Here is a 70,176-nt window from a genome sequence, read left to right as displayed (position 1 = left end):
CTGGATAATGAGGCTGGACTGTCCATGATTAAATAGTAAGTACAAACCAGCAGGGGGACCAAAACCAAAATAGCCTCATTCATTTTAACTTTAATATTCCAAGCCATGAATATTTGATCACATCTCTCATAATGCAGTACTCTAATCCTGTTTTGATACCTTTTGGTCTCCTTCCCCTTTTCTACCAATGTACTGCAGGTGCTGGTGCAAAACTCGTGCCTAATTTGGAACCATTCTGTGCTTTTTCCACTGCCAATCAACTGGTGCCGCCCCCGAAAAAGCCAGCACCACAGAATAGCTTGTCTGAAAATGTGAACCTATGACGTTGGCGTATGGGGAGGGGTTACAGTGCACCGTAAACAGTACCAGAGCTGCACTTATTTCCAGTGTTGGATGTTTTGATTCATGCTGAAAACAGAGCTGGAGAAAGCAGGCTACATTCGTAATACGGAGCAAATTATTAAGAATAAAAATCACGTCAACGCCTGGGTAAACCTGACTTGATTCGCAAGTGGCGGATACTTAAAATCCCCACGATTTCTCTCCCACTGGCACCAGCGTCGCTTAGGCTTTGCTGTGACCGCAGCCCCTTGCGTATCAGAAGCTGCAGCGTGTGCGCAGAACAGCTCAAGCTAGCGACTCCCAAATCATCCCAAACCATTATATTCTGTACGCCGATGTGGCTAGGTGACAGAGCTAACCTTTGTTTTGCCAGCAGTTTTATTGATATGCAATCATATAAACTCACATTATTGGCTGAATCCATCAAACCCGAACGTCTTCTTTTAATATGTATTTGTATTACAGTCATGCTGTGGTGGTATTTAAGTTCTGCTGTGCATTACTGACTGACGATTGCATTTTCATACGCTATTAATGTATTGAAGTACTTCCACAGAACTGATGCTTTCGCTGTTTATTTTAACAATCTAGTAATCAAGTAATTGTGACAGGTTCTACTTCGGTTTAATGTTTACTTCCTATTTTTCCGGGCCTGTCCCCTGGGGTCCCTCCCCCCCCCCCCAGCTACCTGCGATACGACACGCTGGCCCAGATGCTGTCCCTGGGGAACGTCCACGCCGGCAGCAAGGTCCTTGTGTTTGAGACGTGTGCGGGCCTGGTGCTGGGGGCAGTCATGGAGAGAATGGGAGGTACGATACATCAGGCCTTCGTACAGTTACCCTGACAGTGATGGTGGTGATAAGCGCTGGACGATGCCGGGAGCAGAGTCATGGGCATGTGACACTGAGCAGGTGTCACCTTTCACGAACTAGGTTGGTTGCAATTCAGCCTTAGAGAATTAATATCTCGGTTAAAAACAGGCTGTTGCATTTGTTAGCTGTTCCGCATTTGACTTTCTGGTTCGGCTTTGCAAGCCTTCGTGTGGCGGCTTCTCGCGTCCATGCTGTGTGCTGTATCCTCGGGTGTCTGAAGCCAGATACTGTGGTATCTGACACTCTGGTTCTTGCTCTCGGCCCGGCCAGGCTACGGTTCCGTGATCCAGATGTACCCCGGGGGGGGACCGACTCGCGCGGCCACCGACAGCTTCGGCTTCCCAACGCGGTTCCAGCAGACGCTGCACGAGTTCCCGCTGTGTAAAGTAAACGCCCTGCTGGCCGGGACGCTCTCGCTGGACGAAGAGGCGAAAGGTGCTGGGGGGGAACCCAGCAGTCAGTCCGATGCAGCGTTGGGGGACCGGGAAGAGGGCAGAGCTGAGGACATGGAGACCAGTGCCGCAGGACCTGAGAACGAGAACAAGGAGAAGGAGAGAGCCAAGGAGAGTAAGGTAAGTCCCCTTGACCACAGCGATATGTGATGTCACACTTCATTAATAAAGGTAGTATAAATGGCAGGTAATGACATCGGTGCAGATGCCTCAGTCTGCAGAGGGTGAACCTACTGCTTCTAGGTCACAGTGAGTTTTTTACCAGTTTGGTTAAATTAAAGCACAGGTTTGCATTAAAGTTATGCAAAGCAGCAATTTTAAAGATTAATACAGAAGTTTTAATGTTAGCAATTTCATATGAAAGTTATATATTTTTCTGATTTTTTTTTTATGTTAAAATGAAAGCTAAAGTAACTAGTAGTAATAAGTCTGTTTGGGTTTTTGTTCTTAAGGTTGTCAGCGCCTGATTGTGTTACGATGATCACCTGCTATGCCGTAAAACTGTTTGGTAATGCCCTGTTGTATCACAGGCCCAGGAGAAGAAGACCAAAATGGAGGAGAAGAGGAAGAAACTGAGTGCTGCTGCCGCCCTGCTGGAAGGGAGGAATGCCGACGGGTAAGTGTTTGTATGTTCCCAGCAATGCAATGCAGTGACCTCGTTGCTTCTCCTTGACCTTTCCTCTGCCTGGGACTTGAACCTGAAGCCTGTAGATTATGAATTAATGTCTAACCTTGAAAGTAGCTACACTCCTTGACTAATAACCAGTTTTAGTTGGTAATTAATTAGCGAGGTATGAAATATTGACACGTCTTGAATATCTGAGCGCCTTTTCTGGTGTTGCTGTCATTATTTAATGTTTGTTTGCTGCTAGACCATGCTGGCGGCTCTGTTATCCTCAGGTGGTTGTTTTTCTTTTATTAGTTTGTTTATGGTTGGTGCCTCACTGTGTTGATGTTGCTGCTGTCCTCAGGTTGTTATTCGTTTGCCGTTTATTTTCGCTGCCGGACCGTGCTGATGGCTCCACCCTCCACAGATTGTTGTTCTTTGTTTATTTGCTTGCTGTTTGTTTGCTGCCAGACCATGCTCACAGCTCCACCCTCCACAGATTGCTGTTCTTTGTTTATTTGCTTGCTGTTTATGTTCGCTGCCAGACCATGCTCACAGCTCCACCCTCCACAGATTGTTGTTCTTTGTTTGCCGTTTATGTTCGCTACCAGACCATGCTCACAGCTCCGCTCTCCCCCAGGCTGCTGATCGCCAGCCGGTTCCAGCCCTGCCCTGTCCTGCTCAGCCTCCTGAAGCTCATCGCCCCCTCCAGGCCCTTCGTTGTTTACTGCCAGTACAGAGAGGTAATATGAGCAACGCCTGGGCACCTTTTTCACCTGCTGTCACCGTGTGGCTTTTTCATCTTCTGGAGTTTATCCTGGTTTAATCCACAGCCGTTGATTGAGTGCTACAGCAAACTGCGGGAGCTGGGGGGAGTGATAAACCTCAGGCTGTCGGAGACCTGGCTCAGGCACTACCAGGTGAGGCGGCACTGCGTGTCCTAGTGCGCCTGCATGCCTCTGCATACCCACTTGCACTTCTTTCCTGATTTAATGTACCAATTAGCATATAGTGGTTAACAGTGGTGCACCGAAATCCCTCATGCTTCAGTATGGAAAATGGCTGACTGTTCAATGCCGTCATCTGTAATGGTTTAGCAAAGTCTTTTATTATGGTGCCTGCAACTTTGAATATTGACTGAAGTCTATAAGACTGAAGCATCAGATAGATGGTTTAGGTTGAGGTTTGGTGATGCTCCTTGTGTCAGGACCCCCCCCCCCACACACACACACACACACCCACCCACCCATTATACATGAGTGGCCAGATCAAAACCCATGTGCGTATTAAAGGTGTGGCTAGGTTCTGGGCCCGTTTAATGCTGCTGTGGGTTTGTGTGAAGGTGCTACCCAACAGAACACACCCAGTGCTGCTGATGAGCGGGGCCGGAGGGTACCTTCTGAGCGGGACCACCATCGAATGCGACCCACCTGCCGCATCGTGCAGCCAGAGACCCGACGAGCCGACCGCAAAGAGGAGGAAGCTTCACGCCTCCGAGGGTTGATGTTTCGTTTCGTTTTATTTCGTGAGAGAGTATTTATTATTATTTTGGTTCTTAAGTGAAAGCTCCCTCGTCTGCCTTCTCCATGGAAACAGCATTTGGAAACCGTACTCTGATCATTCCGTTTAAAGTCGTTACGGTTTGAAACGTGGTTTGAAATGAGTGCTGAGCAGTGAGGGATTCGCTGTAACGACGCTGCTTCTGAGAGCTGGATTCACCTGCAGACCTCGGCCGTGACTTTTACCTTCTTTTCCAAAGCTTAGAATTTGTTTTGGTCCCAGAACAATGAATTTTATTTAATGCAAGAAAAACAGATTAGGTTAAGAACACAGTTATGTCACTAAATTGTCATGCCAGTTTTTTTTCTTTTGTTTTTAAACCCATTAAAATTGTACACAAAACAGCCTGACCACCACTCGTTATTTAAGATGCACTGCTTGTCGAAGGTCAGCTGTGGATGCCTTTCCCATCGTATCGTCGCTGCTGGTTCTCATCGGGGTCATTCTCGCTCCTTTTCGTGAATCTTCTCCGCGATCTTCTGTAGCTCAATGTCCATCGCCGCCAGGTTCTCCAGCTCCTTCTCCTGGAACAAGGGAACAGAAGAACCGTTTCACTTAAGCTGTGTCACACAATCAAAGACAAATTCAGTGGTCTCTCAACATTTCTGCTGCCGCCTTTGGTGGAGAATTAAGCATTAAAAATTTAAATGCATTTTAAATTTGCATTACATCAAAAGAGATGTCTTGATATGTAATGAAGCGCTGACGATGTGAGGAGGGTGAAAAAACTGTAAAAAGGAGAAATGCCCAATGGCATTATGGGAGGAGCGGGTCAAAAACCATGAGCGAAACCAACAGTAAAACTAATGTATATTCCCACAGTGAGAACTTGAGGAGCTGCAGGAGGCACATGTTCGTGGATGTTTCCCCTTCAGATGTATCACTGCCTCTGCTAAGTCTGGCCAATTAGTATGACGGCTTAAGAAAATCACAATGCAGAACCATGTACCCTAAGATTTTAATTACATCATGCCTCTAGGCCCCCCTCCCCCTTTTTTCCCTCTGTTTTTTTATTCCCCTTTGTAGAAAAGGTCGTCTTCACGATTTCCCTGTTCAAGTACATACCCCTGACTCCGGAATCTGGTCGTTACTATGTTGCTTTTCGAAACACTGCAAAGCAACCGCTTCGTTTAACTTTGTAGCTGTTTACAAAGTTAAATGGCTGTAGATCTGTATTACAGCAGTGGTAATTTATATATTGTGTATAAGATTTACAATTAAAAATATCACTTTTGAAGACTACATGTACATGTATGACAACAAAAAAATAACACGACGTTAATGGATTTTTCCTGCGAAACCATATTTTCCTATTGTTCAGCAAGTCAGATGTCGTCCTTAAAGAATATAACCTTATTGGTCGTAATATTTCAACAGAAACAACATGAGTCCTAGGTAGGGTCTGCGTGGCGTTACCTCTTCAGGAGTGAGAGGCCGATGGTGTAGACTCCTACTTTTCTGCGGCTGCAGAATTCCAGGGACCCCTGCTTTCTTGTGATTCAGGAGTTTGGCCAGTTCCACCATCTCGCTGCTCAGGTGTGGCCTGGTCTCTTGGAGGTGGGGTGGGTCGGTCTCCACAGCAGCTTGTCTTCCGCCCCACCAGTCCAGGTCCGCTTGATTGCTCTCCTCCATCTCTCCTCGTGCGGGGCTGTGCTTCCACCACGCAGGGTGATGGTACTCCTGCTCCTCCCAAGGGGATCGCTCCTCTTCCTCCTCCTCGCTCTGGCCTTCAGCCCCATCCCCCCTTTTTACAAGGAATCTGAGGACCTTTGCTTTATCTTCTTGCAGTTCCTCTCCCTCATCTTTGTCCGATTCATCATGGTGAGGGATCTCATCCCCGTAGGAATAGCGTCTCTCTTCTAAATGATAATGCCTTTTACTCAGGTCTTCATCACCCTTCAAGTTGTGTCGCTTATAGTCATCCTCAAGCATCTCACTTGACTGATCCTCCTTTTTCCTTCTGTAATATGGCTTTTCTCTCTCATCCTCCTCACCTTCATCGGGTATGTTTCTCCTTTCTTCCTCCTCTGAAGAATCTCCTTTTCTTCTCTCTTTATGTGGGTGGTATGTATGAGTAGGTCTCCAAATTCTCTTTGCTTTGGCTTCATCATCCTCTGAAAATTCATGATTCCTTTCTTGCATGCTTAGTAAGTCCTGGTCTTCCTCTTCAGAAGAACCTCTCTTCCGCTTGTTCTTGAGGTCCTGAACTTCATGAGCTAGATTCCAGACTTGTTTCTCTTCATCTTCATCTTCCTCTGGATCTATATAGTGTTCGTCTTCATAAGAGTCTCCACTTCTCCTGTGCTTCTTGTGATGGTATCTGTGAGTTGGCTTCCATATGCGTTTCTCTCTGTCTTCAGTTTCTTCTTCTGAGGCTTCATCTTCATAAGAGTCTCCACTTCTCCTGTGCTTCTTGTGATGGTATCTGTGAGTTGGCTTCCATATGCGTTTCTCTCTGTCTTCAGTTTCTTCTTCTGAGGCTTCATCTTCATAAGAGTCTCCACTTCTCCTGTGCTTCTTGTGATGGTATCTGTGAGTTGGCTTCCATATGCGTTTCTCTCTCTCTTCAGTCTCACTTTCTTCTGACTTTTCTGACGCTCCTTCTTCAAATGAGTCTCCACTTCTCCTGTGCTTGTTCTGATGGTGGCCATGTGCCGGTCCCCAGATTTCCCTGGTGTTTTCATCGTTGTCCTCGGTGTCGGACCTCTTTTCTTCGGGGGGCTCTCTGCTCCTCTGATCACTGTGGACAGATACCTCCCTGACCACCTCATCATTTTGGTGGCTGTGTTTAGATGCTCCATCTTCCTCATCGTCATTTGCGTGGTAATCCGTGCTTCTTTTTTCCTCAGAGCTTGTGATGGTTTCCTGGCTCCCTCCGTTTTGAAGGTGGTGCTCATCCTCTTGAAGTGCCTTTAAGAAGTTCTCCGCATACTCTGCCTCCTCTGTGTCCCCTTGTGGGTCTCCTCCCCTGATGTTTGTCACCTCTGCTTGCCGTCTGACCTCATCCTGCTCTTGGCTTCTCCTTCCCTCAAATGGGGCAGTTTCTTCTTCTCTCTTCTTTTCAGTTTCATGTTTTAACCCTGCAGTTACATATCCAGACATGAATATTCAGCATTAGCCGATGCTAAAAGTCACATTGTTAAGATTAATGATATATTGAACTTGTATGGTAATTGTAGCTAATTGCAATGAACTGACTTCATCCACGGCTCATGGTAAATGATGTTAGACCACAAACTGAAAACCATAACATTTATAGTAAACACACTGCAGTAACACACTATAGTAAATACTGCAGAGTCTATGTTTGTAATATAAAAAATAATCCAAACAATGACAAATGGGTTGGGGTCATTCCGGAATGCGTTCATCAGTTTCAAACCAAATCGGGAAATAGAACTGGAGTTGGAATTTAAATCTTCCTGAAATTCTAACTCATTTCCAGTTCTGTTCCCCATAGTTTTTTTTTTTTCAATCCCAGCTCCATTTCCTAATTTGGAATGGAACTGATGAATGCATTCTGGAATGGACCTACACTTAGAATAATATTGTTTGTCACAAAACATGATATTATCTAGATTTTAGTCTCAGTTTTCACAGCGTGCCATTCCTTTGTGCATCTTCAGGGCCACAAATTGCACGAATTAACATGAACTGAAGATGAAAGGAAGATTTGGCTTAACTAGGCAGACGATAATTCTGTTGGGACTATCGCAACCAGCTGCACTTTTAATGTCAAGTTGTGATAAAGTTGCTCAATATAACCAAGGCTGGATTATATTTGTCGAAAAGTGAAAGAATTTTGCATTGATATGCTTTCCTGCATACTGGTTGCAGTCTATGTTTGTAATATAAAAATAATCCAAACAATCAAGGTGCGTTGAGATTATTAACACTAAGTCCTTTTATAATTGCGCGTCGCTTTGATCAATCTGTAAAGAAGTACATAAAATCTAAATGGCAGTACTTCTGTACTTAGTTGCTACAAGATATGTAACAGTCCTGAACAACAGTTTTGCAAGACTGCCCTGTAGATACTATGTAATCTCAGTGGACTGCAGCAGACCTGTATGCACCCATTAAACACTATGCAGTCTGACAGCATCTTCTCCAGCTTTACTGGAATGAGCACAGAGACTGAACAATCACATGCGTTTAGGGCTTCAAAGACCACTGAACGAAGCCAAGTGTCCCTACGTTGTATTTCCATGGGTGTATGTATAAGGGAGACAATACAATATTGCATGTTAATATCTTGATCCAGTACTGCTTACAGATGTACCTGGGCATTCGTTAGACACTCAGCCTAGTCGACTCTTTGATAGAACGTATGTCTGTAATGTGCTTTTTATCTCATTTTGCTATGGACATGAGCGTCTTTTAAATAATTTGCATTGTAAATATATATGAAACACTAGCAAGTGTGTTTGCAGTTATACACAGTATGCATTAAAGCCCTTTCGAAACGTTGCAACCTAATATACACACGCTTTAAAACTGATATAGGTATAATGTATTAAAACCGATCGTTTCCACAGCAGAGGCGGACGATACAGAAGTACGCTGCGGCCAGTGTACCTGCTCTTAAGAAATCCCTGCATTGAGGATGCACTGGCGGAGCGTTTGCCTTGGAAAGAGCCTTGGACAAGACTTCAACCACGCAGCGCGTCGCCTGAAAGGAAATATGTCTCAACAAATATAATATTCGTGCAGAAACACTACTTCTGTCTGAAACCATCGGCATATCGGTTCATATTACGTACCAATTCCTGTCCCGTTTTCTCTTGCCCAACAGGAACGGATAGTTTGCCTGCAAATCATATATTTTTCACAGAACAGATTTCATGGACACCCACATCCATAAAAATTGCTTCCATAAAAAAACAAAGATTTTTTGAGTGCTAATAAAATATCTAAATTACAAATAGCTGAACACGAATAAAAATATCAGTGTTACATAATATCAAGTACGTCGAACTAGTTACACAACATATAGATGTAAGTAGTCCTCGGGTGTTTTTCGCCCTGCCAAAACATTTGTAAATGAAAAACTGGAAAGATAACAGTGTAATTCAGAGATGAGCACTTGCTCATCAAAGATTTGCCCTGTAGTACATAGCTGCTCGCCATGGTCCTGAAACACGTTCGTCTACCGAAAAAAGGCGCACCGGCTTGCGTGAACGCCGCTTAACCACGATTACCTACCTCCGATGAAGGTTACCGCCAGGGCGAGGACAAAAGCAACTTTCATGCTGCAGAATATTATGCCAGATTCTTTAATTTAACTTTTAGTGCGGCGTTTTGTTTTTTTGTTTTTGTAAAAAAAACAATATTTAAAGTCAAACCAAGGGGGGCAAATTCCCTGTCGCCCCGGCAGCACCCCAGCAAAACCTGCGCCCAGCGCCGCTCAGCCCAGCCCGGCTTACTACCGCTGCCGAGAGGCGTCTGCGCTAATATACTAAGGCGGGGGGGGGATGGGGGGGCACACCAGCTTACCATGCTGGGGGTGGCATTTTTCTTATCGGAGGCTGCGTCACGAAGTCATCGTTAAGAGAGAAACTATTCGTGCATCTCCCCTGTCCTTCCATGAATTCACCATCTGCTACTTTAACTCTCACATATGTTTGTTCCGTACGGTTTTTCTTTTCTTCTAATTCTTTTTTCATTAAATTTGTTGGGGTAATTATTCTGATACAATATTCCTGCGTGATCGTGGAACGGAAATAACTAAACTACCGCCAAATCTCATTTTACTAAATGTAGCTCCTTGTAAAACAATTGTGGATTGACAAAGATACTTATCCCAAAAACATAGTAAATCTGGATGCCTTATTTCTTGTGTTTTTCTGACGTTAACATACATATGTCTGCATAACCTGACAGTCTTAATATGGAAAAATTATCTTTTCCCAGGTGAGTTTTGAATTTCACCCTGTTAAGTAGCTTGCGGGGGTAAAAAACTTGATTTTAAATCACAAAATGTTTCATATGAGAGTACAAATGTTCATGTTAAGACTGATACAATGGTCTCACTTACTGTCGCATTATATCAGTTTATATAGCTTAGGTTCAATAAAAGGTAATGAAAGCACTTAGTTACTCTAATTGACTTTGTATTGCTGCTATTTCCTTTGTCTTTGATTGTCTGTCCCCCCCACTACGAATTGCTTATCAAATTCAGGGTCACTGCAAGCCTGGGGCATAACACAGCAAGCATAGGAAACAATACAGGACAAACCCTGGCAGGAATATGAGCTATACACAGATCCAGGGTGAGAATCGAACCCACAACCCTGTAGGAATGGAGACGCAATGATGTCCAAAATATGTACATTTACAAATAATAGAATGAGCCTTTATATATATATATATATATATATATATATATCATATATTGTATATATTACAGTAAATGGAACTGAAGTTAACATTTAACGTGGCTCATTGTGGTTGTTGATACATTCACTGGTGTTTTTACTGAAGGTTCTTGTAGAGCAGAGTCCCGCATTAATTAAAGCTGTGTAGTTCAAATAAATCCGTTTATTGCTAAAGATCTCTACGAGTTTATTGAGCACTCATAAACCAAAACACGTGATTCTCCTGCTCCAGGGTTTCCAGCAAGAACAAAATGTCATGGCAAGACATTGAGAATGTGCACTGGTGTCCTGATTTAATTTTTGGATTTCAGCACCCAGGATGCAGGAAATTTCAGAAGCAGGGGCTGAGGTGAAACATCACTGTTGTTTTTTTTTTTCTTCCAATTTTCTACATCATCTTTTTTTCCCAGATGAAAATCCAGTTCTGGAATATTTGATAAGATAACAATGGGTGAGGTGTGAGGCTCGGAGTGTTAGGATGCTGTGTTTGTGATCGCTGCCTGTTCAGATTCCAAGGCCAGCAGAGTTATTCCATCAATGGAACATCACTCCCTTGAGCAAGACCCTGAACCCCCAATTGTTCCAGAGACTGGCTGACCCTGCCTTCTCAAAATGTCAGTGTACCCACTGGATATTCTCATCATCAAGCTGGATGTAACCCTACCATGAAAGATGCATGTGAGGTAGGTAAGGAGCATGCAAGGATTACAGTGTGTAAGGAGCATGCATGAACGGATTACAGTGTGTAAGGAGCATGCACCGATTACAGTGTGTAAGGAGCATGCAAGGATTACAGTGTGTAAGGAGCATGCACTGATTACAGTGTGTAAGGAGCAGGCACTGATTACAGTGTGTAAGGAGCATGCACTGATTACAGTGTAAGGAGCAGGCACTGATTACAGTGTGTAAGGAGCATGCACTGAGTACAGTGTGTAAGGAGCAGGCACCGATTACAGTGTGTAAGGAGCATGCAAGGATTACAGTGTGTAAGGAGCATGCACTGATTACAGTGTGTAAGGAGCATGCACTGATTACAGTGTGTAAGGAGCAGGCACTGATTACAGTGTGTAAGGAGCATGCACTGATTACAGTGTGTAAGGAGCATGCACTGAGTACAGTGTGTAAGGAGCAGGCACTGATTACAGTGTGTAAGGAGCATGCACTGATTACAGTGTGTAAGGAGCATGCACTGATTACAGTGTGTAAGGTGCATGCACTGATTACAGTCCGTTGCCACACTGACCACACAGCAAACCACCTCAGGGATGATTACCTGAGTGCAGCCGTGTGGCAGGTGATACCTCAGCACCACACTAGTCTGAATGGACCAATGTGAGTTTTATTTCCCAGTGACTGGAGTGCAAATCCTACCACCAACTCCCAAGTTATTCCCTGTAAATTGAAGGGCTGGATGTAGATTAACATCATACACAGGATGAAGCAATTTTAGGTTAAGGGCCCAACAAAGTAAAATCACTACAGGCATTCACAGGATTTGAGCCAGCAACCTTCTGATCGCTGGCACAGATTCCTAGCCTCATAGCCACCACTCTGCCCTATCTGTGTGAGATGACCAGATATTTGGTCTCCTATTTAATGCAACACATACAGCTGAATTTCCCAGTGATGTCCCTGATAAACACCCGACTCTGTTATATTTTTAAATTCTGCTTTCCACGGGCTGGTATCCCCTCCTGGGTGTCCTCTGCCCCCCTGTCCAGTGCTTCCTGACACGTCTCCAGCCCCAGCATGACCCTGCATCAGTTACACATTTATGAAAAATGGATAGATGGGTGGTTTCCATGGTTGCAGAAATAATAAAAAAATAAAGCGATACTGCCACATTCACCACTGTATTCCTGACCTCCCCCTCTCCGTGGGGAGAGAGGCGAGTGAAGACAGCTGTGGGTGTAGCAGCTCTCAGAAAGCTCTTCTTAAACTGCTCTCCTTCTTTTGGATGTACAGGATTGTACAAAGATAGGCTGTCCCTTAGGGACTCTTAGCTGAAAGCTCTCTTCTGTCAAATATGGAGCGACTCTCCTCTGTCGTGTCTGAAACGCCACAGGTTTGACATTCACATGTAACTTTGCTACCTCTGTAATCATTATTGCATCCTCATCCCCATTGCATCACCGATTTGTTGTCCACTTGCTCTCATATTGCACTTGTCTCTTATTCTGCTACCATTTGCACTGACCCTCTATGCAGTTGTCTCCTCTCATGCAACTGCGGCATAAGATTTTTTCTGTTACCCTCCAAACACGCGTGACAAAGAAACTTGAAAGTTGAAGTGAATAATGATATATATTAACATTGATACTGAGATATGCATCAGCTGTAATCATCGATGATGAGCCTATCCTAGAGACTATAGGGACAAGGTGCAGAACGACCCAAAATGGGGCACACCATTCGCTCACACATGCATACCTACAGGTAGTTTTGTGTCACTCAACTTCAGCATGTGTTTGGACTGTGAGGGGGACCAGAATACCCAGAGGCAACCCCACAACAACACAGGGAGAACATGCAAACTCCACACGCATGGAGCCATGGCAGAGACTCGAACCCGGGTCCCAGAATGGTGAGCAGCGCTGTACCACCTCGGCTTCAGTGCTTTTATATTCAATCTATTTTTATACAGAATCTTTCACAACACAGCAACCCCAAGGCACTTGACAGGGGTGTCTAGCAATCCATTACTACATCATTTTCCTATACAAAATGATGCTTTAAAGAAGGAAAGAGGAATAAAGAACGCTAGAGGACAACAGAAGTGGGGAACCAAGGATAAGGCGATGGACGATGGGTGGGTTCAAACTTGGTTGGAAGTTTCGATTTTTCCCAAGTTCGGAATCTGAGGGTTGAAGGCAATGAATTATACAAGATTCGAGTACTGAATGTTCATGGACTTATTAATATTTCAATGCATCACACCGTAAAGGGAAATGCGGGCTTTCAGACATAACACTGCAGTGGAATAATATTAATAACATCAATTTTTTTTCAAAACAAATGAAAGTTGCATTTGTATACATGTTATCTACACATGAATCAAAGTGATTTAAAGGCTATTTGAGTCACATGCATCAGAACAGGAGCTTTAAAGAAAATTTGAACTTTAATCTATACAATGGCCGCATATATTAGTCTTTGACTTCAAACAAGACGCGCATTTGAGTACAAAGAGATGCCTGTGCAGATATCGAAATCAAAGCGCTGGCTCGTCCAGCATGAGTTATTAAATACAATAGGAATTATTTCCCTCAATTTTCCCTCTCTCCTGTTTTCCGCGTTCGCTTTCCGCAGCCGCTCCGCCACGGACGGCGCGCGTTCCCGCATCTGCATCTTCAGCCTGGCGTACGCGGCCACGGTTTGTCGGCCGCTTGCTTCGTTTGTTCCGAGAAGTCGCCGAAAATGTTACCCCGCTATACAATTAGCCCGTTAGCTGGCACTTACCTGATAATTTTATGCATTTATTGTATTTTTCCGTAGACTTAGTACTTTTCTTAAGAATTTAGAAGTACTCTGGTTCCTTCAAGCTGGTTGCAAACCTGGGGTTAAGCGAGGTGCCATCTCTAAACTGCTCCCCTGCCGTGTTTCACCACCATACTCTTTTACAGAGGTGGAACGTCCAGGTCCAGAGAGTAAAAGTCCAGACCAAGATTTTGTTTCAACCAACCAGTTCAGCATAACGCGTCACAGTCACAGAGTACTCAGCTGGCTGGTCGAAACAAAATCTTGGTCTGGATTTTTACTTTCTGGACCTGAACTATCCACCTCTGCTGTACTGAGGAAATGGTTGGAAGATGGAACGTTGGATGGATTACATCACTAAGCACTCCTGAGATTTTAATCAACCATCTTTTGGGTAGAAGTCACACTCTAACTGCCGGAGCCCTCTGTGGGTTTCTGTGACCAGCAGTGCTGTCACACTGTCACACGCGTCAGTGCTTTTAGGGTGTGTTTATATAGCAGAAACGCCATCACTTGCTTTTCCCCAGATTTGCCTCTGAAAATTCTCTCCTGTTCACCCGAATCTCAGTCATTTCACACAGATGGGTCAGTGCACTCGGAATGCATCGTGCTGCCCAACGACATAAGAATACAGAGAGTATACTGTGCAAAAGGGTTAGGCAGTCAAAGAAAATGGTTAGAGCAATTTATCTGGCTAGTATGTATATATTACACAACAAAGGCTTATATATTTTTTTACATTGTCTTCTTCTGTTAGTGATATCTAGTTGGATGGCTAGATGAACACCACTTCAATTCCCAAACCTCTCTTCAGGGGCACCGCAGCCATTCTGTGTATGCGTTACATTTCACCACCAGCTCAATTAATTTATTGATGTCATTAGTTAAATAACATGCCGAGATATTGAATTAGCCAAGCATGAAATGCTATTGGTTGAGTCAAAAAAGTACATGTTTTGGATTGGTTGCTGCAAATGCTACGATAACTTCAGGAGTGGCTCAGAAATGGCTGAGCTGACACTCTTTAAAACACATACTTTCACACCGAATAACACCAATACGAAGATCAATTAAACACTGTTTTCTTTGACTGACTAAGATTTTTGCACAGTACTCTAGAACATCCAGTTCCTAACCCAGGACCTCATACGTTAATTTCACCAATTAACACAATGAAAAAAGTAATTAGCACATGTGATGAGAAAACCTGGATCATAACCTTTTAAAAGCAATCGACCAAAAATAGGATACACATTAGCATCTGTCTATTATCATTTTGGTAACCATATCAACAGTACAAAGACACCATAGTTTCATTTCAAACAAGTTTACTATTTATTATTTCGAACACTCTTTGGAATATATATAGGTTCATTTGAATAAGCATTAAGTTTGTTACAGTGACTATTCAGGGTAATTCAAGGATCCATTTTAAAACAATGGATCTGATTATAAGCCTGTTAATTTAATATTTGGTTGGACTATTACGTTCGCAGTATGTTTTTGAAGGCTTCACCTGCAACATCTGAAAGCGACAACAACTGAAATAATGTCCGACTCCAAGCACCAAAAAACCTCACGAGGACTTTTACCCCTGAAAGAACTGTTTCCAGATCTGTTACTGCAAACACAAAAATACTGCACATTTGAGAGCACCTACAGGAATAAGATCTCATTTCTACAGGATAGATACAGGATAGAGATCTCAATGTCTGTAAACACAAGGAATCGATGTAACGTGATTCATACAGAATAGTTATTATCCATGAACATCATTTGCTTATAAGCACACATGTCATATGGTACTTACAAAGGCTGGATTAGATGAGTTTGTGTCTGGTTTAGCGACAGTGCTACCATTCCCATTTGGTGTAGCTTTAGCCCACAGGAATCAGTGAATAGGGCTACTACCATGGCATTGCTTACCAATCTCTGGTTTGGATTTACTTCCATCTTTGCTCAAGTGTTGCATCTTCAGAGTGAAAGTCAGGGTGCAAAACGACAGATGTGGAACTTTCAGCGAAGACTGAATGGAAAAAAATAAGTCAGCTGTAATGGCGACAACACCTGAGCAGTCAAAGGTAAGAGTTCATTGGGCCGAGAAGTCAGGTCTTCAGCTCAGCTAATTCTAATGCTGGATACATGCAACAAAATAACTTTTCATCATTAGCCAGAGTAATAACAATAAATGCAGGGTTGCTGCATTTATTCTACAAAAATAATTCTCACAACAAGTGGGTTATAAATAGCTGAGAATATGTTTCTTAAATAAGTCAGCCTGTCAGTGACATGTTCAAAGGAGAGAGTGTTTCTTTTAAGTTTGAGGATGAAATATCATGATGTAAAACAAGCTTCCACAAGCAAATATAAGTTTTACTAAAACTTTAAAAATAGACCAGATCATAGTGTTCTTACTGCCAGTGACTGGGCTAAATTCTTTAGGTCACGCAAAATGTTGTATCTCCTTAAAATGGCAGCCTAGTGAAAAGTGCCACTATTTATATACAAAGGCCTTGCTTATTATACACAAGAACAAAAACATCAGTCACAAAGTGACATTTGCTTGTAGGGTGTTTTCTCCAAATGGTGTAGCTGACAACCTCAACATTCATTATAGTGCATTTAATGTATTGTCCATCCATCCAACCATCCATTTTCCAAACCGCTTATCCTACTGGGTCGTGGGGGGTCCGGAGCCTATCCTGGAAGCAAAGGGCATGAGGCAGGGAACAACCCAGGATGGAGGGCCAGCCCATCGCAGGGCACACTCACGCACCATTCACTCTCACACACACACCTACGGGCAATTTAGCAACTCCAATTAGCCTCAGCATGTCTTTGGACTGTGGGGGGAAACCGGAGTTTAATGTATTGTATTGAATAGAATTTGATAAGTTGCACTGTAATAACAAGGTCATTTTTAAGATTCAAACTTTAATTGCCAAATGTCATAAACCCAACTTGCATCAACTCTCGGAAGACACTATCAGTACCTAAAAATAATATAGTCTTTCTGTTATGGACACTGGAGCCTAAACCTGATTATAAAAGAGTTTTTCTGTGTATGGGTAGAGTACATTTCAGTAGTTTCGACTGCCATAGATGATTAATATCATCTCATGCTACATGACATAATCACATATCAACACAAATGTGTCGGGTGTCAATGCATGGGGGCCAATGGACAAACAGGGGCAGGGGGGCAAACTGTAAATGAGGTCTGTGGACTAGATAATCAAGAAGAGTCCAGGTGTGATTTCAAAGCTGCTTTTCAGAGATGTCTGATTACTTATGTATTCAGGACACAGCCAGCGGCTCTGCCACTTTGTGTGTGTGCCTTTGTAGTGCACACGTGCATTGTGTATTTACACACCCACGCAGGACATTCTGTCCGTCTGTGCCGCATAGATGGCTCTCAGTGAAGAAAGCCCTGTCCAAACTGCATCCACTTCAATGCATACCTGCCAGAATTGGGATCTGAGCTCGGAGTTTAGGGGAGGGGGAGTGACAGCCTGAAGAAATTTGAGAAGGAACAGTGCTGACAACTGCACTGGAGTTGAAAACGCCACACGTGTATTTGGGGAGAAATGCACATGGGTTTCCAGCTCCAGTGCACACGCTGCTGACTGCAGTGATGGGGAATCGCATTTTTTGAATTTTGAGACTCAGGACCTTTGCTTCTTCCTTGCAGCTGCTGAATTTATCATGCCTAATGCTTATCATGTTTAACTAAACTAAATGAAATCATTCATACAGATGAGGATTCACCCTATTAGGCTTTACTTCACAGATGAGTCCATTCTCCAGGAGGACGGGCTCGGCAATGTTCCACCAACGACTCAGGGGTTTAAATTTCAAAAACTTGCCTATTAAATGACTTATATTCCTAAGATCTGATCAGTAACAGTGAAAGGAGAGTAAAAAAAAGCAAAATCATTTCAAAATGAATTGGCAGGCAATTTTTAACAATGTATTAACAATCTAGCATCATTTGACTGTGCTTTTGACGTCCACTATTCAAGAGTAAAGAAAGCAAATCTAAGTGGGTGTCTGCAGAAAAGAAGCCAAATGCACAAATTGAATTTCCCCAGAAATGCAACTGAGAGGTAAAAGTAGGTATAAGCACAGCAGAAGCAGTGAGAACACAGAACAGAATGTAGTTATAAGGAAAAGTTGAATCCCTGAAATTTTTATGGTAGAGGCTGGGCAAAGTTATTTGAGTCTGTAGTGTTTGCAAAGCTGCCCCAATGCTTTTGATGTAGCTAATTTTAAGTTTACAATGGAATAATGTATTTTTGCCATAAGATTTCTTGCGTGAGTGTCACACCAGATGCGTGAGAACTGGCAGCCCTGATACTGGTAATCCTGCAGTACCAGTACAAAAAAGAGCAGAACTGTCCAAGAACTGGACAGGAGACACAAAGTTCACAGATCCACATTTACAGGTAATACAAATAATTTAGATAATACAGTGTAGATAAGTTAGGAACAAAAAGTCTAGTTTTTTTTATGTTTTAGCTTTTATAAATAGATCACTATTAAATGTAATTAATTTATTACAAATAAATAAAGTCCTTTCTATGATCTGCTTTCCACTGAGCCATGAATAACAGTCTCCTTTACCCCTGGAAATGAAACCACATGACAGCTAACTTTGTATGCACAGTCCCTCACTCTGTTAAGGTCTAGAGGATGGGGGGGACACTTTATGCGGAAAACAGGAATCAATTTACTTGTTGGTGTTACGTGACTAAATTATGTTGATATGATGTAAATGTATAACTTTTTATGCACAATTCTTTGAATGAACTGAACTTAATCATGGACACTGGTTCCACTCCACACAACTAGAATGAATATTTTGAAAATGGAACCTTCCATTTAAGTTGATGCAGTCACTTTGTATTCTGAGAACATAACATGGTTGAGTTCATTTCACAAAATTTTCTCATGTGTAAAGCAACTGAATCACTTTAATTCAACTTAAATTTGGTATATAATCTAACAGAACACAGCAAATGTCACTGTTAAATTAACACTTCATGGTGTATATATTGGTCCACATATATCAGTATTATATGTAATACTTTACAGAGTATAGTGAATGCTGTTTTTACAGTGTTAATCTTCATGAATTCCTATAGTGTTGAATTGACACTATGCAGTATTAAATCACTGTCAAATACCTTGTAACTCCACCCCTCCTCAGATACCATATAGGTGACACGCAGGTACAAATAGGTGGTCTGAAGGGGCCCCATCTTAACACAGCAAAGAACGCATTTGGGCAGCCAGCTGTTGCATTTCATTTACCCAACTGTCATGAGAAAGACTCTGACCAACATGGATCTTACAGCCTTTTCTCTTTTTATATAATTGTTGTGTCAGCTCAGCTCTGATTGTTCCGGAAGACTAGAGAGCCGTATTCCTGTGAGCTGAACAGTGTTCTTCCCGACTCTTACCTTACTTGGACATTAAATTTCGGATTAAGTTACAGGAAGCACAGTGAAGACGTTTAGTGTAATTTTCTTTTTTAAAGCATGAATAAGGTAAGGTATCCTTGCGACAGGATAAGAGAGAACAAATCTGGACACCTCAAAAATCACCAGCGGCATAAAAGTGAATAAAATATATGGTAGCAGTCTTTGAGGGAAATCATAAGTGAGAATTCACTGTTAAACAGCTATATGCAACTGGTCACGTCATCTTAACCACCAGGCAAAGGCTAGTAATCTCTCAGCAGGAGTGTCAGTGCAAAGCAAGGGTCCCCAGTTCTGGTCCTAGTGGGACAGTCGGCAACACAGTTTGCTGATTTCCCAGCTCAAACACACCTACTAAACCTGTCAATTAGCTGGAGAGCCGTATAATGTGTGTTTGCGTAGGGGAATCTGGAAACTGTGTTGCAGACTAGCTCTCCAGGACTGGAACTGGGGAACCGTGGTGTAAAGGCAGTGCTCATTGGCACAGATAATAAAGCTTGCGATATGGCATAACATCATAAATAATTATTTAGCTGGGCTGAGAGAAGGCAAGAGCTCCCCTAGTGGCTATAGGAGTGCCTTTTCCCTTGAGTAGATATAATGGACGGTGGCCTTATTGCATTTAGGCCACGATTTGGGATAGAAGAATAAATGAAATCATTTTTCTCATTTAATATTCAGATTTTTATGAGGCTTAATTTTTAGAAATCCACCACGATTGAGGATGGTATACCACGGATATTAGTCTATACCACATTTCATTGTTAGTTATTGTTTGGGGTCCTTGGAGTTGACTGAGTTAAATAGTGTATGTTAAGAAGCAGATGTTGCATTTCATTGAAATACATAGGTTAATAGTAGCTCAGCGTGTATTCAGGGTTAAATGGTGTATGCTAATTGGCTCTTTGCCTCTAGTACTCTACTGGTATTTATAGGTGTGTGACTTCAAAGGAATCCCGATGAGCTCATTTCAGTGGGTGGGGCACCTCAAGGTTAATTTGGGCAGGTCTTGGTGCATTCTTCTTGTAGGAAAAGGGGCTACGCTGGGAGGAAAAACAGGACAATTACCCTCTCTTACATCCAAGACACCTCTTAGCTAACAACCTCCCCATCGGTGAACCTTAGTGGGCTACATAGGATCCCCTCCACACAAGATCCCCCCATGGAGGGCAAAGACTCCCACCCAGTATGCAAGAGCAGATCCCTCTAAGACCCATTTCCTCTGGCTGCAGGCAGCAGCAAATTAATTTACCTGTAACTGGGGGTTATGTACTCTTGCTGTATTCAGCAGCAGTGGATAAAAAAGAAAATTCTGCTAAATGAAAGGCAGAACCATGTCATACTATGCAAATATACATCCAGCAACGCTGGTCTACAGGGGAATGGGCTGGGCGGCTCCAGGAGTCTCACAGCAAAGGGCCTCACAGCTCTGCTAAAACCTTTCCACATATATTACCCATCATGCCTGGTAATCAAAATGGACTCCAATCAATAAATTTGATGTCGTAAGTTAAATTTAACCAAACATGCATATTACAACTACGTAGATTGGAACATGGATGCTGTTGAACTGATTAAAAAACACTCTACTCACTTAGTTTACTTTATATAACATAAAATTTCTGAGCTGGTAATACCAACATTTTTAAGTGCAATGAATTTAAAATTTATATCACTTGATAGATAAATTAATTTCATGCAATCACTTAATAAAATCCATTAAATCCAAAAAACATTTTTTCCAGTATACCATAAAAAGCCTCATACCACAGGCAGGAGCTGGGAGAACGTCACGGCTTCTGTAATAGGTTCCAATTCAAGGAGAACAACTGGAGAAACAGAACCAGACACGGCTGAGAAAAACACTTCCCAGGAGAAGAATTTCTCAAAAGCAGGGAACAGATATCAGTGGCTAATTGCCACCCTATTAATACTTTGCATGAGACTGGAGGTTACGTGTAACGGAGTTTATCACGGTCCAGAGCTCTGGCTCGGCAAACGGCTGACACCGAAGCGATCATACGTCCACGTAATGGTCACTCCGGGAGGCCCAGCTCCCCCGCACTGCCCCTTCAACACCACGGAGGTCACAATTATCTGCTGGATGCAGAAAGCCCAAGACGCATAGTGAGAGTCTCACCCTCCTGTCTCTGCGTGTCATTCCCACTGCTGTTTGCCCGTCATACACAGTCACTTTGGCTGGCTTAGAGGAAGACAGAGAGCAGCGCACATGATACCCAGGGATTATTTGCATTTATTCTGTGACTATTCTGTGACATTAGTCTACCCATTTGATAGTAGGACAGGATCATTAAGAATTTTCTAGATTCCTCTTTTGACTTCTTTAAGGTGCCTATAATTTTTCTGCAAAAAATAGCTATAATTTTCATTATGGTATCAAGATGTATATACAGTATGTGTGTATGATTTATTAGATGAACATGCGCACTTTTGTAACCATGTATGATTTTACCAACATAGCATTTTTTTTAAATCTTGTATTAGATTTTTTTTTTTACCTGAAAGTGTCCTCTAGTTGTATGGATCCACTGAAAGCACAATCATTCCCTGGAGCTGCAGGTCCATCTCAGCCAGAATCTATTATGTAACACTATTAAGTTTGCCTTGATGAATTATCATTAACACGGGCCTGAACTACAGCTAAAGGTCACCCTGTCCTCAAAGAGGCCTTCAGTTAAGGGTCTGTAATAGTCTAGTTTTTGGAAAACAAGAAACACATTTTAGAGACCTATGGCTATATAATACAAGCTGCTTTTCCACTGAGTTTTATCAATAATTAAAAAAAAAAAACATCTGATATAATTCAGAAAAATATTACAGTTTATGCTACAGCATAGGATGTTACATTTAAACAGAGACATTCTTGTTTATATTCCCACTTCCCCTTGGTGTTTGAACTTTAACCCAATATTATTCTATCTGCCTGGTCCCTTCAAGTTCCAAAGGCAACATCACACCCAATTCGCACCGCACTTCCGGTTCTTCCTTTCCTGTCCGCTCTCCTGTGAAGAAAATAAAATCTAACATAAATAATTCAGCGACGGCTTTCCTGTTACTGGTTATTTGACACAGTCATGGGTGTTTAGGTTGGTTTCTGTGCCTGCAGTGCTTAAAAATATACGCAACTGTACCTTTCAAAAAGATTTCCAAGTGATTTATTGCGATTATGGGTCTTACCCAAAATAAAACGCCTCATGACGGGGACATAACGAAAGCCTGCATCAGATCGGGTGGGCGGCAGGGCAGAGATAATTCACGGCAGTGAGATGTCTGTCTGCCCTTCAGCTCGCCATGAGGGCAGAGTCCAGACAAAGCGGCTGCAGAAATTAGATTTCTCTGTTAAATGCTGGCACAGAGGCCAAATTAGTGAAAATCGGTGGTGCCTGTTCGTGATTTTTTACCCGCTATTTGTCTTTAAAATGTTATGTCTGTGAACTAGATAAAGACTCGTAGATTACGTTCACTCTGTAAATGCATTTCCAGCACAGGATATTAACCGCGGATCCTGAGTAATGTCCAAAGCATATTCATCAGTTTTATTTGGGGTTTTCAGTCAGTTGTAAGGTAAGACCTAACGCCAAGACAACTCCGTCGCAACTGGTTTTGCTGAAATATAGACGCAGAATCAGAAATTAAAAATGCATCACTTAAAGCCCATGTGTTTTCATTGATCTCGTTTTTATCTACTTTTCAGTATCCGTGCATTTTAGCATTTAAAATAAGGCTGGTGGCATGCGGAGGAAAAGAAGGGCTTCCTTAGGTCTTGGGGGCAGAATCGGCATTTGGGAACTCATTGTGCCTCTTCAAAGGGATGTATAAGCGTGGTTCGTTGCTGGTTCATGGCTTGTTCAGAAGCCGCTGCAATAACAGACGAAATGACAATGTTATTGCGCCTATGTTGCACATATCATGCAAAAAAAAAAAAAACCGGTATGTATTTGTTTTCCACAATTGATTTGTTGTCTTACGTGAAATACTGTGTTATAAAGTCCTATATATGAAAAAAAAAACATTACATAACAATACTTGTAATTTTAATCAAAGAACCGGTTGAGTAAAATCTGAAAGATATATGCATCACAATTTACAATATCCAATGGAGGACAGACAGGCGTTTTACTGTCAACTTCCCAGCAGTATCCCTTGTCCTGTCCACGTGAAGGTGTTTACTTTGAAAACCACGGTTAACTTTCCATTGAGCAGGTGGCGCTGTGCACATTCATGATCGCCCCTCTGAACAGCATTGCAGAAATACGTACCGACAGACCAGGTAACCGCTGACTAGTTATTAAAATACATTTTAAAGAAAATATATCAAATTAAAACCGTTAGCAGATACAGAATCAAACACACATTTAAAATAAAAGTAACGTACTTAGAAAACATTCTCCATCCATCCATAGGCGGCACGTGATACAAGGCAGAGGGCACCGTAAATGGGAATACAGATCCAGAGATTACAGAGGCAAATTACAAGACGGAGATGTGTGAAATAAAACAGGGAAAAAATCATAGTAAGACTGTTGGACGTCCTGTTGGAGAGTGACCGCTGTAAGGACTCATCTCACCAGAACCTGACCACTGCACCTGACTACGGCTGTCCTTCCGCTGGGGGGCACTAGGTGGCGATGTTATTTATATAAATATTTATAAGTGCAGGAATGACAAATCTCATAATGTCTATGAAATTAAAAGAACAATTTGTGAAAAGCGTACAAATCCAATTGGAAAAAATGTTCATTTTTAAGCCGTTTCTCATTGTTTACATTGAAGGTTGTCGCAGTAACTACTAATGGTAAATTTAACAAATGACAAATATCCCTTCTTATTATAGCAAGGAAAAATATAACAAGGAAATGTATTTCCTTTCATGTATTGTTGGCAATAGCCAACAATCATCATATTTTGACCAGAGACCAAATTCCCCTGCATCGTCATACAGCGATGTTGACGTCCTTTGTCTGGATTGTTTACTTTGGGTGGAGATCAACAATAAAAACGAGAAAGAAAGCCTGCGGTAGCCGCACGCCTAATAGCCAGTAGTGAGGAGTGAGATGCTGGCCGCTTTGAAAGAAGAGAGAAAAACTTTGGTAAACTGGTTAATCTGAAATGTGTCAAATTGCTGATTTCATGAAAAGACTGGACGAATGAGTAAAGATAGGAACTTGTGCAAATATTCATAGGAATACTTTGAACATTTAAAAGGATAACGTAAGTAAAGATTTTATACTTTAACACAAACGAGATTACCTCTTTCTTCTTGCGAAACATTAATGTTCTCCTAGTTGATGCTTTAATCAGCAGTCTTTCTGCATTTGGAATGGATGGAAGCTATCTATCTATCTATCTATCTATCTATCTATCCATCTATATATATATACATAAGTTGGCTATCGTCTGATGTTTAGGTTTTTGAGTTTTTACTATTTTGATTGTACAGCACTTGGTTTCAACTGCCTCGTGTGCTATAGAAATAAAATTGAAATAAATACATTTGAACAAATTAGAATTGATTCTTAAAGAACTGAAGGTTTAAACAAATTGACTTAACATGTAACTACATCAGTAAAATATCCATCAGTATGAACGGATGACCTGCTTATACTTCTGTACGTAAAATACCATGTCCGTCCGTGTTTGTGCACTTTCACAGATAACGTTCACAGAAACTAAACAAAAGAACCATAACAACACAAATATTTAGGCATAGCCTACATATTAATCAATGAGTGTTTTTTTTGAGCAGCGCGTTGTTATAAGCCAATAACAATATATACACACATACATGCAAGCACAAATAAACGTGATTATGTAATAGTAATCAAGGGATGAGCACCTTCTTAAGCAACTTGTGTTTCTTGGAATACATAGTAATATAAGAGGAATGTGAATTTGTGTGTCATAATCAATTGAGATAATTACTTTATTTGTCAAAATTAAGAAGCGCTAGGCAAAAAACAAAAAAATAAATGAAAGACAAAAACACAAAATAGGCATTTTGCCAGCACAGCAGACGGAGATGAAGTTTATCCTCAAATCATGCATGGGTGTCCGATGCAATCATAGTGGCCTGGGCGGGGGGGCTTCAATTTGTACTATGGTGCTCATTAAATAACAAACCACGTCCGAATAAATAATATACAGGGTAATGATTAAAATACTGCGCTGTATCGAAATGTTTAAATATTATAAATTTCGCATATGGTCTCATGAAGGAAGCTGTCATTAGAATAGTCGACATGTAAACAGTTATGTCAGGAGCAGGTTAAATATGCATACTTGAAAACCTGCAATTTTATATCAATATTATCGCTCCTCTGCAGTAATGCGCATGTGCAGGAAAATTAACACGGACTGTAAGTAAAACATGTCCTTTACGTTCACGCAGTATTAATAATAACACAATGGACAGAGCCGTACGTACCTGTAAACAAATCTTTATGTGACTTACATTTGGCGTTAGCTTAAATCTCGTTTGTAGGGAAATGTAACCATCACTTAATCACTTGCGTGAACAGTAAGTGTGCGTAGATTATAGCTAGATTTTTAAAGGAAATATATAATTTCTCGGACAAGTATAGTACTGAAACGTCGGTTACTGTGTCCGTGGCAATGACATTATACAGCTGAAGAATCAGGCATTGCATTTTCAGACTATTTACTCATCAGACGCCCGAAATTTTGGGATGCTGAAATTAAATGGGTTTTGAGTGTAGTAAATATCGAAAAGGTGGAAGACTAGCCTCAAGGTCCGTAAAGAAAATATACAATATAATGTTCAGCTTCGGTTTAATTCTATAGCACATTCCAGAGAACCAGAGTTCAAATCAGACTTTTACAATCATTATAAATACTTGGCAAAATGTCGAGAGATTTTTTATAGGCTTATTTTGCTAATTAAAATTTGCAGACATAAAGTGCATAAATTCATTTAGCAGTATACAAAGTGTAAGGAATGGGATCGTGGCTCAATGGCATCACACCTCAAGGGTTTGGGGTTTGTATCTCGCCTCTGCTATGAGTAAGTGGAGTTTGCACGTGTTGCGCAAGTTTCCTTCCACAGTCCAAAACATTCAGCTAGACTAAACGATAATTCTAAATTACCTGTAGTTTGTGACTGCGTATGTACCCTGCGGCAGACTGGCATTGCCACCCACGGTGTAGTTAGCCTTAATTGTGCTGCCTGGAAAGTTAGCCTGACTAAGTTTATTTTACTATGAAGTATTGTTGGAAAAAAGTACTTCAATCGATCATTAGTTTGTAAAATGGGCCTAGTTACATGATATATGGTGCACTAAAAGGAAATCATACTTATAACCTTTTACAGCTGACGCACCTTGTGTTACACAAGTCCAAGATGATAGTACAAGGGACACGCGATTGTAATACCTTATTCCTGCGTGTTGCACAAATGCTAAAAATGGGAGCGGTAGTGTTGACCATTTTGTAAGCAAACAATAGTTAGTCATCTTGCCACAGCGACATTGTATTTTATTGAACGTGAATTGTGGTCCCAGATAACACACATATGTTGAATTGACTTTCCATATCACACAAAAAGGTTGAAACAACGTTAACCTTCAATCTCACTTTATATCAACATTGAATCAAGGTTTGCCACCATCAATTTTTCAATATTGAAAATCTGACCAAAATCAATTCAGTTTCAAAGTTGATAATTTAACACTGACCATAATTCAACGCATTTAACTATAATTCCACGTTGAAAGAATAACATATGGTGCTATCTGGGAGGGCTGTTGCAGTGTGTGCCGCGAATATTCCGAGACAAACTTAATTGGAGTAGTTTGGGTTTCTGATAAGGAGTTTTATAGAAATTGTTTTTAACAAATGATTTTTCTTTGTAGCCAGTAGCCTAGTGTTCTTTAGTTAAGAATATTTTTTTATTATTTCAATTAAATTTATTTCGATTCCCGGAAATCGAGACGTGGGTCGTTATATGACCACATATTCTTTAAATCAGTCCCTTAGGTCTCCTTTTCTATTTTGCTTAATTAATTTCTATAGCAGAATATACTGAATTTAAATTGCATTTTTTTATTAGAAACTTTCTTGAAGAATTCCCTCTGGTGCGTTTGCTGTGGTTTATACGCGTAAGGTTATTTGTGCGAGAGGTTTTTCCTGTCTGGTGACGTTTCTTTTATCTGAGAAAGCATCTCGTGAAACGACTGTAACTTTAACTGACCAATCATCAACTACACCAATTAATGGAATCGCCAATAAGCGAACAACTTTCGTGTTCAACGGCAATGTATCAAGATCGGCATGGCGGCCTGAGATATGCTAATAGTGGGATATTTCCGGCTTCAGCTTCACTGAGTAAAGTCGTTGCGTACAGGAAAGTGTCGGTGCAATGTATATATATATCCATATGATGATTACAAATTAGTGAATTCATGCAGAAGGTAACCGTGCTTTGTATTTTAAATATTTGTCTTGGTTGGTTTGCGCCGGCGGCTCGCCATTTTACGGACGGGGACAATCGCACTGCGGCGTAGAGTTTGTCATCCGCTGTCTTGCGGAAGATCTTGGGATAACGTGATCGCAGTAACGGAAGGTTCTTGGGGAAGTAGATGGAGTACAACGGTACTGCAGTGTCGCCTTTTGCCGTCTTGTGGTTTGCCGAGTGAAAGTAGACAGCTCTGCCGGCTGATTAGGCACGCTGACGGGGTACGTACCCTCTTTACGGAGGTGAGCTAGCGGTAGCTAACGCTGCCTAGCTGGTTAAGTGGCTCGCGAGACTGCTCGTCAGGCTGGATCCGGCTTGGTCCGGTTTGAGATCACCAACCGAGCCGGAACAATACTGGATAACAGCAAATCGCCGCCGAACTCTGCATTTATCGGCATCCATAGTTATACGCTTTGGAGTGTAACTGGCATTAAGAATCATGTTAGCCGCGCGGTCAATGGGTGTTTGGTAGCCCGAGGGGAAAAGCCCGGTATGTACTTTCACTGCTTTTTGAGCTTGTTTATGCGTGGAGGATTAACGTTACCGTCAGGGCTATGAGAAACCGCACTGTCAGTCTTTTAATGCCGGTGTTTTGCCATTGTCATCTTTTAATGCCGGTGTTCTGCTATAGTGACATGTCAGCTTTTGCTCAATTTTCACGAGTCTCTCTGGCACCATATGTTCGTCGGTTTGTTGTCTGCCCAATCTAAAATTAATTCTCGTACGATTTCACGGGCAGCGCTATAAGCTGTATTACTTTCGTTTAAGTTTTTCTTGCCATATACACAAGTTGTACTCAGTGCAGTTTGCAATGAAATGCATGGTTCCGTAATTCAAAGACTGGTGACAGGAAACATAATTATAAAGAGACTAGTCGCTAGGCATTAACCAATAAACATTAAACAATAATCATAAATATCCATAGTGTGTAATTGGTTGTAAAAGTGACAGGTGGTGCAAAGGAGTAAAAAGAAATAGCTGCATGTGTATGTTGAGTAGGCTGTTGTAATATTAAGTTGCTTACTACATGCATATTTTGTCTTTATTTTTGCATAGTTGGTTGTTTTTCTGGAGCAATTCAGCCTAAATACCCAGTTCAAGGTTACAACACAGAATTCTTTGTGGGAGCAGTACCAGAAGCCATTCCAGGTGTGAGGCTTCTTCCTTAACCACTGCCCTACCTGCAGGTGTGTAACCGCAGCTGAAACGCCATCTAATTCTGTAAATGAAACAAAAGAATTTATATGCTCCTGTACTCAATTCTGCCTTCGTTATACCTGGTTTCTGCTGCCAGTGAATTTGACATTTGTACAGACCTGCCCTTGGCCAAAGTAAAGCTCATTTACCTCATAGTAAAGCTTGTTCCCTTAGAAAGTCTGAAGTTTGCTTTTTATGTGTAGCAGCGGAAAACAATATCACTTCTAATGCAAAAGTTCGTTTAACAGCATTGTGGCACTTGTGTAATTTGATGTTAACGCTGTGTAGTTCTGTAACTTATATTTGACAACTTATTCTCAGGAACAATGATTGTGTGAGGGAGTAGACAAATGCGTTATCCCCTTATTCCACGTTAGGTTTTTTCTGTCTATGACGTTTATGTGTAATAATTATTTGTTTTAATGATTTATTTTCTTTTCTTTCCTTTGTCAGTCATGGACTACATTCAAGTAACCGTCAGTATAAGAGGATCGACATGCTCAGGTAGGACAAGGTGATGTTAATAGACTGTTATGTAAATAAGCTGCATCACGCAGAAGTAGGTATGTCATGATACAAGAAATGTAGTAGTCTGTACCCATACTATTAGAATTACATGATTGTACAATAACAGTCTAATAAAACGTCAGTTGTATAATCAAGCTAAACGGAAACCATTAGCCTTGTGTAGTTTTTATTGTGCTTATGAGGATCCCTTTTCCTCAGCATGTACGGATAGACTGGAACTCCTGTAGGTGTATATGCTGCCTCTTAGTTCTGGAAGAATTGCAGCCTCAGCACATACACTACCTGTGGTACCTACTATACTTCAAAAAAAGTTCAGATGTCAGTTCTGATGACATCCCTGCGCAGGAGTCTAGTAGCCTGCCCTTCATTTAGTAGAAGTTTCTGGTACTGCCTGGAGACGCCTCAGTCGTCAGTGCTTTTCTTCTGCAGGAGAGTCCATCGCGGTCGTGGGTAGCTGTGAGACCCTTGGTAGCTGGTGTGCGCAAAGAGCAGTAATACTTCTCCCCGAGGGCGATGGGTAAACACCAAAAACTCTCCATCGCTTTGCATTTCATGTCTACTTTTCATAATGCTTTTTAGTGTTGGTAAAAGTCTTCGTCTCTTCCTGCAGCACTTTGTGGAAACGGACTATTGAAGTCCCAAGGGGAGTTGTAGCAAATTATCGCTACTTTAAAGGCTACTTTCTAGAATCTAAGGTGAGAAGAGCTCCTTTTATTTTCATAGGGAAAGTTTAATAATCTTGATGTAAAAGTCCCTCCATTTAGTTAGCTAGAGTGCAGCACTAATATGGTTTTTCAGATACTGCTTCCATTATTATGAACCATTTTGGCAAATGATTGCATTTCTATACTAACTTTTTACATAGAGGATGCTGATGTCAGACGTGCTTGCTTCCTTCACTGTTAATACCAGGACTAAGTCCAATGGTGATCAGCAGTCAAATTCTTACTGATGTGCTAAGCATTTGATAACAGTAGAGGTATCTGAATTCAAGCCAGAGGATGCTACTGAAATGTAACTTCAATTGTGTTTGTGAGACTAATGTTAATGTGGGAGAACCTGTGTAAAAGGTCGATCATCTTTTTGTCAAGTTAACGTTCTTGTTGGATTTCTTAAATTTTCAGACGTAATTATATTACCATCCATCCATCCATCCATCCATGGATGAAATTATATTACATATTTTAATCATAATCATAATGATAATCATTTTTCAAACTTGGATCTGTAGTGAAGGTCTCCCATATTAATACTTTTACAACATGTACAACAGTATAGGAGCTTTAGCTACCTGGATATCTGTTGATGTGATTAAGGACTCATTATTCTTTTAAACTTTTTTTTTTTTAATGCATGTAACCTTTAAATCAGCCGTCACTCAAAATTAATATTACTTTTTAAAGAGGTTGACTCTTGTCTTTTCTCCCTTTCTTTGCACAATTAAGTTTTATTCCAGTATGGCTTCTTCCATTGCTGCAGCATTCGTGCTTATTTGTTTTCGGTTTGATCACAGGTAATCACCATACCAGAGAAGTTTGTGTTCCGCTCTGTTTACTCAGTTCCATAACTGCATGTTTGTTCTATAGAAACAGATTGTTTCCTGCTTTTTATCACTGGCATTTTTTTCCAGAGAATTTTATTATGTCCTGCAGCTGAACTCCTCCATGGTTCTCATTGCATTTTGTTTTTGCTGGTGCTGCTGTGGGCCATTACTGGGGAAGTGCCAGTAATTAGCTAATCTCAAGCACAAGGGATTTTTTTAAAGCTTCTGGCAAGAGTGAACGGTGCGATACTTGGGGATGCCTTGAGTGCTGTGATAATCCTCAGGTTGGCAGCAGTGACTTTGTGGAATGAAAATAGTTTTTGGGCATGGCAGTATGTGAACACATATGAGGAAATGGCAAGAAAGGAACAATATGCAAGCTTACAGCGTATCATGAGAACTTTAATTTCAAAGGGAAGAATAGATTTGTTCATCATGTAAGTGGTTAACATGAACTGCTGATTGGCTGTTGGCAATTTCAAGACAAAACTCTGATCTCTTTTCAGGAAATCCTCCACCATGGATTTTTACCTTCCACTGATATTAAAATGTGATTCAACTGCCTTATTATTCCTATTTGAAAATGATTAAAGTTTATATTATGTACTTTTTCCCAGTGATTCAGTTTTGTCAGTTGTTAGTCTTAATTTTTGATTATAAATGAGTTCACTAAAATATTTTGCCTTAATTCTAGATCGCTATTGCTGGTCGACAATGATGATAAAAGTGTTTTCTTGACTAATGAATCCACTTTGCAGATTTCACCCAAATGTGGCTGACTGGCTGGGAGATTGGTGAATATTCCAACTCAAACTGTTTGGAGACACATTTTGGTTTAAAACGGCCAGCATAACCAGTGTGTTTATTTTATTATTAACACTATATTAAACATTGGAATTGCAGAACGCAAGTGTTCCATGTCAAGTCATAGTCAATAAGTGGGAGACTCACCAACACCCGCGAACTTTGCAGTGCTCAGGTATATTACCCAAAAACTGCACGGCTTGGTAACACATCATGCAGCTTCACTCTGTTTCCCATATAAAAGGAATTTTATCACCTTCTGTGCAGCTAAAGTAACCATGGCAGAGCTGGGTGAATACAATCTGTTCAGATACTACGGATAATTTTGATTGCTGTGTAATCAGGTCTTTCATGACAGACCTGTGATCAGTGTTGGCATTTAACATACTGAGATTATGCATTATCGATGTTTAAAGGATGTGTCTTTTAAGTTGTAGGAGTCAGACTACTGTTTCAGGAGTACATGCTTCACCCCAGATGCTTACAGTTGCTGTTTTGCCACATCTCATAAATAAGGGATGTGAGGTTTTGGAGACGATGCATTTTGTCAGGACAATTAAGTACTGGATGTAAGATTTGATATATATGATGCAATGTATATTTATTTGCATATTGACTTTTCTGTATATATGTCTATTAGGCATAACTGACAATGTTTAAGTCTGGCATGTATGTATTAGAATTTTCATGCCGTAACTAATGTTATTGGAAAGTCCAAAGCTAAAGTATAGTCTGATGAAGTTGTCTTTATAGAAGGAAAGATTTGACAACTGTGTTTTCACCCAGTGAATTTGCCCTAAATTATCAATAGATACTTTAACCAAAAATAATAATGTAAGAAGTATATTTTCCATTTAAAGTACAAAGTAGATTTTAACTCAGTTTAGCAATGCTTAGTGAGTGGTCCTATCTAGGTGTACCGTTATATTGCTGTAATTTGTAGGGAAAACATTAGCTAGGAGTTTTATTTGAGGAAGATGTGCAATTTTTTAAATTATTTAAGTTGGACCTGCATTTAATTTTAACCACATTCTTTAAATCTAATGGATTCATGGTCTAATATGTCTGTCTTTCACACAGACATATTACTTTGGTTTGAGTTTAAGGATGGTTCAGTGAATCATTGATGTTTCAGCAGATTATATATAAATGGCAGTTTATAGATTAAAAAAATATTGTGAAAAGTCCGATTTAATTATTTCCTAATTGTATTTTTTTTGTATTTATTGTTTGTTTAATACACACTGATAGTTCGGGGTAGGGAACCATGTCTTAACTAAAATGTTTGGTAAGTTTACAAACTGAAATAATATGGCTTCTTTGTAATTAATCTAGATAATGCACTAAATTATTTTGTTTTTATTTCTTATTAGCGTGCATGATAAAGTATTTTGATTTAACCTGTTAGGTAATTATGATAACGTTAGAAAATAACATTAGGAGTGCAGTTTAAATACAGATGCAGGTGTTTGTAATAAGAGGATAAATATAATGACATTTAACTTGGAGTAAATTAATAGCATAAACAGCAAAGTGCAGAGTATTTATATTATTCTGTCAAACAAAATAAAACACAAGATCTGATAAGTTATGAAATCAATATCATTGACACCCCACTGTAATTAAGCAAACGATCAATGGATTGTTTTAAAAGGAAAATTGAAATACACATTCCTTTCTTATTAACCTTTAAATTTTCCCTGGAATGTTTTGGCATTGTTTTAATGCTGCCGTTGCATTACAGAGTCTGACATCTTTATCGACGATGGACATTTTGGTTTTCATAGTAAGTCACTTTTTTTTGATACTCTTCAGTCATAAAGTGGTGTTATATGCTCATTTGAAATTTATTTTTCAAAAAGCCTGATATACATAGTGCTGTTCAGGGTTCCTTCTATCAAAATATTCAGGACAGAAAGCGAGTGATTTGAGTCTTTACCATTTGTTTCCGCTCTACGTGTTTCCGAAGTATTGCAAGAATCGCAGTACAGCACAACGTTTACACTTGCTTTCATTTAGCTGACGCTTTTGTCCAAAGCAGTGTACAAGTGTGGTTAGGGGTAGTTTCCAATGAATGTCCAAGCACAAGTGCACTACGTAACACTATTATAACAACAGAACATTCTGGCAAGCGTCCGTCACAAAATGCCTGCATGCTTCGGGGTTACAGCCAGTACTGTAGGAGAGAGTTTGAAATTGGCGGTTGGTGGTGCACAAAATAATAATCGAAATACAAAGACTTATTTATTGAGGGGGGGGGTGAATGTAGCCAAATGCCGGCTGTAACGGTATTTCATCAGAACACACTGATATGAAACAAAGAAATTCAACCTGCTCAGCATCGCTACCCTGTCTGTATATCTCACAGCTTAGTTTTGATTTATGGAATCCCACATTGACCAATGTACTGTAATTAGTATTATAAAGTTTTTTTTATATGTACAGTATCTTACATACCTTTGTGTGTTATTGTACTACAAGCGATGTTTCTCGTCAGGATAGAATTACTGGTTAAGTGGTCACCTGGTTCATTAACATTACATATTGCGGCGATCTTTTGGATGATATCGCTTTAAGATGGAGATGCTGCACTTTTTGGACATTTTTGCTACCAGTGCGAACTAGCAGTTGCACAAACACAGAACCCAACAATTTCCCTGTCATTCACATTTAGGGTTAGATGCAAATGAACACACATTCCAGGGCAAAACATGCAGGTATAACATTTACTATTTCCAACATATAGACATAAAGACAATCATGTATTACTCTGGGGCTGCTTCAGGGCCGCCACACGTGTGCCGAACCTGCTCCATGGTGTGTCAATACGTAACAATTTGGATGGTTTGTAGACATAATATGGTGATCTATATCGTAGATTTCATAGGCCAAGATAGAGAGGGCCTGTTTCAGCATGACAAATGAGTAATAACTGTGCTATGGAGCTTGGTCAAGGCAGCAGAGCAGTACTGTGTTCATGCTGATGGGTTTTGACGTGTTTGTTCCTGCAGACGGCGTAGAATGTGTGGATTCAGGCTGGCTGACATGTCAGACGGAAATCCGCCTGCGCCTCCATCATTCCCAGAAGTCCCCTGTGTCGATCACAAAGAAAAAATTCAAGAAGTCGAGATTCAGGTACATTCATAGGATGCTATTCCAGCCTTCTGTAACACAGTCCAGGAAGAATAAGGATTTACCTGCAGAAACATTCTGTGCAGACTGAAGCTGATGCTGGAAGGCATTGAGGAAGAAGAGGAGGAGGATGATGATCATGAGGAGCAGAGTCCCACAGCCTGGAATAAAATGACCACCACGCTGGAGATCAGCATGATCAGCAGCAGTGGTTACAAGTCTCGTCATTCACAGCCGGAATGTGGCTATGCCCTTGAGCCTGACCGCTGGACCGAGTACAGCATCCTCACCATGGATCCCGACAACCTCGAGCTGACCTTTGAGTTCTTTGAGGTTGGTCACTTTCCAGGTGTCGTACAGAATAATTGCCCCATAACTGATGTTATGATGATCTACGTTTTGAAAGCTTCACACTGGTAGGTCTTGGATACGCAATGTGACTGTTATAATGTTTCTTTATTGAGATTTTCTTTAGCTGTTCCTTTTCATGCCAGGATAAGTTTGATTTTTAAAGATGATCGTCTTTGGCCTAAGCAATTGAATTAGCTGTTACTAAAATGCTGCTTTTTGTATGTTATTGGTCCTTGAACATTAACTTAAGTCACTGTTTAGAATCATGCTTTTATGTAATGAGTGATTCCCATATGGCTTTAGATATGATGAATATTATGTGTATTTTTACATAAAGGAAAAAATTACCAGCCAAATTACCATTTTTTTTGTGAAAATCACGGGCAGTTTTTTCTGACCCATAGGAATTCACATTTTTATTTTTCATACTGTGCTCCATCTAAGTGTCCTGTACTTTTATAACTACAGTTATGCTAGCTAGCTAAAATAGATACTTTCACTGCATAATAATTTCAGTTACAGAGCTCCAGATTTATTGGCAGTGTTACAAAAGTATTTTAGCTTGTTTGAAATATAAATGTAAGTGCAAGGAGATATTTAATATATAAGTAAATGCAATTGAATATTGTGATCTTCATGTATAAATGATGAGCTGGGTGCTGGTCACCTTTGCAGGAGGAGCTGAGTGAGACGGTTGTCCAGGGCGATGTTCATCCTGGCCATGTCGGTACTGCCTGCCTGCTCTCATCCTCCTTTCTGGAAAGTGGGAAGAACATTGGAGTGGTCACTCTGCCCATAATGGGCAGAAATTCCAGGCAAACCATTGGGAAAGTCAGAGGTAAATCCTGTCAAGAAAAGCCTAGAAAACCGCTACGCTCAGTTAAGTGTTTAGCGAACTTAACCGATAGTGTCTTCAACTTCATTGATTCATCTTCTTTGGAAGGTTTTTCTGTAGACTCATTTTGGGGTTGGGCAGATTGGAGTTAAGAGCTTAAGCATAACAAGAACTGTCAATGTTAATCTTGTCTTCCTGTCTTCTCAACCCATTTTAGTGGACTACCTCGTGATAAGACCAATTAAAGGTTTTATGTGTGACATGCGTTCCTCGTTCACAAAGTACTGGAAGAAGAGAAGTGCTTTGGATGTTGGGCACAGAGGAGCTGGCTGCTCACATTCAGCTAAGTGAGTCTCTGCTGCTTCAGCTGCAACTCGGGGCTTTATTTCAAGGAGACATTCTGCAGTCAGCCTGTTTGGCCTAAATGACAAGAATAGCAACACACTTATTTGTGTGATTAGTATTTCCTGGGTGCAGGGAAAGTTCTGGTGTACTCTTTAGCTTACTAAAGGAATATATGGTTCCTAAAAAACAACTAGCTTTCTGCTGTAAATTAGCAGCCTGTTCCTCAACGTGGACTGCCCATTTTGGTGGTGGCAGTGGTTTAACGACATGGAGTAAATTGAAGGTTGCTGGGTCGAGACCTAGAAGGGACCCTACTACCTCTGAGGTGATTCATTTCAGTGAAATCCCCGGCTGTTACCTGGTAACCATCTGTAACCCACTCTAACAGGGAACATTCCCAGAACTTCTCAAAGGTCGTCTTAAAGTTCAAAAACATTCTTACGGTAACGTTAATAGAACGTTGTTTCTACATTTTAAATTTTAACAAAGGTTCTGTCAGCGTCAGCATGATAACATTACTACTTCAACATCATTTTAATGCAGTTAATGTTGAAAAATATAATTTTATAAAACTGCTATATCCAGCCTTGAACGCATGACCATTAAGTCGCAGTGTTAAGGCTGGTTCATACTTCTCCGCACGTGCACTAGTGGACGTATCCGCTAGAATGTTTATGCCATGTTTGATGTCATTGAGCGCCGCTGTGGACGGACGCCTGCTGCACTCCCAAGTTTTTGAACGCGCAGCTCTGGACACACAGCGCATGATTTAATTCACTCGCGTCCACTATAAACACTGAGATGGACGCTTTTACCAAGCACTGGGGTAGTTTGCAAACCTTAGACTATTTACAAGGTAATAAAATTGTTGCATACATATAACAGTAAATGTGTGTGTGATACTTGTCTCGAATTGAAAATCTCACACCAGCCAGCTGACCAAAGTTGGAAATCCTGTGAGCTGCCTCTGAATTTGTCTAACATAGAGAAACAGAGACAAACCTCACTGCTTTGGTACATATGCAGGGAATATCAGAATAATATGCATAATATTTTTTAAAAATTATATAAATACCACACGTTGTGCACATGTGCAAAGTAAGTCTTGAGAATGTTTCCATGCACTAATACGCAGAGTGGATATGTGAATGTTGTGCTTATGCGGAGAAGTGCAAACCAGGCTTTACCCACTGCTCTAATCATTTGTTGCTACCTTATTATTCTTAGTTGTAGTCCTAGTACTGGGATATTGTTCTGGGAACACCAGGAAAACTGGGCACTCTGGACGTTTCCATCTTAATCGCAATCCGCAATCCTTCCTAGAATGAAAAACTGTTAGTGGAGTTAATGCTGATATAAAAATGTAATTTGTTATGCTACTGAGTGAACTCGCTGAGAATTAAATGGGTACTGCCTGTCTGTAAAAACACGAAAGCATTATGACAAACGCACACCATGCTGAGCTCACGCCTGCCCGATGTTCTTTATTTTTTAGGCACACCAAGATCAGGGAAAATACCATCGCATCATTCAAAAGTGCTGCAAATCATGTATGTCCTTTGTGAGGGTTTATCTAATGATTAAAGACGGTTATTTGTTGTTACGCAAGTGGTGTGGAATATAACAAAATAATAAAAAATAAAAAGCTATAGATATTTTAATGACGTGTTTATTCTTTCAGGGTGCTGCCTATGTTGAGTTTGATGTCCATCTTTCTAAGGATTGTATCCCTATTGTGTACCATGATCTCACATGCTGTATTTCTACGAAAAAGGTAAATTATATTTCTAAATCATTTTTTGGGGGAGAATTTATCTTTGCAAAGCAATTGCTTTGTTTATAAGAATAAGCATGTATGTATGTGTATATTTAATTTGCGTAACATAGTTTTAAAGTCTTTTTCTGTCCTGTTCAGAAAAATCAGGAACCGTCTCTTGAACTGTTTGAAGTTCCTGTAAAGGATCTCACATTTGATCAGCTCCAGCTTTTGAAGGTATAGTATGCAGTGTACATAGTAATATGTTTTCAGTACCTTGCTGTAGCAGAAATGGCCTCTGTGTTTAATGAGGATATTCTACGTTTTTATCTGTTATAGCTGGCCCATGTGACAGCCATGAAAGTGACAGACCACAAAGGTAGGTTTTGGCATCAAATCTGGTCTTTTACTTCTCTATCATTCCATCCAGGACTGACTGTTAAACAGGATCTTTAGATCTTAATGTGTCACCACTGGATTATCTGCAAGGTTGAATTACTGATTGAACTGTTATAGAATGAAAAGCCAGTTTGAATTTCAGTGAAGGACATCTAACTTTTGTCATTTGTAGCTTTCACCTCCGGCGTGATTTCTTTTTTTTTCTTCTGGTTTGCTGTGACAGATTGCTTTGACGAGGAGGAGTATGTCGCTGAACACCAGCCTTTTCCGTCACTTTCCCAGGTAATTCTGTGTTTGAGTCTTTCTGGGTATTAAACACCATTGAACCTGCTCCTAAAGTGATCATTTAGCTGAGTTCTCAAAATTTAAGATTAACTTTATTGATCTCAGGGGGAAATTCTGGTGCATTACAGCAATTTTTTTATTTCTTCCACAAGATCTTTCAAGCAGTTCCTGAACATGTAGGCTTCAACATTGAGCTGAAATGGATTTCTCAGATGAGGGTATGTGTGAGCTGTTGTCTTCCTTTTTATCTTAGGTGAAGGAGACTTGATTTATGAATGAAGGATAGAATTATCTTCTATAATTATCTTTTTCTTTTTAAATCAAGGATGGAACCTGGGATGGAAACCTGTCATCGTACTTTGACATGAACATGTTTCTCGACACCATCCTAGTATGCGTGCACCAGCTTGCAGGCAAACGAAGAATAGTCTTCTCATCCTTTGATCCTGATATATGCACAATGTATGTGTTTATTACTCATCAGTAACACTCATTTAATCTGTTTTGTGCTGTTTAAATTTCTTTCAATGACTGAAATTTTGGTCTTTGATTCTTTTTATTTTTCTCGAGGAAACTTTCTGAGAGGCTTGAGAGTGGATGAGTATGAGTAGTCCGATTTAGCATTTTGAAATGAGGAACTGAAATAATCATGCAAGCAAAATTCTCTATCATCTTTGGGCACATGCAATAGGGCTGGGTGATATGACAAGTAACCTGGTGTTGATACAGTGTTGAACGACTCTATTATCATTTACAACAGTGGGCAAATAAATAAAATAAGTACACAATGGATGTACCATATGGAATCAGATCTTACTGAAACGCAGCGAGAGCAAGCTTGGAAATGGCCTGTTTTTCTGTTTGCAGGGTTCGCCAGAAGCAGAACAAATATCCCATTCTGTTCCTAACTCAAGGCGTCTCTGACATCTACCCAGAGCTGATGGACCTTCGCTGCCGCACTACTGAAATCGCTATGAGTTTTGCACAGAGTGAGGATATTTTGGTGAGGGATGAATTGCATCCTTATGGTGGCTGTTTTCATTTTATGATGAGTGAAGTATATTATTCAAATACCTTAAATTGTGTTAATAAAATGTTGCTTTCTGTAGCAGACAGCCCATTTCTGACTTGTACGTGGACACTTTACTTTGGGGGTTAGGGGGCCAGCTGCCCATTGACCCCCAGTGTAGATCCTCCCCATTTTAGCTGATGTTGTAAAATGTTACTCCCTCAGGGAATCAGCGCACATACAGAGGATCTGCTGAGGAATATGGACCTCATCAAAGATACCCAGTCAAAGGGCCTGGTGATCTTCTGCTGGGGGGACGACAACAACGATCACGAGAACAGGAGGAAGCTGCGAGAGCACAGCATTGACGGCCTCATCTATGACAGGTAGGCAGCTCCGGGTGCCATTCCGCTGCTTTAGGTGGAGCAGTAATACCCTAGGCACAGAGACTTGGGTGACCAAGGACTTGGGTGATGTCCTGCAGGATTCACATTAATTTCTCGTTCAAGTGATTTTGATGAATAGATGAAAGGAAATGGATTAAGGGCTCCTTCTGAGAAAGTAGCAGCTTAGCCTGTGTTCAACAAGCAATTGAACAGACATTCGCTGGTTTAACAGTCCACTCATTAGGATGAGTCTGTTAGCATCTATTTGCATTTGTGCCGCTGTGCTGATCTGTGGAGCTGACGATATTTTGCCATAAGGACTAACAATGTTGGAGCGGCATCCTCCATAATTTCAAGTCAGTCAGGTTGAATTGTGATTTAACAGTGGTGTATTGTAGCTTAATCTGAAGAATTCCCGCTAAAACTTGTTTCCATTGCTTGTGTTGGTAATAGAAGTTCGCAAAAGTTATCACTTATCTTCCCCACTTATTCCAACTTTGCCTCTTTCTTTCAGAATTTTTGAATGCCAGATGGCACATTACATTGATTCGAGTTCTACAGACACCAGTAATGTCTCTCTACCTGACCTGTAAATTAAATTTTATTATTTTTTTTTGTTCACCTGGATGTCTTGCCCCAGACTGAATGACCACGTTTACTAAACTGCACAGGGAATGTTACCACATTCCTCAACGATGATGTATGGTGCTTGACTTATCATCTAGTTTGCAATCTGTGCTACTGCAATAATCTTCTTTCAGTAAAATATTTCATTCCTATTTCTAGTAAGAAACATGATGTCTATTTTGTATATGATATAGTCAACTGCCCTGACCATCGTTTTTGAGTATGGCCCAGTCAGCTTACTTCCTAATACCAGGCGCTATTTTTTTTTTTGGTTTTTACTTAACACTTTGAGTTTTTCCTCAAAGTGTGGTGTCTTGGCTATCCAGGGTGATTTCCCTGACTTTCCTTGACTGCATGAGCAGATTTGACTGCTTAGATGTGGATGAAACTCGGAGGTTTAGCCATTTCTTTGGCTGTGATTTGAGTTTCTGTTAGGATAAAAGCTTTGTCTTTCCTAGGTAAGCTGTTCAAATCCAGCATGCAAAAGCCTCTCCTCACTCCCGGCAGTGCGATTCTACCTCCGTGGCTCATGTTTTCCCTTTGGTTACCGCACCTAGTTTTTCATTATTGCTTTTTATTATATACTTTCATCATGATCTTGCTTTATTGATTTTTTTTTTTTTATATATGAATTATTCCTACTGTGTAATATGTGTTTGTGAACACATCTTAAATACGATTTTATTTCTTGAGTAACCTTAAATGGCAGAATATTTTTCATAAATTGTTAATGCTGTAACTTGTATAGATTATGTATTTTTGCAAACAACAAAGGTCATTTGCAGTAGTTCTGATTAGAAAAGATTGTAATTTTGTAAGAATTTCTTTGTCACGTTCTTAACTGAACTATGAATAGTTTCAGCCATTTCAGTTATACTGCAGAGGTGATTAAACCCAGACAAGTCTGTACTTGTTACCAGCTGAACAATTTGATATGTAAAGATAAAAATTCTAATTTGTTTGTATTTGGCAAACGGGTATTTCTCAAGGCAGTAGTACTTCTCAAGATTGCACAATATTTGCAGGGAAAGACAGTCTGTTGTTATTGAGTAAGGAACCTTCCTTGCTGTTAAACACTGCATTTTGCTGAATATATTCTAGTTTGGATCCCACTGTATTGTGGTGGTTCTGATTTACTCACAGTACAAACTGTGAGATGTTCGAAAAGATATGAACAGTTTGTATGTAGATGCAAGGGTAGGTGTCGCGAAGGTATTTATACATAGTAGTTTTGGTCAGAATAATGAACTTTTGTTCTTTTCTGAAGTTAACATTCACTTCGCTTCATAAATTTTGCTGTGCATGTTGCTTGGTTTAACTGAAATATGGATGGGCAATCGTATAAACGTTTTCATTGCATGTCATTAACTTTTTTTTTTTTTTTTTTAAGAAGCATTACATTTGGTTTGGGCTCCTGGCTATTCACACAAGCAGTCCTTGCATGCCGTCAAAAAAGGGTGGATTCAGAGGAAATTGTCCAATTCTCATTGTCTTTGCGGGGACCCAGTGAACTGTGAGAATTCACAGAAATAAAGGACATATTTAAGGTGGAGGAATGTACCAGTACACCTGGCCGGATCCTATCGCCTCCGTGCTAGAATGACTGCTGACTCGGCTGTGTTTCTGTCCTCTTTAGGATCTGTGATGTTGAGCAGTCAAACATCTTCAAAGTAGAGGAGGAGGTGTCGCTGAAGGCAGTCATTCCAGAGGAGACACTAAAGAGCTGCATCTGCTCCACCTACAGCATCCCGTGCTCCTCCTTGCCCTGTACCAGGAGAGCAGGGGCAGGCAGTGCTGAATCTGACTCAGGCCTTAGCTCATCATGACCTTTCACCAAGTGCTGATGCCAACAGATATGTAAAGACTAGTCTTATTCCATCATTGCTAAATTTGAGCCTGGGAGGTGATCTTGGCCAAAATTGCTTCAGCTTTGTGACTCAAGAAGTAAATGCCTTTTTCATTTATGTGGGCCACAGTTGTGCGTGACGGTAGCAGAGCTGCTGAACAACTTATACTGTAGCCTTACTTTTTTTCTCAGGTTTATTTATTTGTTTGTATAGATCATAATTGTGTAGCTTCACCAAATTATGTTTATTCCATGACTCCTTACTTTAAGAAGTGTACGCTTAGGGTCAGCTGTGCCAGATGCAATCATTACAAGAAAAGGAAAACAGATTAATGTTCATGTGTCTGTACACTTTTCCCAACTGCTGTTTTTTTTAGAAAATGTTTTTCTGCTTGGGTTGTCAGCCATAACATGTCTGTCAGTCGTGATTATGTTGATACCTCAATACAGATAAGTGGAGAATTTTGATAAACGTTCATTTATAGGTCTGGATCCTGTTTCACAGCATCGCACCTTATAACATATAAGTATATACCTATAAATGTGCACTTATTTATAAGATGTATGCTCAATACATATTTGAAATTTGTGGCTTATCTAAATGTAAAATATATTCAGATGCTTGTGTTCCCTAGTAATTCACATGCACAAATTCATATAAACTGTTACTGAGCTCAATTTTTACTTTTCTGTGCCTGCAAATTCATACATGATTTATTTTAGGATCTAAGTCTGTTTATCGTGATTGCAGGACACGTCCTGTTCCCTTTTGTTATAGCTGACAACCTGCTGCATATAATGACATTGTGAAATGCTGAAAGTCACACTGAGAAACAGGAACGCCTCTGGCTGGTTAAAAAAAAAAATCTCATTTGCCTTCAGAATAACTGGTGAAAAGGTGATTATGCTGCTTTATTTACTTATAATGTATGATGGTTTCAACTGAACCTGTTTGCAGTGTTTCGCCTTGAATCTGGGTAGATGCTGCCGAAAAAGCCCTACGTGAGCTGGTGATGGAGCGCTGGTGGCATTTTGAAACCGTGATTAGCAGACGGATGCAGTCTGCAGCGCCATCTGTGTCTGTGTTTTTTGCTACTCAAGTTACTGTGTGCTCACATTGGAGCCTGTATAACTGATTTAATGTGACATTCGGGTAGCACTGGACATTATTAGGTAGTGTTAGATCGTTTCAGTCCTCACACACAGGAGTACCTCACTTCAGTGTGTGCATAGCACTCTTCCATGTTGTTCCTTTCTTCACATGGCATTGCAGCTTCACTTGATGCAGGAATTCAGTCATGCGCATAATTGCACTGTATCTGACATTTTATGTACATTAGTGCTCATATTCTCTGTGGAAAAGCAGATGTCTTAAATGTATTCTAAATGGTACCGAGTGCCATTTTTGATGGAGTACTCTTAAAAATGGAAATGCATAAATAAAAAAAAATAAGACCAATGAAAACTGGCTATAGCATTGAGTTTTTGAGTAAAACCGAATGAAATATGTCGCATTCATCGTCATGATTCTATAATTGTTTCCATGGTGAAATGCTCATTTTGTTAGCCCTCCCCATGTCTCCTAAGTGTGGTATCCTTTTGGGTCAATATAAAATACTGTAAATATTAATAAATATGGCTCCCATAAATATTGCCCTGCTTTTAGATGTGAAAATATTAAAATGTACATAATTTATTTAATGGATCTACATTTGAGAGAAAATGTGATAATGTCAGCAGCAACTTTACTGTTTTTAGTGTGAACTGAGAGGTGCCACTTGAGCAGTGTGTGTATCTGGTGCTTAAGAGTGCCAAACTAACCCATAGTTCTCAAAAAAATGTTCCTGGTGAATGTGATCTATATCCGTGATTTATGCCAAATCTTGTATGTCTGATATTTTGATGCCAATTTGTTGCCTTGACTATGCATCCTGTTTTACAACGTTTAAATTCTAAACAAAACTTTTTTGTAGTTCTCTCAATCTTTCTGCCATTTTCCACTATTGTCACTGCTTTAAGGTCATGCAAAAGTTATTCTCTTTAAAAAAATACACCAGTAGTCATTTAGCATTCTGCAATGCTCACAATCAAAGGCAGTTACCGTATAAGCATATTATTCTGTACTGTCGACAAAACTCTGGCTCATACACACCAATTTCCATAGCTGTGAGATAAAACCCATTTGTCTACAGATTTAATGATAGAGCAAATAGCATTTTAAGACTTGAAGAAGGCAGAGATGAATTGTGCCAGTTCTAGATTTACTGGGTGAGTAAAAAAAGTGTGAAGGGTTAGGGTTGGAGTATAAATTTGACCAGGAAAAACATGGTTTACAAAGTCATTAAAGGTGAATCTAAAATTAGTGTGGGATCCCGATCCCTGCAACCATGTCACAGTGAGAGACCTCAGGCTGCCACCTGAGGTAACATTATTCATTTTAGGGTGCCATGTCCCCTTATCTGTCATTGTAAGCCCTGGTCTGATTGAGGATGCCACATAATCACCCTGCCCAGATATATTTGTACATATCCAGCAGGACGGTTGCTTCACACCTCCAGTGTTGGGGGGTTTGAATCCCACCTCTGCTCTGTGTGAACAGGGTTTGCAGGATCTCCCTGTGAAACATGAGTACTCCACTTTCCTCCCTCTGTCCTAAAGTATGCAGTTCAGTCCATTATCTCTTAAATTTCCCATAGTTTATGACTTGAGTGTGTTTGTGTGTGTGAGCCTTATGATAGTCTGGCATCCTGGCCAGGACAACCTTGTGCACCTGATGGACTGCAATCCTTACCAGCATATCTGCTTAGAAGATGGATGGATGTGTCCACGACATTCCTGTCATTCATCTAAAGTGAAGAAAAAAGTCCATCTTCAGTCTCTGATCTCAAATTATCTGCTGTTTATTATGTTGAACTGAAATGCCTGACCTATGAAGGGGGGGGGCATGAACATACAATGAATTTCAATGTAAATGAATGTTTATATTATTTATTGAGTTAAAAAAACAACAATTACACAAACAACAAAATAATCTTCTATGCAATTTTAATATATAATAATGGATATCGAAGGGGATACTCAAACCCCCAGGCCTGAATGTGTAAGGCAGCAGTGTATAGAGTTTGTATGTTCTCCCCATGTCATGTGGGTTCCCTCAGGTTTTTGCTTTCAGTTTAAAGACAGGAAACTGAGTTCAATGCAATCTCTACATTGCCAGCGAGCATGCTCCTATATGACATGGACCTATTTTTTACAAAATTGCATATTTCACCTTGTGCCCTGTACTGCACGACCTTAACCCCGATAATGGCCTCTGCCTCTGTTTTGAGTTTAATCAGCAATTTAGTAAATACGTATTTCTGCATTTTTTTAACCAAACTGTCCACTAGTGGACGCTGCAAGCAAAATAAAACATGCAAGAATTTCCAGTTTTCACCAATGACGCTGACTAGACACTTACAACACCATATTCCCAAATAAAATAACTAAATACACACATATGTGTATATATGTGCATATATTACACCAGCTTAAAATGCGTCTTAGAAGAATATTACTAATAGCCTAACTTGTTTTTATAACCGCATCATTACATATTTTGCTATATTTAAAATAACCAAAACAAATCTATGTCGGCCCTGTCCTGTTACGATCCATCACTACATTGTGCACCGTTTCTAGTGCGTTTTAAAATAACAGGTTTGAAAAAGGTTTTACTCACAATCCTACTATGATGTCTAAAATATGTAACTTAACTATACAAACTGCCAGCACCAAACCGGTTGTCCTTCCTCAATTCTAGTGACCGATAAATCACGCAGAAACGCAGCCTCCCTCCCCGAAGGAGTTTCCAGTACTGCCCGCGGCCGAATAAGACCATTGAGCATATGATGACCACTTGGCCATCTCACAAACACTACGCCGGACAAGACCGTTGGGTTTCCGGGAGCTGTAGTTCAATATTACATAAACCGCTGCTTATTGATGGATTAAAAAACTACATAAACCATGATTACCCGCGCTGTCCGCTGTACACCTACGCTACATAAAACCACCGACTGTAATCCTCCATCACCATAAGCCGATGCAGATATTTTGTGCCTAGGTAACCGTAAATATACCGGTGCACCTAAAGCTTGTTATTCTTAAAAAAATAACCAACAATGGACAATTCCGGTAAAGAGAAGGAAGCAATCCAGCTTATGGCCGAAGCGGATAAGAAAGTGAAGTCCTCCTCGTCGTTCCTGGGGGGGATGTTTGGGTAAGAAGCGCTGCGGCGGTCAGCGCGCTTATGCGGCTTCCTTAGCCCGCTAACCGGCTAGGCTGCGCCCCCCGGGCCGGGGGGCGTCTGTCCGCAAGACTGCGGAGGGCAGGAGGGGAACGCGAAAGATGTGTGGGGGTCGGGGGCTGAATCTGAGCAGGTCACAGGGGGAGGATGCTGGGTGTCAGCGCGCCCTTAGCCGGGGGGAAAGCTAAGGTGTTTGCTGATGCTAATAATATTAATAATAACGATGATGATGATGATGATGATGATGAAGGGCAAGGCACGAGTCCGCTTTGTGCTTGCGTGGGTGTTGACATCTAGTAAATGTTCCTACATGGGGATGATGCAAAAGAATACGCAGTGGAATGCAGGCTCTCTCTCTCTTTCTATATATAAATATATATATAGAAAATAATATATATATTTGGGTTGGGTGTGTGTGGGTGGGGGGGCGAAGTAGTTCGATGATAAGTCTCCGTTTTCACTCTAGCAGTCCCTAAGCGGCCGATGGCGAAGTGTCGGGATTTCCGTCCCTGCACCAAGGAGAGAGAGAGAAAGTGAGAGAGAGACGGAGGGAGAGAGAAGGGGGGGGGCAGCCTGGGGTCTGACAGCGGACCAGAGAGGGGGGCAGACTGGGGTCTGACAGCAGACCGAAGAGGTGGACAGACTGGGGTTTGACAGCGGACCGGAGAGGGGAGGCGGGTTGGGGTCTGACAACGGACCGGAGAGGGGAGGTGGGTTGGGGTCTGACAGCGGACCGGGGAGAGGAGGTGGGTTGGGGTCTGACAGCGGACCGGGGAGAGGAGGTGGGTTGGGGTCTGACAGCGGACCGGGGAGTTGGACAGCCTGGGGTCTGACAGCTGACCGGAGAAGTATGTCAGACAACGGACCTGTGCCCTTCTCGTACCAGGAGTGCGGATTTCACCCATAAGCCGTATCTGCTGCTTAAAATGCGAGGTCCTGTCCCCATGCAGGGGCCATCATTCCCCTGCCGGAGTGGCGCACCGGTCGCGTTACCCGCTTGATTCTATGGAGATTTCCGATGATGCGATTTTTGTGGGTATTGTTATACGCCGCGGGTTGTTTTAGTAAAATACGTTTTTAAGTATGCAGATACGGTCAGATCTGAAGTTGTTTCTTTTTAATTGCCGGTGTTACACCGTATTCTGTGACCGTCGTGATGTGTGACTTAAGAGCCACGATAATTGGGTTTAGTGATCAAGAAAAGACCATTTTCGTAGATCAGCCGTGGCAGAGGGGGTCACACTTTCTGTTAGCTGTCGTCAGATTCCGTGGCCCCATAAAATTCCAGGAAAAAGCTGTGACACAGCAATCAAATGGACTTCAGGTGACTTATCATGAATAGAAATACTAATCCTGGAAATAATTCGTTAGGGGGATGTACAAGTCAGGTCTGGCAAAGGGGTGACTTTTTCTGATGTCAAATTTTGTGACCCCAGTGTGTTCACACACTTCTAATGTTCACATTATATCGAAAATTCCTAAATATTTCGGTAAATGTAGCGCATCATAATACATGGTTTCGTACATCACAAAACTGGCTAAACAAACAGCTGCGCAAGTATCAGAAAGATGAATAACTAACATTTCTTTATTTGAAATCCGCATAAATAGTCGAAACATCGGCTATATGCATTAAAGCTCAGAATTACCCCTATATAATTCGCGAATGTTGATTTTTGAAAGAACATGCAGGAGAGTTATTTCTAGTCATAGCTCCTGAGACCACACTAAAAAATACAAATAAGCGGACGGAACAGAAAGTGGAAACGTTGCTGCGTTAAATTAATTATGGTACGTAAAATGCGCAGAGGTCTTGCGTAGGTGAACAGGAAGCGCGCGCTCATTCTCAGTAACGTGAAACAGACCCTAGAGGGTCCAGCTGCGGACGCCTGTAGAGTGGAACTCCACCCGAATTACGTCATCTCCACAGGAACCACGTGATCTTTAAGGACGTAAAGTGGAGCTCCGGTTAAGGTTAGGGTTAGGGTTTATTCGCTGTAACAGAGTTGAGGTCACATGTTTCCCGAAACAGCACCTCTGGAATCACTCACACCGTTGGACACAGTAATACGGTGTAATACCGGCTATGGGCCAGTGTCCCCCACACACCTCACCCCCCAACACAACCTTTTCCTCTGCTTCGGTCTGGACAGAGTATGTTTCTGTTTCTGCTTCCTATGACCAGTTAAGTGTGTTGAGCAAAATCCAGTGGGTGAAATTTGCCAAGTTCTCTGTAAGTTAGCCAATACTGAGCATGTATATTTCGGCAATTGGCTGACTGAAACTGGCATAAAACCCAGTAGCCCGGTCAACACCCACCTGTCAGTCCACTTTGCATGGATGATAAACATTTAAATTGATTTTCAAATGGAATTTGGTATAAGAAAATATGACGCTTTTTGCTGTCTACTATTGGAATAACCTTCTTTAATATTGTGAAAAGACATCTTTAATTTACACCGATAAAATAAAATAATTTGTAAAAATTACGTGCAGCTGTATTACAATGCTAGGTTAAGCTACATTATAACACTACTGGTAATACCTTTGGATGGATGGATGAATGGATGGATGGATGGATGGGTACTATACTCATTGATGGACTGACCGTTTACACCTTGCTTGCAGACTCATTTTCTCTGTTTTCTATAATGTTATGATGCCCGTTTGGGGGTTGGGCAGCTCCCCCCCCCTTTCATTACCTTGTGACATTCTTTCTTTCTCTGTTCCCCTATATATATATATATATATATATATGTTTATGCCTTTTTATTTCTTGTGCTGGTTGTTTTTTGGTTTGCTGCAACCATTTGGTGCATTTAAGGTTAGATTTCCTTCAGAGCTGATAGGGGATGATTAGTCAGCAGATAGGGCTGCAGTATGGGTCGGTATCCCAAGTCACCTTGGGGTTTGGCTCTGTGCCTCTCTGTCGGTACCTCAGCGTAAACCATCCTGCTCCTAGAAATTAATGCATTACAGGCCAAGTGTCAGTTGCACCCGCGTCGCTGCATGAATTCATTTGCAAACAAGTGAAAATAAATTAATAATTATCGAGGCTCACTGTGAAAGACGGGGTCATTTCTAGCAGACGGGTGGGGTGACACTGTTGCAATGATTCCACGTCGGGGTGAGAAGTGTGGTTCAGCTCTGTTGTGTGATTGGAAGGTCGTCAGTTCAAATCCTAAGGTTGGTAGAATGATTTCACTGTTGGGCCCCTGAGAATGACCCCAATTGCTCCAGGGACTCACTGACCCTGCCCTCCTAAAACATACGTCTCTTTGAATAAACATGTCTGCTAAAGGAATGGGGCAGTTGGATGTGCCAAAAATCCACAGGACTGGGCAGAAAGAGTCTGCCTGCTGGGGGAGTTGGCGGATGTGAGAGGCCCTGGGCAGGTGTGCTTTTTGCATATATGTTTTGGTTAAATGTGGAATGTCAGCCTTATTGTGTAAAAGCTCAGTTTTAGCCTTCAGCCTGCAAGTAAATTGGCAGTGTGTGGCTCTGTGAGTTCGGATGCTGTACCTCAATCAGAAGGTGACCAGTTCAAATCCCAGGCCCAGCAGAGTAATTTGTTTCACGTGATCAGGGATTCACATGGAACTGAGAGGTAAATGTGGTCTTGGTTCTACAGGACCCCTGAGCTGTTGCTTTGTAAATCAGCTGTGGTCACGTTTATATGGGTCTTTTAATAAATGGCCCTTTCCTGTGTCGAGTGACTGCAGCAGTTTGTTTGATGTGCTCAGTCTAAAGTGGATGGAGAGCGTAAGAGACCACGTCCACGCTTTTCATTATTTTCAGGTTGAATTTCCCTGGACAATAAGGCCCCAGGACACTAAGTAGGCTAAGTGAGGATGTGAGGAGAGTGTGTGGTTCCCCGGGGCGGCGTTTGCCCCCCTGGTGTAAAGCAGGACGCAGCTTTCAGGTCAGCATGAACATCATCCTAAACTCTTAATCCTGTTTATGTACCAAATATTGTGGTTGGAGACACATGTAGTACAATCGGAGTTTAGGAAGGAGTTCCGGAAGATGGATTTATTGAATAACTCAGGTTTTCATAAAATGTGACTGTTTTACAAGTACTTACGTAGCTAATTCTTTTATATGAAGTGGCTTAGGAGTTGGGGGAGGGGGGTGTGGCTCAGAGGGTTAGAATTTTGGGATCAGAAGTTCGCTGGTTCAAATCCCAGGATCTGCAGAGTGACGTCACGGTTGGGCCCCAGAGCAAAGCCCTTAACCCACAGCTGCTCGTGGGACTGTAAGCCCGGCTTTCTCATGTCACTTTGTATAAAAGCTTCTGTTAAATAAACAAAATGTAATGTAGTTGATGTTTATGCATCGGGATGCAAAGAGGTTGCGAGTCAGAGTCGCGCACCTCCCATATCTCTGTATTCCCCTGGCTGCCTCCACCCCTGTCTGCTGAGCCATCTCCTGCCTTTGTCTTCTAGTGGGAACCACAAAGTGGAAGAAGCATGTGAGATGTACGCCCGGGCAGCCAACATGTTCAAGATGGCCAAGAACTGGAATGGTATGTGGCCTCGTGGAGCTGGGAGGGGGCACCATTTGGCGGGGCCCGGTGAGGCCGGCACGGTGACAGGCGTGTGCCTGCGACGCCCTCTGCTGTCTGTTTCCGTCTGCAGCTGCGGGGAGCGCATTCTGTCAGGCCGCCAAGCTCCACATGCAGCTACAGAACAAGCACGACTCGGCCACCAGCTTTGTGGACGCCGGCAATGCCTACAAGAAGGCTGATCCCCAGGGTGAGCGTGCAAGGGGGGACCCCAGCCTGCTAGGAGCCCGACTACCAAGCCGTGCGCTGCTATTGGGTGGGGGTTTGGTCCTGGGAGGTGCCACACATCACAAACTGCGAGTTTGCAGGCAGTTCTGGTGAACTGAGAACCTGACAGTTTTGTGCTCTAGTCGAATGTTCCAGCATCAGATTTATCAAGGTTTTCTGCCAGTACGAAATGTGCTGTGTTTTTCAGGGGTAAAAATGCAAAACAAGTATATTACCCCCCCACCCCTAGTGCTTCCCTTCATGTTTTAAATGAATGACTGATGTTGCCTTTCAATTTAAATGTATGTTGATGTCTCTGGTCCACAGAGTGTAACTGGTGCAACTCTGGTCCTGGTGCCTGGCAAATCCCACTGGTCACCTTATCTTGCCGGCTGAATGCTTCACTGCTCGCCTTTGCTAGGAAATTCTGGTACAGTCTGTGGGTGTTTGGTCAGCGCGTACGACCAATTTCCCAGCATAATTAGTCGATCAGAGTGAACTAAAACTCTTAACTCCTTAATGTACTTGAATATACATTTGGAGAAGCAGCCGTTTTACATCTTAAACATTCCACATTGCTGTTAGATTCTCACGATTCAGAGACCATAGACCAGCAGTAAAGCTTAAATAAACCTAATGATTTATCTTAATATTTTTATGTAACGTCTTTACGGTGTTTAGGTGAGCATCCACGATAATCAAACCTATCTTTTGACTGATAACCCAAATGTTCCAGTGCTTTTTATAGTAGTAAATATTTATGATTGGTCATTGTATTTATTTGTGGAATTGCCCATCGGTGTTATAGTGATGAGGGAGATACGCTCCAGTCTGGTGTAGAATTCCTCTGTCTGCTGTCCGACAGAAAATAAATATCGTCTGAACAGATAGTTTACCCGACCTGTATAAACGCAGACGTTCAGACGTATCGGAAGTCCCCAGAGTGTTAGGGTTATGCCATTTTCACTGCTGGTACTGCTGGCATCAGGGGGCAGAAATGAGGTCTCAGACCTCCAGGGCTGGGGGGTTGCATCCTGCCACTTCTCTGTGCATGCGGATTTCGCACGAGTTCCCTTATGCAGACCAAAGGCCTGCAGGCAGGCTAATTTCAGCATCCTCCTAAGCTCCTTTAGTAAGTGGGAATGACCATTGTCCCGTCCGGGATGCACCTCAGCCTCGTGCCTTATACTGTCTGGGATCAGATCCCAGCGTCCGGCGACACAGTACTGGATAAACACATTGGATGCTTTGATTGATGGACATACTGTTGGCTCTTAAGTGTCCATCAATGTCTTAAGCTGCCTGAGTCAAGTTTGATCCTGGCTTCTTGAATCAGAAGGTGACAGCCATGAATGATGGTCATTTTATCCCCCATGCTGGGAAAAAGGATCTGCCAGAAACATTTGTTTTTGCGAGCGACCAGTCCAGTGGGTGATAAAGTGGCTGAGAGTTGCTGTTTGCCTTTCCTGTCAGTTTATCTAATCCCCAAACCCTTTATCCTGTCTTCCTTTCCTTCATGCGCTCAATAGAGGCTATCAACTGCTTAAACGCAGCCATCGATATATACACAGATATGGTAAGATCTCCAGAGACCGGCAGCACGTTTCAGAGTGCAGGGCGTAGCGAGCCTCGTAGCCTTTGGCTAATGAAATTTCTTTGTTAGATGCTTGGCAGATGCATGAAGTAAGTTTCAAGTACAGAGCTGATGAATGTCTTGAGAATAAGGGACAATGTTGTCTGTTGGTAAAAGTAACTTAAATTTAATTTTTTGTCATAATGACATTGTGTCATATTTAATGGGTCAGACCGTTTCCATGGTGACAAAGGTCATATTCCTCCATTCAGATTCATAGCATCTTGTGTCAGTATTCATCATGCGGATATCCTTTCCATCACTTGAAATTGAATTTCTCACTCCTCAATCAACCGCCTCTTCCTTCCCCCTCGTCTTCCCAGGGACGGTTCACAATCGCCGCGAAGCACCACATCACGATTGCCGAGGTCTACGAGTCTGAACTGGTGGACATCGAGAAGGTACATTCGCACGTGGGCCGTTAGCCTTGACGGACATCCCTCGCCGGTGTTCTGTCACTGGATCGCCTGGAGTTCTCTAAGCTGTGCTTATTTTGTGCTTAATTGGATGTTAATTTTATTAATAAGTAATTTGCTCCTATTCCCCCCCTCAGGCGATTGCCCACTATGAACAGGCAGCAGATTATTACAAAGGCGAGGAATCTAACAGGTAAAACACGTCACTGTGCAAACATGCGACACTGTGGGTTATCGCAAAGGTTGTCTGTACCAATTTCATCCTGAGGGGGCCCTTAACCCACAATTAATCCAGGGACCAGCTAACCCTGCTTCCTCAATTGTACGTAGCTTTGTGTAAAAATGTCTGCTAAGCAATTTTTTTTATTTACGGAAATCCGTGTGTTTGTGATTAATGTGACGAAAAGCAGAGTGTGATGTGAAGAGGATGCTCTGCAGGTGTCAGTAGAAACGCCCTCCGGGGATTAGAACTGCCGTCCCGGTTTGACCGGAATATGTTTCCGTTTCCTCTTTTCCTCGGAAGCTCTGCAAACAAGTGTCTCCTGAAAGTGGCATCGTACAGCGCCCAGCTGGAGCAGTACCAGAAGGCCATCGAGATCTACGAGCAGGTGGGCGGCTCTGCCATTCCACGCTACGGGCAGCAGGTGGCATAGCGATTAAGGGAACGGACTGCTGAGTCAAAAGTCCCAGGAGGCGTCCTGGTGCAGTGCAGCGAGTGAGAAGCTTAACCTGAACCGCTCCAGTAAAATGTCCATCTGTATTCATTACCAGAAAAAGCCGCTTTGGGTTGGCTAAAAATACTGCAGAATAACACTTTGGTGGCTTGTGTGTGCTTGTGGATACATATATATATATAATATGAACGTTTTTTAGGTTGGAACCAACACTATGGATAACCCTCTACTGAAATACAGTGCAAAGGAGTATTTCTTCAAGGCTGCATTGTGCCATTTTATTGTCGACGAATTAAATGCGAAGGTCAGTATGTGTTCAGGTGCATCTTGGTGCCTGTGCGTGTGTGTGTGTGTGTGTGTGTGTGGTCAGTCGTCTTTCTGAACTTCATTAGTAGATGTAACTGGTCACTAGCTGCACCACTTACATCTACAAATGTCCCCGCTCTGCTATTTCTGTGTTAGTTAGTGTCACATCGAAAGCCCCGTACTGGAATTTGTTGTAAAATGGCTCATCTTGTCATTTTTCTTTGTCATTTATTTTATTTACTTGTTTATTTTAGCTCGCTGTGGAGAAGTATGAGGAAATGTTTCCAGCATTTACTGACTCCAGAGAGTGCAAGTTGTTGAAGGTACGTGAATTAGAGGGACCCTCTGAAATGAAAGCAGACTTTGATCATAAGTGGATCAGAGTCACTGCTTAATAAGTCCTGCGCAATGAACCGCATTCATCATAATTACAGGAGAACGAGTACAAGTTTTCAGATGAGTAGCGTAAACAGCAGATTGCGATGAGTAGCGTAAAAATTGCATTTTAGTTGGATAGTTATTTCAGTGCTTTTAATGGTAAATATACAACTTAATATCCCACCTTCTTTCTGTTTGTGACAGTTGAATATTGTACATAAAGAATGTCACGTTGCATGTCTTATAATGAAATGCATTTTATTTATGAAAAAAGGGAGGGGGGGTCCGAGGGGAGACAGTGGTAAGAAATTCAGGTGGGGGTGAGGAACCAGCACTAGAGGAAAAGGAAGGTTCTTGTGGAAAGGGGCGGAGCCTGCCGACAGTCGCGGTTGGGAAACCTCAGGACATTCATCACTTTCTAAAGTGAAAGATCATTTTAGCTTCACGTTGATGCAGATTCTTATTGTTCTTTGTTTTTCTTGTGAACACTAACATTAGTTCTTTTTTTGGGACGTGTGTGTCAATGCAGAATGTGATTCTTTTTTTGTGTGTGTTTTGCTGGAAATTTCATTGGGGATTATTTAAAGCACGGTACCGTCTAATCAGTGGCGATGCATGAAATCTTCACATCTTTGCATTTTAGGAAAAGCCAAGTGCTATTATGTTATGGAAATAATATAATTATTACTTTAAAACTTAGTCCCGTGAGACTAAATAAATTATGCCCTGGATGCTATTGTCTGTATGATACCAGTATTGATTTTTCATAAATTTGTTGTTGTAAGACTATGAGCTCGTCTGCATAGCAATATACAAGCAAGGCTGTGGTTCAGCCTAAAGCCAAAAAGCTAGAGTACTATCTGGATGTTCCCCATCTGTGTAGTTCAGACTAGATATTTTAACTGCCATTGGATATATACCAGGCAAACTAAATAAGAGTGCATCTGCTTTTACCTCTGGGGTTCTTAAGAAAACTTTTTGGGAATCTGAGTGCAACTTAGAAACCACTCTGAACTTTGAACTGCTGAGAGATGCATAATGAATTTTTTTTTTAGCAATTTATGTATATCTAACTGGCTTATCCAGAATCCTCATGTTTTCTCTACAGAAACTTCTAGAAGCTCATGAGGAACAGAACAGTGAGGCTTTTACTGAAGCAGTAAGTCACCTCCATGTTAAATCGTTGGTACGGCCAGAGACCGTTTTCGTTGCATGCCTGCCCTCATGTGGTTTACGCCTTGTTGTTAAGGTGAAGGAGTTCGACTCCATCTCTCGGCTGGACCAGTGGCTGACCACCATGCTTCTGCGCATTAAGAAGACAATCCAGGGCGATGCTGGGGATCTGAAGTGAAGCCAGGGATCCCACGTTTCTCTACGTTTGTGTCCTAAGGTCTGCTTTAGGGTCTCCACCCCCCCCCCCCCCCCCCCCCCCGAATGCGACCCATGTATCCATATGACCATCACTGCAGATTTTCCAGTTTATACCCCCCCAGGCAGTCTTCTCTCTTCCCGCAGGATGCGGCTGAACGTCGTGGCTCTTTGGTGGCATTTCCGAGTGCAGTTTCCGCAACGTTAAGCAGCCCAGAACATTCCAGAACACTGAAAAAACAAAAAGGCGTTTCCACATTTAGACACTTACCTGGTTTACTAGTGAAGGTCCTGCTTATTGTACAGCTGTAATTATTTAGATGGAGTGGAAATTCAGTCTATTTTGACATATTTAAATAATCACTTCCGAGTTTATTTCTTTTTTAAAAAGCAGTGTTCATTTCTTCTCATTGCTGTTTGTTTCTTGTGGTCACACCATCTCATTTCCAGGCAGTTCAGATGCATAAAGTCTCACGCAAGATGCTAAAGCGCTAAGGCCATCTGGCTTTCCAGGCAGGAACCTCCCAGGAACTAGTTAGACTCCCTTGTAATTTATTTTAAAAGCATTATCTGGCTTTGCAGCAAAGGGATAAACACTGAGACATGTTCACCAGAAGGTGCAATGAAGTATTAAATACTGCGTTTTGTCGCAGTAAAGTGTATAATCTAGGTTTCATCTGGTCCCAGATACCCACAAAGTAGCACAGATGTAATTGTGCAATGAAATAGAGAAATTAAATGTTTATTTATTGACAGTTTAAGGGCAGGGTGTCTGCTTTTGGCTCAGAAATCATCGTTACATGATGGGAAGTGATGCTCTGTGCAGGTCATGGGAGACGCTAAGAATCCTGGGGGTGTCAAAGGTACCAAAAGTTTTTTTTTTTTTTATTTTGCCCTTTGCTTCCTGGGTTAATTGTTCTCTTCTCCACCACCCTCCAAATAATTCAGACTGTTTCCCATCACTACTAGTACTATACCTACGCTGAGCGGCCTGAGGATGGATTTTTATTTTTGATTTTTTTTGCACGGTTAACTGAGAGAGACGCATACGGTACCCTCTGGTACAACGGCACTTTTATTATGTCTTGTGTAACGTCTCGGTGTGCTTAATGTCCGTGTTGTGAGTATCTACTTGTTAGAGGTGAACTTGCTATCCCCAGGATCCCGCAAACGAGCATGTCATCACATGTAATTAGTGTTAAGGTATTGTGACGCGTAACCCGGTTTTTAATAACCAATAAAAAGAGAAAGTGACCCACAAAAGTCTTTCCACTCCCTACTGTATGTATTATTGTATTTCAGTTTCTGCTAATGTACGGTAATAAAGGAGGGTCTATGAGCTGGTCTAACTTTCATGGGTCTTAGATTCTTGTCCCATCTTTTTTTTAAGCCCATTTTGTCTGTATACCAACAGCAGCTTCATATTTGTAGCCAAGTAATTAGGCTGACAGCTGGACTCTCCTGGAATGCAAGTCTGCGGGATTCTGTATGTTCCTGTCATGCAGATCATGCCAGTAACGTGTGCCAGAACCAGGGGATACTAAAGGGTTAATCTCTCTGCAGTCCTGTCGATATGTCACGCGGTACATAAACAGCCGCCCTTAATTCAACGCTGAACTTTATTCTCCTCGAACACCAAATTACACTGCAGTTGTACTGATAAATTTGGTATTTCACACCCTAGTACAGACAGTTGTGTTATATTCATCCTAATCCACAAATGTAGTACATTAAAAAAAAAGCTGTTTCTTAGTCTACCAGCACATAGCCTGCACCTGACAAAGCAGAGGTCAGATGATGTTGGTTACATTCTGCAGGAATGAAGATGAGGAATGATGGTAGTGATGCGGTATCCGTAAGACGGGTTCTGCCACACTGAGTCTGCATTTACCATCTTGACCATTCCAGCTGTGAGGAATATCTGATCTCAGATACAGGATATCAGTGACAGTGAGACAGACAGACGTTCACCCATGAAGGCCTGACCTTGGTGAAGCGATCACACGTCTAACAACTGCGCCAGGGAACGACAGAACCTTTATCGTGTTAAGGTAAAAGAACAGGCCGAACGTAACGTAAAAAACCTCAACAGTATTTTCAATCTCCAGCTGTCTGTAACCAAGAAGCCTACATAGTGAAATACTTAATGTACCTCAGAGCACTGTACAGCATCTGGTCAGTTATGAACAATATACATTAAGTGTGCATTACAACGGGTGTAAACAGCCCTCATTAGTATGAGAATGTCTCAATGCTTTGAAATGTCAAACATAAACAATTAAATGCTACAAACAGGAACAAGATGTGGCATCATTCTTCAGCACTGGAAGTGTTCAGTGCTACAGAACTAAAACGAACAGAACCAGGCACTCAGATTATTTACAGAACTGCTAAATATATCATTATTTAGTTCAAAATGATGCATGGGTAGATTATATGCATTTCATGTATTTTTAGACAAAAACCTTCTGACAGCTGAGATCTATTCCATTACAACAGCTACAGTGGAACTAGATCACATTCATTCTCTAAATAAAGACAGTAGAGTTTAGCCCTACATGGCCGTGTCGGACACGCTCTCGGAAGTGACCTCCATCTCCACGCTCATAGTTTCTACAGGCACGTCCTCGGTCACCCCAAGGTGTCCGACTGCGGCAATCTCAGACGCCTGTTCCGGGTCGGCATCGGGGTCCAGCTCTGAGGACTGCACCGTAACACACACCTCCTCGCCGACGGGGGCACACGCCGATAGGGGCACTGAGACGGGGACGGAGAGCGGTGCCGACACGGGGACGGAGAGCGACACGGGCAGGGGGATGGAGACTGTGACTGGGAGAGGCAGCGGGTCAGCGCCACCTACTGGCTGGAGCTGGCTCGCCTGCACGTCGGTCTGGATGACGGCGAAGCCGCCCAACGTCGTGTGGCTCACCAGGGCGATTGCGCCGTGCCCGGCCGTGCTCCAGTCCCCCGTGATGGTGACAGACTCGGCCTGGACTGCGACTGTCTCCTCAGCCTTTACTCCCTTACCGGTACCGTCCAGTCCGCTCTCGTCCTCCTTCTCCTCCGTGCCATCCTGCTTTATCCTCTTTGGTCCGCTCTCCACATTACCTTTAAGCACCACCAGGTAGTTCTTCCACGGAATGTCCTTGTCATGGGTCTGTGGGTGACACCCCAGCTAGCTGGTGACATGACTGGTGCTTGTAAATCTAAACTATTCACTTAAATATGGACCTGGTTCAGGTACAAACTGATATTTGAATTAACACTGCAAAATATACTAGAAATTATTTTTAACTTGTAAAACTACGGATCTGTGCCCATATCCACAAGGTCATGGGATTCAATTCCCTAGCTGGCAGAGTGAAAACATCACCATTGGGTCCGTGAGCAATGCCCTTAACCCCTGCCCTGGGGAGGCTGGCTGACCCTCCTCTCTGACCCCAAGCTTTTCTCTCTTGTACAACACTCTAGAATAAAGCATCTGCCCACTTTTAGCTACAGCTATAAAGATATATCTGATCATATATAAACAAGCAGATATGTACTGCAGATCAGAAGTGTAAACGTTTCGTTTCCTAAATAACAGCCTCTTCTTCACATTGATTAAGGACAGAATGTTCTTTAGGTCACATGACCACCTGATCTCTCGGACCCGCACCCCCGGCCCACGACTCACCATGGTGTGCCTCCGGACGGTGGATTTGTCCGTGAAGGTGCGGTTGCATAGCACGCACATGTAGGGCTTCTCCCCGGTGTGGATGCGGTTGTGCCGCTGCAGGGCATTCAGCTGCGTGAACTGCTTGCCGCATTCATTGCAGCTGTATGGCCGCTCGCCTGGCATAGGGACGACACAACGTATGGGTGAGGGGCTCGTGTGACCCCACAGGGCCCAGCACGGACTCGGCGGGTGGCGTTCTGCGGATTACCTGTGTGTGTCTTCGTGTGCTGGTGCAGAGAGTTCCTCTGTGCAAATGCCCGCTCGCAGATCTCGCACTTGTATGGCTTGGACCCCGAGTGGATTCTGGCATGGTGTTTCAAATACTCCTTGGATGCAAAGCTTTTCCCACAGCTCTCACACATATAGGGCTTCTCGCCTGAAAAAAAAAAACAACTAAAAGGATTATTAAATGATAAGGATGTTAACAGAAGGTGTCAAAATATGCACCATGGATACTATACATACTCATCTGATACATTTGATTGGCTGGCCAGCCCCATACCTGTGTGGCATCGCTTGTGATAGGCCAGCATGTGGTTCTGGGTGAACCTAGCATCACACTGATCGCAGGAGAAAGGCTTCTCGCCCGTGTGCGTCCTGATTGACAAAAATTGCAAGTTAGCACAAACAGCAAGTCAGCCCAAGTGTTCAATGTAGTCTTCAGATACCAATTATCCTTTCTTCAAACCAAAATGACATACCTGCGGTGGGTCTTTAGTGCCGAGCTCTGCGAAAACTTCGCCCCGCAGTCACCGCACTGGTACGGCCGGTCGCCTGTGTGTGTCCTTTCGTGCAGCACAAGTGCAGTCTTGGAGCTGAGGGCTTTGCCGCAGGTGGGGCAGAAATGCCGGTCGGCACCGCCCTCATGCACCTGCCGCGTGTGCCTCTTGACGTCCTTCTTGCGCTTGAAGGCCTTGCCGCAGACGTCGCAGGGGAAGAGGCGCTCGTCGCTGTGCACGTGCCGCTCATGGATCTTGAGGTTGCAGCGGTTGGCGAAGGTCTGCTGGCAGGTGCCGCAGCGGAACGTAACCTCGGGCAGATCGCCGTGACTCACCATCACGTGCTTCAGGTAGCTCTTGCCGTAGTGAAACGAGCGCTGGCACTTCTCACAGCGGAACTGGACGCTCCGCTTCCTCTTCTTCCCCTTGTCGCCTTCCTCCTCACCCTCAATGCTCTGGAAGTCCAGGTCGTTGGGGTCGTCTTCTCCCGCTTCCAGCTCGTCGGTGTCGCTCAGATCAGGCAATTCATCAGACGCCTGCGTGTCAGCCCCGAGCGGCAGCTCCTGCGGCGCCCTCTCGCACTGCGTCTTCCCTGACCCCTGCCGCGCTTTGTGCTGCTCCTTCAGCCTCCTTCCATACCTTCTCTTGGGAGGGTTTACGCAAACTTTTCGGCCCGCTAATCTGTTACTCAACCTCCTGCCCTGCACTTCAGGGTTTATCTCTTTGTTCTTTACTGTCCTGTTTGGAGACTCTGGCTTTTCAACCACACTAGACTCCGCTGAGGTAGCTTTATCTGAACCGGGTTCTTCTAACTGCAAGCCTTCTGCTACATTGCTCTGGGCGTTTGCTGTGGTTTTGCCATCGTGTCCTATGGGATCTGTTTTGGATGCAACACTGTCAGTTTCAGAGACCATACATTTATTGAGCCCACTGCAAGCTTCCACAAGGTCCGGACACTGTAGCGCCTTGGCCATTTCCAAAATGCTGTAAGTCCTGTCTTTCACAAACTCTAAACTGGCACTGTAGACGAACTCCAAAAAGCTGGCAAAATCATTAGCTGAGAGATTGTCTAAACAGACTTCGCTGGGTGGATCCTTTTCTAGCAAAAGGCTTCGAAAGTAACCACTGGATGCAGCTAATACCACTCTGTGAGCCTTGAATGTCTCCATCTGGCCACCAGAGTCTACTTGGACTGCGATATCGCAGAGATGTCCCATAGTCCTCAACTGGCACATCTGCCTGAGCAAATTCTCATGATACCCCTCAGAAACCAGCTGAAGAGAAAAGTCACTCATGATTTCTCACGTCTGCTGGAAAAGGAGGGTGGAGAAAAACATTCCATCATAAATTTCTCCTAATAACATTCCCAGTTTTTACAGTTATTTGTATTGGTAATTGTATAATATAATTCCATGTCGGCCACATAAAACGCCAAGTAAAATTTGGCATATTTCATTTCTCAGGGGTATAGATAATAGAAAATAAGGTCCCCTAGCCGATGTGTATGTGATTCTAAATTCGTTCATATTTGGTACTGCATCATCTAACGCTAGCCGGTGGACCCGTCACCCATTAAAGCAGATAGTGGGCAAACCGCAAGTTTTTTAGGATAAATAAGAGACAAGGAGAGGCGCTGATCAGCAGGCTGTGCGTTAAACAACCCTGGATGGACGGACTGCCAGTTAGCATGCGGTTTATTAGCCTTAGCTTGTCTAGTTAGCCACGTAGCATGCGAGCTATACGTCTTTCAGGCAGCTAGTTAGCCAGCTGTTTAAACAACGCCGCGACTATGTTGACTACGCGTTAACCTGCCCATTAACTGGCTGTTAACATTCAAAACAATAAAAAGAAAAGGAACGAAATGTTTCAAAGAACTAGCGAGCTATTATAATGTTTGGGTTTTTTGTAAGAACGGTAAAATTGTAAACGGCTGTTAGCCGCCCGGCTAAGGCTGCTAACGTCAATTTGAGCACAATTTGGGAAAAAAACATTTCAATGTAACTCAATGCACAGCAACACAGTGGGGGGAGAAAGAAAGATGGGGAAAAAAGTACACGCTGTTTAGCGCTCCTTACCGTAAGCTTGGTAAAATGGCGGCCTTGACAAATGCGCACGTCCCAGCCCCGGAAAGTATTTCCTGTAGAAATTGCACCCAGCGCTCCTCCGTGCACAGGCGACGGCCATGTTGAGCGAGGAGCGACGCGGTGGGTCACAGCTCCGCCATTTCAGTAATGCAAAAGGCGGCCGCACTGTTTATTTCCCCTGATTATTATTAAATACATATATACATTATAGTGATTAAGCTCTGTACTTTACACGTCAGCGATAAAGCTATATAAGATGATATCACCAATAGCAATAGTAATAATCATCACCATAGACTTCTCTGCAGAAATGCTCAAACAATGCAGTATGAAATGGAAAGTCCTTTAAACTGTGAGATGTATTCATAAAATGGCATGTTCACGTTTCAGTGAATGAAATGTAATGTTTTTTAATAATATAATTACCCAAAACAATGACTGACAGATATGTGTTGTTATACGGTGTAGTAAATAGTTGCTCTTACATGAGATCTTGAAGTTAAGTGTATGTCAGTACGGGATGTCATATTAAATTCTACGGTGTAAATGACTTTTGGTCTGGTCTAAACGTGTCTTTTCTCTGGTGTAAGGTTATATAGAATCACTTGAGCAGGACCTGATTTCACATAGGCCTATCCTAACGAGACATATATGAAATTACGTCTGCGAGAACAAAATTTTAAAATGATTTTAAAATGATGGAGAGCCATGAAAAACATTTTTCCCATTTTCAGGTGCACTGCGTAATACATTTAAAATCAACATACAACAATGATACACCTTCCATTGAAAATGAATTGTGCTGTTTATTTTTCATATTGCGAAGCATCTGTGTCCTACAGTTATCTTTGTCATTCTCCTTCCAGAAGCGCATATCCAAGACAGGACTGTGGGGAGTCAGGAAACCTGTCCCAAGATGCTCGGGACACCCTGGATGGGGTGCAGCCCCACAGCCACAAATTAGAGACACTGAACATGGAAAGGGACGGGCACAAAATCTTCTGTATATATAAAAATAGATAATTATTTGAATTTCAATCATTGAAGTGATGTCAGTTTAATTTTACAAAAGGGTTTAAAACAGCTGATCTCTGATTATCAGAGATACAAACTTTGTGCAGATTTGCGATAAATGCCATACCATTTTGCTCCAGAAGAAATATACATTTCAGCTGTTTATTCATCCGGTCGATCTTAAACCAGTCGTGTTCTTTTTTTTCTTCATGAGATCAATAACATAAGTTTGCCCCTCTGCCATTTTGCTATGGGCCTGAAGAGATGTTCAAAAGCATTTACTGATGTTTACTGAGGGCAAAAAGAAAAGTGGCACGTGAATGATGTTTCTTTCCATTCTTACTGCCACGTATCGCCTATGAGCTTTACATTTAAAGGGCTTCTTGCCTGTGTGTATCTTTCGGTGTCTCCTCAGCGCCCCCTGTTGAGTGAATGACTTCCCGCACTGCCCACATAAGTATTGATAGTGTATTGAAGTATAATGTCAGCAATGTATAACTGCTCTCGAAGTACAAATGAAGTGTTGCATTCTGTGACTGACCAATGTGGTTTGGCAGGTCACAATGGGATAATCAGGCAACGTGGATTCAAAGCACAGTGCAGGTTGGCTTATGAGCCACCAGACAATAATTGAATTGTCTCACTTTCCACAGGTCGCTCTTTTCGATTTTCATTTGGCTAAACCACTTGTGGGTTAACCCTGCCAAATATTGCTTAATATAGGCCTGAATTCTACTGTTACTCTTACTAGCAAATTCATGAATGTACGTAAACAATATTTAAATGGATAGGACACTCAACTGGAGTCATTCATATATATAGTATTCATATTGATACACACACACATATCCATATGTGTGTCTGTGTGTGGAGTTTGCATGTTCTCCCCATGTCGTCGTGGGGTTTCCTCCAAGTACTCCGGTTTCCCCCCACAGTCCAAAAACATGCTGAGGCTAATTGTAGTTGCTAAATTGCCCGTAGGTGTGCATGTGTGAGTTGTGATGGGCTGGGCCCTGATCCTGGGTTGCTCCCTGCCTCCTGCCCAATGCTTCCGGAAAATGGATGGATGGATTAGGGTATGAACTGCTTTAGCATTATGTAAAAATGACAAAACAACAACTACAAAATTAATAATACTGCAGCTAGGTACTTACTCATGTGATAAGAGGGTTTTGTCAAATTTTATCTTGCAACATTGTAGTATGTTTTTCAGTAATTTTCCTTATGCGGTTTAAAAACTTTTTCTATACAGAGGATTTTTATTAAATTTATGACAAAGGACGCAATCCTTCTGTTTTCCTGTTTTGCACCCTGTTATGGATGGCAGGTGACATACAATGACGACCCGATGATGTATGCTGGTTATGAATAGCATACGAATAACAAAGTTCCGTTATTCTGCCACAAGTGCCGTTCTCTCAGAGGGCGTTTCCCTCATCTGCAGAGTTTAAACGTCAATTCGCCTCGGTTAGTTCCTGACCTTAACAGCCGATCTGGTGTGATACTACTCATCCACAGTTCCACTTTTGACGGTGTGATGTCAGTGACCAAACCGATCCAGAGACAGACCTGGTAACCTGCTGTACCTGGATAATGACGTCACCAAGGCTTTGCGGCCACACCTCTTCAAAGACGGGCTACGGTGGCCGAGAGTATGTGAAAAAGTATGGCGTTTCACTAACAATGCAACAGAAAAATGTTCACCTATGTTGCTGCAAGCAGCATATCTGTTGACTAAGGATGATTACAATTGTTATTTTGCTTTTACTTTAACTAACGTTTGTGTTTCGGACCTCTGTATTCCAGGGTTGTCATAATAATCAGCGATCAAAGTGTCCACATAAGTAAACATATATCAGAATCGGAGGGATTGTGTTTGGATTCGATAATGACGTCTACAAATCAATTTAAAGTTATTGACATATGATAGCAAACAAGCGGACTATATTTTAAAAATGTATTTAGTCTATAAAACACATTCTATGAACCAAACTACTGTAAGTATTACACACACACACAAAACTGTAACAGAGATGTGTAAATAATATGCTTGGCATTATAACAACTGGTTCAACCATTTTGCATGTGATGACTTATGCAATAAGCTAATGCCTATATGTTTTGGGGGTTAGGCTTTTGACCAACATCACATAAACGACCGATCATGTAGGAATCAGCAGATGACTGTACATAATCATTTGCATGACTGTGCCAAAGCATTTGCAATTTGACCTCCATTGTATGATCATTACATGAGTACTGCTATGAAGGAGTAAAGTCCCTCATTCGGTGAGTACTGTACGTTACTGTGTAAATTCACGGTGTAAACCACGTCATTAGTGTAAAAATCATTTTTAGTTATTAGTGTTAAAGTTATTTTAATCACATGTTGTACTGTATGTACTCACATTTATACAGTTTTCAACAATATGACCGCAATGCCGTAGTATCGGACACTATTATGAGTATTTTATCAAGTTATGTAATTACTCTATAGTATAATATACAATGGATATCGTACTCTACAGTACTTTATGAATACTACTCATTTTAAAATGCAGCTACAACTCAGTAGTGAGAAGAAAGTGTGGTATGCATATATGCATATTTTAAACAATTTTTAATGTAATGTTATGTTAAATAAATATTCCTTGGCAAAGTAATTAATTTCGCAAGCTTTGTTTTAATTTCGAGGGGGTAAAAAATCCATAAATGCTACGTAACCCTATGTCCACCGGAGGGCAGTATTGTATAAATGCTTGTTTTAACATGTTCTGCGATTTTGTCATGACTGTACCATCTGTATTCTCAAAACATTTTTAAAGTCTAGTTAAAAATGATTTACTCAGCAAGTTAAACCGTGCAAGGTATATAGAATGAAACTGTAGATCCGGAAGAATCATGTCCACACTGTGAACTAACCCAAAAACACCACTGTTGTCTGAAAGTCTGTTTACACAATTTTCTAGGTGACCGCAGTCAGCGGGTGTTTTCTCAATAACCACGAAACAACCAAAACGCTCCAGCTGACCTAGGAAATCCATTAGGCATAATGATTTCTGCAAGTACACAATGCTTTCCTGTAAATTTACATTGAAATGCGTGGATTGAACATCCAGATTTTCTGTTGCACGCAGGAATTTAACCATTGAATGAGGGGGGGGGGCAATAAATATACTATTTAATGATACCTTATATTAATAAGTGAATCGAAAATTCATGGAACACCGACCTTTTCTCAAGTAATTTCCAAAAACTTAGCAGTCAGATAAAAATGTCTGCAAAAAGAATAACCTGGGTAACATAATCTTGGGCAGGGAATTGCTTCCTGTGGTTTTTTTTTTTAACTGGATCAAAATTATATTTGCAGCGGGTCCAGGGAGTACATTTCATGTTTCAGGGGAAGTTAGAAAAAAAGGAAACATTATTACAGGCTTTGGGTGACATATGCAGCAAGCCACTGCTAGCAAGGCAAGCTGCACTTCATCCTATATTGACAGAACTGTACTTTGGAATAATATTCATTAACAAGTTTATTATTTGTCTTATATGATACTACATGCAATATACATAAAGAACAAATGAATAAACATATAAGAATATAATCATATATGTGACAAATTGTAGCATTTGTAAGATGAAGTGGAGCTAATCTAAACATTCAGACATGCCCCTGTGTGTGTGTGTGTGTGTGTGTGTGTGTGTGTGGATTATGTTTATTACATTGTGCCTTGTGGAGACCAAATTTCCCCCACTATTTAATAAAAACCTGTTATTTTGACATCGTGGGGACAATTTTTCAGGTCCCCACAAAGATCTGTGAATGCAATCAAAAACCTAAACATTCTAAAAGTCTCATTTTTTGTTTGGTTACTTATGGTTAAGGTTGGGTTGGGGTAAGGGTCAAGGTCGACATGTTGGGATTAGGGTTTTCCCCATAGAAGTGAATGGAGAGACCCCACAAAGATGTAATTACAATGTGTGAGTGGGTGCAATGATCTGGGTTTAAAGGTGGCAAAATTGAAACTCTCAGTACAGTATATGTAAAGTGCCCTTCAGAAAAAGTACTAAAAGTCGGATCACTCAGTCGTAGAGTTAACTATCCAAAGTATTAATCTATGGGGTAGTTGGGGCCACCTCAAGGTTAAAAGGTCACTTTCCTACATCACTGGCCCTCCCACGGCCCCTCCTTCGTAAGTTCACTCCATTCCTGGGGTATATTGACTCTTCACCAAGAACAGTATATTGAGAGTGGAGGGTAAACAGGCTTGAGCACGCTCCAGAGCAAGGCTGACTCATCTTGTGTTTACGTGGGAGCACCGTACCCTCGCTTGACCTTCCCATGGTCCTCCGGAACTGCTCTCTCATTACTCCCGGCCGTCGAAGGAGAGCAAACAGCGAGACCCAGCTAGCCTGTGGTCATCTCTCTGGGAGCATGCCACGCATTAAGAAAAGTAGGCACAGCGTGCAGTTTAACAAATTAGGCTGTCACATGGGGGTGGGAGTGGGGGTTGAACATTCTTCACATTAACATTCCGGATGTTTCCGCTCTCCTGATGCCGTCGACATAATAGAAACAAAGTAGGGAATTACCTGCACAGCAATACTGCAGAAACCAGACAAACAGGAGGAGCAGAATCCGGAAGTCTCTTTTCACAAAGAAGCAAAAGCTACCAAGGACTACAGAAGGGCTGCCGCTATCAGATTGCATCGAATTGTCTGGGCTTATTTGTTCTTTTTTTTTTTTTACTGGCTGAGCACACAAACCACAGTGGAACGACGTGAATACAGAGGAAATTCTTAGACTCACAGGGCTGGGGGAACAAAAATACCTCAAAAGCGGGATTTTGAAGGATGAGTGTGAATTTGCAACGGAAAGAAGCTGATGAGCGCTGAGCGTTCTTTTTATATATGTTACTGAAAGTGCCACAATAATATAATCTAAAAAGAAGCTGATGAGAGCTCAGACTATCAGCAGTCTCCTGCTTCCATGACATCCGTCTCACTGGTGAAGGAGAGAACATCTGGCAGGGCCTTAATGTAATCTACCTGGATTTCCTGTCTATACATCTCTGCTTCTGACCTGTTTTCAGTACTCAGGTCTCCTTCTATTCTGCTTGTGCCTGAGCCACTCTACACATATCTCAGAACGTAATTCTATATGGATCATAATAGTTATATCATCCGACAATATGCGTAACTGCGTCCATTTGCCAGGTGCTTGCAGACCTCAAAAGGTCTCGGTATTCGTACGTCTGTAAGACACCCCTGCAATTATATTACATGTATAAAAGGATGTGTGGAATAAATGTATTAAACTGTGTTTAAACAAAGAAATCTTAAGGGAGATCAGCAGCTGTGAGGTGTGTGATTAGATGTGTGGTAAAGGTCAAAGATAATTTGGTCCCTAATTGTCAGTAGGCGATCTGTAAGGCTACAGCACAGGAATAAAGGTAGCTGTGTTAGCCGCTCAGTACTGTGGACACACTTCCTGTCTGGCACTGGGTCGAGACCCTGGCAAAGACTCATCAGTACCCCACCTCTCCCATCGTGGGGAGCATTTCGGTTGGCAGAGAGCTCTCTAAGGCAGGACATGACCATCAGCATGTTCCCCTAAAGGTCATACCATCCAGCCATCCCAGCCCGGATGGACCACGCCCCCCCGCTGATGACATCGCCGCGCGGCCTTTGGCTTCGTTTGCCGGGCCCTGCGGTTGCACACCCTTCCCCGGTGCTGCACATAATTCCTTCTTCATGGGCTCTTTGTTGACCGCAGCAGGAATTTCATGCCTGGTTAGCCTTGGGATTCTGGAGGGCATCCAGCCCCTTTCCACGGCAGCTCTCCAACCTTCAACTCCCCCCCCCCAACCCCCCTGCTACCCCAAGGGCATAAGCGTCCCAAGGTTTCAGTTTCAGCCCCATAGGCCCAAGCTCACAAAAAAGCAATGACTGTAGTGCTGGGGTCTAATGCAGCTCTCTTTTCAAAAGGATTCATTCATAATATTCCGGGTGATGCTGGATTCGGGAGCTGAATTGATTTACCTTCTGATGCCCGAAGGCATTTTCAGAGTAGTGAAATATGAGCCGGGTCTCTCCACTGACTGCT

The 70,176-nt window shown here is 41.9% G+C and overlaps 5 protein-coding genes and 1 long non-coding RNA gene across 16 annotated transcripts in view; 3 read left to right on the top strand and 3 right to left on the bottom strand.

The window, feature by feature from the left end:
* Positions 1-4,183, top strand: part of trmt6 (tRNA methyltransferase 6 non-catalytic subunit) — a 7,454-nt gene extending 3,271 nt beyond the window's left edge. The window contains exons 6-11 of the mRNA XM_048985319.1: positions 1,027-1,151; positions 1,485-1,786; positions 2,197-2,282; positions 2,914-3,016; positions 3,107-3,193; positions 3,616-4,183. Of these exons, the coding sequence (XP_048841276.1) occupies positions 1,027-1,151; positions 1,485-1,786; positions 2,197-2,282; positions 2,914-3,016; positions 3,107-3,193; positions 3,616-3,777 (865 nt within the window). The 3' untranslated portion in view covers positions 3,778-4,183. The remainder of the gene's footprint in view (positions 1-1,026; positions 1,152-1,484; positions 1,787-2,196; positions 2,283-2,913; positions 3,017-3,106; positions 3,194-3,615) is intronic.
* A 40-nt stretch (positions 4,184-4,223) lies between these two features.
* On the bottom strand, positions 4,224-9,254 carry chgb (chromogranin B). The gene is made up of 5 exons (XM_048985318.1): positions 9,039-9,254; positions 8,597-8,643; positions 8,412-8,505; positions 5,250-6,913; positions 4,224-4,357 (listed from the first exon to the last, which is right to left on the bottom strand). Exons 1-5 carry the CDS (start codon positions 9,082-9,084, stop codon positions 4,274-4,276), a joined length of 1,935 nt encoding a protein of 644 aa, XP_048841275.1. The 5' UTR covers positions 9,085-9,254; the 3' UTR covers positions 4,224-4,273.
* Positions 9,255-24,205: 14,951 nt separating this feature from the next.
* Positions 24,206-44,166, top strand: gpcpd1 (glycerophosphocholine phosphodiesterase 1). Of its 8 annotated transcripts, none has more exons than XM_048985312.1 (22): positions 24,206-24,399; positions 28,715-28,845; positions 29,309-29,359; positions 29,813-29,900; positions 29,994-30,078; positions 31,830-31,905; positions 33,475-33,516; positions 34,742-34,865; positions 34,949-35,195; positions 35,889-36,051; positions 36,266-36,395; positions 37,889-37,943; positions 38,075-38,167; positions 38,309-38,386; positions 38,489-38,528; positions 38,772-38,830; positions 38,986-39,051; positions 39,159-39,295; positions 39,701-39,836; positions 40,068-40,228; positions 40,743-40,817; positions 42,492-44,166. In XM_048985312.1, exons 3-22 carry the CDS (start codon positions 29,311-29,313, stop codon positions 42,679-42,681), a joined length of 2,094 nt encoding a protein of 697 aa, XP_048841269.1. In that variant the 5' UTR covers positions 24,206-24,399; positions 28,715-28,845; positions 29,309-29,310; the 3' UTR covers positions 42,682-44,166. The 8 variants fall into 8 exon arrangements, with proteins under 8 accessions (XP_048841269.1, XP_048841271.1, XP_048841272.1 ...); XM_048985315.1 differs by lacking the exons at positions 24,206-24,399; positions 42,492-44,166 and adding exons at positions 27,346-27,614; positions 42,246-42,477; XM_048985309.1 differs by lacking the exon at positions 24,206-24,399 and adding an exon at positions 27,369-27,614.
* Positions 37,607-46,570, bottom strand: LOC125714590 (uncharacterized). Its single transcript, XR_007383799.1, has 3 exons — positions 46,423-46,570; positions 45,493-45,547; positions 37,607-37,712 (listed from the first exon to the last, which is right to left on the bottom strand). It is a non-coding gene; the product is annotated as an uncharacterized LOC125714590 (long non-coding RNA).
* A 173-nt stretch (positions 46,571-46,743) lies between these two features.
* Positions 46,744-57,879, top strand: napbb (N-ethylmaleimide-sensitive factor attachment protein, beta b). Of its 3 annotated transcripts, XM_048985323.1 has the most exons (12): positions 46,744-46,962; positions 51,435-51,514; positions 51,627-51,743; positions 53,290-53,336; positions 53,717-53,794; positions 53,947-54,002; positions 54,333-54,417; positions 54,683-54,787; positions 55,044-55,112; positions 56,276-56,326; positions 56,417-56,557; positions 56,683-57,879. In XM_048985323.1, the coding sequence occupies exons 1-11, from the start codon at positions 46,865-46,867 to the stop codon at positions 56,516-56,518; spliced, it is 888 nt and encodes a 295-aa protein (XP_048841280.1). In that variant the 5' UTR covers positions 46,744-46,864; the 3' UTR covers positions 56,519-56,557; positions 56,683-57,879. The 3 variants fall into 3 exon arrangements, with proteins under 3 accessions (XP_048841280.1, XP_048841279.1, XP_048841281.1); XM_048985322.1 differs by having other exon boundaries at positions 56,417-57,879; XM_048985324.1 differs by lacking the exon at positions 53,290-53,336 and having other exon boundaries at positions 46,901-46,962; positions 56,417-57,879.
* Positions 57,880-58,136: 257 nt separating this feature from the next.
* gzf1 (GDNF-inducible zinc finger protein 1) lies at positions 58,137-63,730 on the bottom strand. 2 transcript variants are annotated; one of them, XM_048985308.1, is made up of 6 exons: positions 63,048-63,730; positions 60,955-62,282; positions 60,756-60,850; positions 60,462-60,629; positions 60,212-60,369; positions 58,137-59,692 (listed from the first exon to the last, which is right to left on the bottom strand). In XM_048985308.1, exons 2-6 carry the CDS (start codon positions 62,265-62,267, stop codon positions 59,090-59,092), a joined length of 2,337 nt encoding a protein of 778 aa, XP_048841265.1. In that variant the 5' UTR covers positions 62,268-62,282; positions 63,048-63,730; the 3' UTR covers positions 58,137-59,089. The 2 variants fall into 2 exon arrangements, with proteins under 2 accessions (XP_048841265.1, XP_048841264.1); XM_048985307.1 differs by having other exon boundaries at positions 60,955-62,279.
* Between the last annotated feature and the right edge of the window lie 6,446 nt (positions 63,731-70,176).

The sequence above is a fragment of the Brienomyrus brachyistius genome, chromosome 19, assembly GCF_023856365.1.
Source record: "Brienomyrus brachyistius isolate T26 chromosome 19, BBRACH_0.4, whole genome shotgun sequence".
Lineage (NCBI taxonomy): Eukaryota > Metazoa > Chordata > Actinopteri > Osteoglossiformes > Mormyridae > Brienomyrus > Brienomyrus brachyistius.
This window is presented reverse-complemented; position numbering and strand designations above follow the sequence as displayed.

Coding starts and splice junctions, on each gene's coding strand:
- chgb (XM_048985318.1), bottom strand. CDS start 9,084: ATGAAAGTTGCTTTTGTCCTCGCCCTGGCGGTAACCTTCATCGGAG. Junction 8,506..8,596: donor AGAAAACGGGACAGGAATTG/GTACGTAATATG, acceptor ATTTCCTTTCAG/GCGACGCGCTGCGTGGTTGA. Junction 4,358..5,249: donor GGCCTCTCACTCCTGAAGAG/GTAACGCCACGC, acceptor CCCTTGTTCCAG/GAGAAGGAGCTGGAGAACCT.
- gpcpd1 (XM_048985314.1), top strand. CDS start 29,311: ATGGACTACATTCAAGTAACCGTCAGTATAAGAGGATCGACATGCTCA. Junction 29,901..29,993: donor CTTCTCCCCGAGGGCGATGG/GTAAACACCAAA, acceptor CTCTTCCTGCAG/CACTTTGTGGAAACGGACTA. Junction 37,944..38,074: donor TCAAAAGTGCTGCAAATCAT/GTATGTCCTTTG, acceptor TTATTCTTTCAG/GGTGCTGCCTATGTTGAGTT.
- napbb (XM_048985323.1), top strand. CDS start 46,865: ATGGACAATTCCGGTAAAGAGAAGGAAGCAATCCAGCTTATGGCCGAA. Junction 53,795..53,946: donor AACTGGTGGACATCGAGAAG/GTACATTCGCAC, acceptor TCCCCCCCTCAG/GCGATTGCCCACTATGAACA. Junction 54,788..55,043: donor TCGACGAATTAAATGCGAAG/GTCAGTATGTGT, acceptor TGTTTATTTTAG/CTCGCTGTGGAGAAGTATGA.
- gzf1 (XM_048985308.1), bottom strand. CDS start 62,267: ATGAGTGACTTTTCTCTTCAGCTGGTTTCTGAGGGGTATCATGAGAAT. Junction 60,851..60,954: donor GCACTAAAGACCCACCGCAG/GTATGTCATTTT, acceptor TTTGTCAATCAG/GACGCACACGGGCGAGAAGC. Junction 60,370..60,461: donor GCACACGAAGACACACACAG/GTAATCCGCAGA, acceptor TCCCTATGCCAG/GCGAGCGGCCATACAGCTGC.